General features: G+C 34.1%; 4 protein-coding genes and 1 non-coding gene across 5 annotated transcripts; all 5 read left to right on the forward strand.

Moving 5' to 3' along the window:
* The first annotated feature begins 1,590 nt into the window (after positions 1–1,590).
* LOC132633356 (auxin-induced protein AUX22-like) lies at positions 1,591–4,861 on the forward strand. The gene is made up of 3 exons (XM_060349712.1): positions 1,591–2,168; positions 2,815–2,908; positions 4,469–4,861. The coding sequence occupies exons 1-3, from the start codon at positions 1,811–1,813 to the stop codon at positions 4,575–4,577; spliced, it is 561 nt and encodes a 186-aa protein (XP_060205695.1). The 5' UTR covers positions 1,591–1,810; the 3' UTR covers positions 4,578–4,861.
* Positions 4,862–14,972: 10,111 nt separating this feature from the next.
* Positions 14,973–15,044, forward strand: TRNAT-UGU (transfer RNA threonine (anticodon UGU)). The gene has a single exon. It is a non-coding gene; the product is annotated as a tRNA-Thr (tRNA).
* Positions 15,045–18,306: 3,262 nt separating this feature from the next.
* Positions 18,307–24,552, forward strand: LOC132633354 (uncharacterized). The gene is made up of 6 exons (XM_060349710.1): positions 18,307–19,374; positions 20,228–20,363; positions 20,767–20,890; positions 20,986–21,267; positions 23,805–23,924; positions 24,003–24,552. Exons 3-6 carry the CDS (start codon positions 20,873–20,875, stop codon positions 24,462–24,464), a joined length of 882 nt encoding a protein of 293 aa, XP_060205693.1. The 5' UTR covers positions 18,307–19,374; positions 20,228–20,363; positions 20,767–20,872; the 3' UTR covers positions 24,465–24,552.
* Positions 24,553–30,994: 6,442 nt separating this feature from the next.
* Positions 30,995–32,693, forward strand: LOC132633355 (auxin-responsive protein IAA1-like). The gene is made up of 5 exons (XM_060349711.1): positions 30,995–31,314; positions 31,690–31,874; positions 31,961–32,072; positions 32,174–32,235; positions 32,339–32,693. The coding sequence occupies exons 1-5, from the start codon at positions 31,082–31,084 to the stop codon at positions 32,374–32,376; spliced, it is 630 nt and encodes a 209-aa protein (XP_060205694.1). The 5' UTR covers positions 30,995–31,081; the 3' UTR covers positions 32,377–32,693.
* A 10,424-nt stretch (positions 32,694–43,117) lies between these two features.
* LOC132633357 (protein CDI-like) lies at positions 43,118–44,777 on the forward strand. The gene is made up of 2 exons (XM_060349713.1): positions 43,118–43,275; positions 43,667–44,777. The coding sequence occupies exon 2, from the start codon at positions 43,674–43,676 to the stop codon at positions 44,481–44,483; it is 810 nt and encodes a 269-aa protein (XP_060205696.1). The 5' UTR covers positions 43,118–43,275; positions 43,667–43,673; the 3' UTR covers positions 44,484–44,777.
* Positions 44,778–55,194: the final 10,417 nt, after the last annotated feature.

The following is a 55,194-nucleotide window of genomic DNA, read 5'->3' on the forward strand; positions in this document are numbered from 1 at the left end:
ATAGAACTTAAAATAAACAAAAAAGAAACAAACTAAAAAGTAGCCCTGTAATTACAGGGTGTAATTACACCCAATTCTCAACCCTCCCTTGAGAATTGGAGAGTGTAATTATACCCTCTCAATTATACTCAATTCCCACCTAACTGTGTAATTACTTGGTCAAACAAATAGGTCAAACTGTGTAATTACACCCAATTACACTCAATTCCAATTACCTGGGTGGCTTTCCAAACAGGCCCTTAACAACTTGGAATAAGAGGAGGATCAATATGCCACTTAGTTGCAACCGACATCATCACTGAAGTTCAACTAATCTGCTTTACTTCTTAACTACCCAAATTAAGGATTGCATTTCTTAAAATTAAAGACAGCGATGTGCAGTAAAAGTTGTGAATTAATTGGTTGAGTTACAAGATATTGGAGAGTTGAATGACCAGTCATATCATTTATAAGATACGTGCACATGCAAGAGAATGTCTACTTAATATGCTGAATTTTTTGTTTGATAGAAGACCAACTATAATTGGAAAATAATTGACTAGACATGAGTAGCTACATTTATGTATTTCCAAGGGATTCAACTTAAGATTCTATGTCCCAATATGTCAAAATATTCTTAGAGTAAAGCATATTATCTTCTTGTTCTTGATATAAACTTGATTGCCTATAATTGGAGAAATTATATTCTTTTATTAACATGGTATTATATATATTACGGAGTACATCGTGTTTGAGGTATATTATCCCATACAAATTTGCCTTCTCTACAAAGAAGCAAATATCCATTTACCCTATTATAATTGGATATGTTCCTTCTCAAATTATTTATATCGATCCATGGAACAGAAAATCATAATGGAGACCTTTTCACTTTCTTTTTTTTTTCCTTTTTTTAAATAATAATATTCCTTTTCGTAAATTTTCATTTCCTTCACTTCTTGTTCAAGAGAAATATGACGATTCGTGGTCTCAGAATTGACAAACTTAATTCAAATAGATGGCTAACAATATATTTTAATTTCGACCGCAGTGAATTTTACTGTATAATTTTTGGGAAAAAAGGACCAATTATGCCGTTAGCTATTGAAAAAAGGCCAACTATACCCTCTCACTTGATATTGGTCCCAAAAAAGCCCTCTCGACTTAAGTACCCCACTTATTACACCCCTCAAGACTAACGGACATCCATGTATAATTAAAAAAAGGGGCAAAGAACCTACGTTAATAGCTGGTATTGTTTTTGCCACTTATGCGAAATGAAACAATTTTTCCTTGCGTTAATAGTTAGAAGTTACTTTTCTCATCGCCGTTAAAGTGGCTCACTATTGTCATTACTAACGGATCAAGTTTGGAGACACTTATATCTCTAATTAGTCTAAGTAGTCAATAAAAAAAAACATGTGTCTAGTCCATACCCGAAACAATTACACTGCGTATGTATATATATACACCACATATTTATTTGCACGCGTATATCTATGTGCCTTCATATACTACAAACATATTGGGAACCCTTCAATCAGGGACATCACATGGCATGTCTTCTATTAACAATATCAAACGGTCACAAATAAATCTCCAAAAATTATTAGTGTTTTAGGTACATAGCATATACTATATAGTTCCCCACCCTTGTATCTCATGTGACCGACCATCAAGCTTTATTTTCCTGGCATTGCTCCTTCTTGTCTTCTCAATCTTTAACTTCTATATACTCACACATATATATACACTAATAAACCACTCAATTTTTCATCAAACAACTATATTTTCCACTCAGAAAGAAAAAAAACAAAGTGTTGCACACGAAATGGCAACAGAAATGGAAATTACTGAGCTAAGATTGGGGCTTCCAGGGGGAAATAGTCATATGAAGGAGAAGAAAAGGGTGTATTCGGAAATTACTAATAGTGACCAGAACAGCAGCAACGTTAACGTTAATGGTGATGTTTACTATATGTGTCAGAATAAGAATGAAGTTGTGGGGTGGCCACCGGTGTGTGCATACCGGAAAAAGAACAACTTTAACGGACGTGAAGGATCGAAAATGTACGTGAAAGTTAGCATGGATGGAGTTCCATTTTTGAGGAAAGTTGATTTGAGCACTCACAAGGGATATTCTGAACTTGTTATGGCTCTTGAAAAGCTCTTTGATTGCTATGGAATTGGTTAGTATTGTTTCTCAATTAATTAATCCTGCATACTTTCTTCATCATTCTAGCATTTCTTAAATAGTGAAAAGGTTAATTAGCTACATATAGCCATGCAAAACTGTACACTCCGCGGTCATTTAGAGTGGAGATTTATTTTGAAGATAAATGTACGTGCGCATTTAGTTGCTCAAATAGTGAAAAAAAGTTTAATTTATGTCTTTGTGATATGTGATTAAGCATATTTAAGTTTCAAATAATAGAAATGTGGACTTCTGATCCACCTGTACGTTAGTAAATCTACACAAATTAAACCAATTATTAACTATTAAATCATTTAATTGCTCATGTACTATATTAAAGTTGTATTATTACTACATATTTGAAGGTAATATAGTTCTAAAACAAACTAAGTTAACATATTTTCTGGTATATAAAAAGGGACCAGAAACTAACCTTTTATCCAGTAATAGAAGATTAAATATTCTTAGTGGTCAAATATCACAACGAATCAACGATCAATATTTGAGGGGTGAAAAAGTGCAAATTATCGAGTAAATTAAATATTCTGAAGTTGGTATTATATATCAATGAGAACAAGCAGAAACAATTAAAATAAGGAAGACAAAAGAGGACTAAAGAGATGTGCCGAATTGTTCGACAGGGGAAGCATTGGAGGATGCAGACAAGTCAGAGTACGTTCCAATCTATGAGGACAAAGATGGAGATTGGATGCTTGTCGGCGATGTACCATGGGAGTAAGTTCACCTTCAATTAATTATTATAGTAATTAATAATATCTATTACACTTAATTTGTTGGATTTAAGAAAACCATTAGTTTACATTCTCTGTTGGTAACTTTTTTAGAAACCTTTCCCTTCCTAGTTTATCCCGCCAAGACATTACAGATGTCTAGCTAGTTACATGCTCCAGTGTTTTGTATAGCATGACACAAGTCCCGAGAAGTTTCAGTGAATCAATCTTATTTTACAGAGAGTTGGTAAAAAATCTCAGTAAAAGCTTTTGGTTTCGTATATATGCTGACGTGTGTATGTCGGGTAGAAGGTATACCCTTCTGCTAAGTTAAAATACGACTGAGCTAATAATGCATCTGAAAAAGTCCAATTATAATGAATTAAAAGAAAGAAATCAAGATTAGTTAACTTATAGTAGTAGATAAAGTAAACAAGAGTACTCGTACATACCCCTTGATTTCCTGATTAGCAAAACTATTTGTTAGAGCGGTCAAATTTAGCCTTTGAATATATAACTTGTCCAATTTGTTTAAATTTGACTGGATTAAGATGAACATATATGTCTACTGGTGGGGTGATCTGGGGATAAATTTAAGTTAGTTGATCTAAAAGTTTGGTTCAACTAGTTGATCTAAAAGTTTGGTTCAATTTAAAAAATATAGGCTGACCAAATAATTGGCTGAACTTAGCAAAACATAAAAAAAGTAGAAATTTTTGGGGGTTTTATGGTAGATATTGTCAATGATTAAAAAAAAAAAAAAAGGAAGAAGAAGAAGATAAAATTAACTATTGTTAGTTTAGTTTGCTAATCAAGCAACAAATAAGAGAAATTTGATTTTGAGTTGGTTCGAATTGAGTTATGATCTATTATTTAATTGAAATTTGATAGGTTCATCTCGATCTAAATAATTTTGGACGGATTATGACACACCGGCCCAACCCGTTTTATCCTATATAGTTCTATCAACCCATTGTATAACTCATATTTCTTATTTCCTAAAGAAATCCCTAGACTTTAATTAGGGGCCAAATTTGTGTGATTGAGTTATGACGACAACATCATCAATCTTGTTGATAAACCAAAAACATAAATATTCGAAGGATGTGGTACGTGTTTCCATTAATAATATTTTCTTTGAAATTTGAAGGTCTCAAACATATATGAATTTACGGGTCACCTATAAACGATGAAAAGCAAGTGATGGCTGAAAATATATCACACAAAAAAAAAAATTCTCATCTCACACGGCTTCTTCCTTGATTTACGAATTGCCGACAAAAGCGTCATTTTCCAAAAAAATAAAAAGTTACATTGCAGAAAAATGTCTTCAGGACACGTACCAGGTGAAGCTGAAAATTATCACATTAATTCAAAGCTTTTGGACCACGTTTTCTTAGTCAAGATTCCATTTAAAGCAATCATAGACCAGTAGTGATAGACATTTTTGCTACGTTTTCTTTTCGTTTTGTACATTCAATTTTGTTCTTAAATATCTGCTATTTTGGCAAGTATTAGAAGCCAAAAATCTAAAGAAGTCATAAATTGAACTTTGATTTTGCAGAATGTTCAGTGAGTCATGCAAAAGGCTACGGATCATGAAGAGATCAGATGCAAAAGTGATAGGCCTTGGAGCAAGGGACTTTCTCAAGGGGATGTCTGAAAACAAATAATTATAAGGGCATTTCAAATTTGATCTGCTTTAGTCAGAAATAGAGTGGGTGATTCAAGCTATATTTACGTAATATAATTGTAATCTTATGTGTGATGTGACACCTTAGAATTATTGTAGCCACTATATTTTCTCTTAAAGTGACTACCTTATTAATTTTCGTATGTAATAAGGCTATATGTGTAAGTTGTAACCCACATATTGTGCTGAAATTGTGGCTGGCAGCTAACTTCCCCTTGTTGAATTTCATTATTTTGGTAGCTTTTAATTTATTCGTTTTATCCAGTGTTTTTGTAAATTGAAGAATTATGTTTACAAAAATATGTTGGGTTCATTTTACTTTTCATATTTGTCTTTTGTACGCCTCTTAGGGAAATTTATTATATATATATATATATATATAAATTATTTTTAACCACATTAACTTCACATTTCTTAAAGTAAGAATAAAGATGAAAAAAATAATTACTTCTATCTTACTTTCTAAAATAAGTATTTTGACCGAATTATTTTTAGTATCCATCACATGTAAAAAGGACAGGAGAAAAGTACATCATATTTTCCGGCGGTGCTTTAGGGGTTAAGTTAATTCTTTTTTTTTTAACTAATTGCCTAGCCGCCTCAAATTCAGCAAAAATTTGGAAACGTTTCCCCAAGTTTTACTTTTACCTTTTCCTCAATAATAAAAAGAGACAATGATAAAAAATACACATAAAGTATTACTTTTTTGCGAGTTTCTTATCGGAACTATCAACTGTTTGTGTTTTCTATCTGAACTATTCCCAACTATTTTTCAAAACACACCTTGAAGCTGATTAGACCGAGTGTTTGAATACAATCGCCAAAAGGCGCGTGTCAACTTACTTTGCCCACAAAATTTCGTCCACATGACAGTTGACTCATTAATTTTGAGGTATGTTTCGATAAATAATTGGCGATAATTCAAGTAGAAAACGCAAACACCTGATAGTTAAAGTAGAAAATTTGAACAAAAAAGATTGTTCAAGTTAGTATATATCCAACGATTATCGGATGTCGTGGGATGGATAGATATCTACACCGTTAAATATCAAAGGTTTCGAGTTTGTATTTTATGAATGGATACATTTTATCTCTTTAAGAGGGAGCAATTTCTCCCTTAAATAGGTTCCACACGACACGAATTTGAATTAATCCAGTCAATGAGTTCTGAACACCCGATATTTAAAAAAATAAAAGATTAAATGAACTTGCTCATGTACTCTGCTAACATACAATTATGATAGACTACTTTAATGAGATAACAGCGTAATTAGCTGTATTTCTCCTCCTTATCTATTTTTTCCATTTTCTAATCTTCTCCTTATCTATTCACCATGTTGAACTTGGATCTATCAAACATCTATAACTCGAAAAAAGTGTGTACAATAATGTTACGAAAGTTAGGGCTTAGGCGCCTAGGAGAGTTAACCTAAGAAATTAAATTACTACTAATATATATCAGGTAGATAAGCATATTGTAGCTGTACATATTCATGCATAGTTTGCAAAAATGGAAAGATTCCTGTATTCATCCAACGCACTAAGTCCAGTGCATTATCTTTTTCTTGGATCATGAAATACTGATGAACCTTCAAATTAAAGTCATTTTTGTATAATGAGCAGTTGACGTACCAAGATGAATATACTTTAGTTTTACTATATCACAACTAGGTAGTAGGCAGTGACGGAGCCAGAATTTTCAGCTAGGGGGGTTCAAAAATATGAAGAAGTAAATACACGAAGAAGCCAAGGATGTTTAACATCTACTATATGTACATAAAAAATAATTTTAACCTTGTATTTACACTGTAATTTTAACCCCCTGGAGCCTACCTAGCTCCGCACCTGGTAGTAGGCATACAGTATTTAACTAATCGATGTAAGTGTGTAAGTTGTAAATTTTATCCGGTGGTTACATGCACATGTACAGACTTCTAACTTCCACCGAAATCTCCCAAAATTTTATTAGTCTAATCTTCACAATTCAGGAATCACTACACTACTTAATTATATATTCCAAAGAGTCTTTAGAATAAACCATGGAGACTTGTGAACCATGTTCTTAGAATCTTAGGTCATGCTCTCAATTCTCATGCATATATAATCAAATAAGGGACCGTATACCATGTGACAAAGCTAGGAATTTCCTAAAAGTATTAAAAAATTAATATGTATGTATAAATAGTTATATCTGAATTATATACGTCGAATAATTTTTTGATGAGGGTATATCTGCTAATTACCCTTCACCGTATGTAGCTAGGCCTCTGTGTACCTATATCAACAGTGATTGTGATAAAGTAGTACGCACTTAATTATTAATTCATGCTTAATCATAGAAGATCTCAAGAATTCAAGCTCTCAGAATGTGATGGTCTTTGCGGTTTACCTTCTAAAGTAAAAACTTTCAGCACGAATATAGATTGGTCAGGAAACCAAAAACAAAGAATAAGGGACGGAATGTATATTCATATTTAGTTACTTTAATAGTAGTGCACACGAGAGAATCTAGAATACTATTCCGACGTTAGTATAATAGTCTTATTTGTTTAGCAGATGCAGAATCTTCAACCGATACATAATTTAGTAGTAAAATATTCTAATGGGCATAATTTTTATACATCAACTAACTAAACTGAAATAGCCCATTATCAGTATGTAGAGCTCCGTCCGACAGAAGGTATTCTTTTCGTTATGTTTGGGAATAAGATCTTTTAAATAATGTTATTTTAAGCTGGTTAATTAGTTTATCCAATATCACATGATTAAGATTATTCATCAATTGCTAGTATAGTTAACCAAAATAGGTACATATATAGCACCCACCATTTGATCTCTTTCTTCATTAAATGAGAACCGTGGAATATGTTGGGGTTTCAGACTACATCTACCTTCTCAGATGGAGTATTATTAATTAATTGCCAAATGACCACCAGACAGTTCAGTTGTTGCAGAATTTAAATCTACGCAAAGATATCTAGGGACCCGTTTGGCCGTGAACTTTTTTTTTTACTTTTTTTCGAAAAATTATTTCACTTTATTTGAAAATCAACATTTGGCCATGAAAATTTCAAATACAATTTGAAAAACAACTAAAACTTTGTTTTCACTTTCAATACACTCAAACAACCAAATATTCTTTGCAAAAACTTTAACCAAACAGAACTCCAAAATTCCAAATAAAGTGAAAAATATTTGATTTTCATGGTCAAACGTCTACCTAGATTGTTTCACTTTCACTTTTTTCAGCATAATACCAATAGCTTAATTTTAATTTTTTTTTCCTTTTTCAATTATATTTTTTCTTCAGCAAGAAAAACTCTTTGTTCTGCAAAAAATTGTAGTACCAGTACAAAAGAAGACCTAAAGCCGGACTCATCATGGATCGTGATTCTTGCTAGATTGATCAATATAGTAGAATTTACTTAAATCAACCTAAATTTAGGAGCTTAATCATTATTGTTTACCAAAATGTTATCCTGCTTCAGTAAGTCCGCTCAAATCACAACTAAATATCTTTTTACAAAAGAAATAGAAACCTGTGACCATTAATCTAGCTATGCTCTACATGCATTTCAAGTCATGACCACGCAGAAGGAGAATTCTGCTAGATCCAACATGGGTCGGCTAGAAATATTAACAATTGGGGATTTAAAAAGTCAAACTTGCGACCTAAAGTAATTTTTAAACTACCTTTGTCTCTACTAGGGATTCGAGAGAATATATATATATATATATATTTGCGCAGTATGATTTTTAGCGAAGGAGAGTCAATTGAAATCCTCCAACCTGGTTGTGTAGTAGTGAGTGTAGTTCACACACTGCTAGTTTAAAATGCAGCTCGATCAATTCAATGGAGTTCAACCATCCACGTCCTATGTTTATCTACATACCCTAAATGAACTTCACTACAAGAGAACCCGAGGTGAATGCTTCTTCACGTACATTGAAAAAGTTGATCTAATCCTAATCCATTCCTATGAATGGTCAATTAATTTTGTACTAGTGAATTTAACCGCGCTTCGCGAAGTACAATAATAAATTTAGAATTATCTATTATAAATTAAGTGGAGATGGAAAGATAATTTTTACTTTGCTTAATGCAGAGACTTCTTTTTACTAACAATACAATTAGTAAAAGGAGTTTCTCCCAATAAGTTGTCACCCTAGAAATGGTCAAAAGAAAAGATAATTATTTTTCTGGATTGAGGAACCAATGAAACTCAAGTATAGGTATTGACATTAATTTATACACAAATGTCACTCATTCATGAAAGAAACTCATCACTATTTTTCAAAAATTAACTGGAGAACTGAGTATAGAAGTATTCATAAATTTTAATTAAATTTCATACACATAAAAAAAATTATGGATAATCCAACTCCGACACCTTTATCAAAATTCCATATTCAACAAATAATTAAACTCATGGAGGAAGATTTTAATATTCCGAGAGCGTTCATAATAATTTAAATAACTTTACTTCTACAGTTCTACTAATCTGAAATGGCTACAATTAGCATTAGAGAAAATAATATGCTAGAGGATAATCCAAGAAGACAAATATACATTCCTTTTTCAATGAACGAAACATTTAACGGAACATCAATTAGATTTTATATCAAATAATATAATCAACAATTAAACCTATTTACTTGCATAAATACTTCAATTAAAAATTCAATGTCTTGCTATTACGCACTAAACTTCAAAGTAACATAAAAATATATATAGTTTTGATTGGGGCTGCTTATCGGGTGGATTGGATGAATTATTACACTTAACGGTTCGGCTTAATGGTTATCAGCTTTTAAAAGTACTAATCCGCTAGTCAACCTATAAGATATCAGTTGGTTCGGTTTTGAATTAGAAATTATCAGGTGGTTATGGGCGGTGTATCGGCTAAATATAAGAGAAAATGAAAGTTAAAATCATATGTAATCAAGGAAAAATATCTGCTTTTAAAGTGACTCAAAATGTAATAATTTCATCTTATTTTACACTGTCCAGGTTATGAAAGAAGATTTGACACTAAAAATAACTAAGTAACTCTATGAAGACATATAACTTATAAGTTAGCCTTTCATGGTATCTTGTTGTAGGGGCACACTAAAAATAACTCTTCAGTTTATTCAAACATAAAGAGGTAGAAAGCTTCAACTATTTGCCTCTTCAAACTTTTGTTTTCATCAGTATGAGACAACTGCTTTTGCATAATATAATCTCAGATTCACAGTAGAGCATTACATTCTTGGAAGAACTAACACGAACCAAAATTTAGTCAAACAACATAAAAATATAAAGTTACTAACAGAAAACAGTACTTGCGTCTTGCAGTACGCAGTTGCCGACTTGCTGTGCTTTAGCCTTTGGGTAAATTAGGGTTATTTTCTAAGAGCTAATTAAGTGAATAAGTTACTGTCTTACTGACTTACTAAATGGGCTTGGCCTGGTGGGCTTAGCTTTAGGTTTACAAATTACAATTACCATTTACTATATTTTATAAGTTTAGGGGTAAAAATATAAAATATGATAAATTCTTAACGGGTCAATGGCTTACCCGATAAAAAAATTGAGTAATTTGTCCCCCCGCAATGATAAGCCGTTAATTATAAAATGTTAATCCATTCCCAACCACTAATCCGATAACCCAATACCAATAAGCCAATTTTGCGGTTGGGTTATAAGTAGCAGCAGGTTTTGAACAGCCCTAGTTTTGTGTATGCTACGAGAAGAACATAATTTTTCCTACGAGAAGAAGATGGGGAGTTTTTAAAAAAATAATCTATAAATATTCTCCTGCATGAAAAAAATTATCATCCACACGCACGTGATTTTTTTCAGTACACGCATAGTATTGTTAAAGGAGTAGACGTTATTGTTCCAAATTTCTGAACTCATAATAAAGAGCTCAGCAATGTTATCGGGAAGAAAAACCGAGGAGAAAGAAGCAGTAAAGTTATTCTTCTAATAAAGTAATTATTGATGCAATTATGACCAGCCTGCAAAAAAAAAAAAAAAAAAAAAAAAATTAGACACCTTAAAGTCAATAAACTTAAAAAATTATAAACAAAAGAAGATAGAGAGAAGCACCACAAACAAATATCCAAAGCACAATTATCACCCACCTGCACAATGTTAAGACATCTAAAGTCAATAAAACGTGAAAAATTAGAAACAAAAAACAAAAAGTAGAAAGAAACACCACAACTAACACAAATCCTCAAACAAATATCCAAAGCACAATTGATATGTAATTATAAGCATTTATAATTGGAAGAGAGGAGAAGCAAGTTGACTTCTCAGACACCAAAAATGGTTTTAAAAAGATATCTTCCGTGGAATGAATATGTGTCCGTTACATGGAGCTCCAAAGGTTATAAGCTATGAGTCATAACAAAATAAAGTTAAGTAACGTTTCAGTTTTTTAATGAAAATAAATGGTAAAAATGAGAGAAAACCCAAAAATATGAGAAAGAAGAAAAATACACTCCTGGACTACAAGGTTGCCTAAAGAGTTAATATTCTTAAATGTCTTTCCCTTATAATTGAGCAATGAATGTGGACAACTATAAACTTATTGATAAGTAGATCTAATTTTAGCAAATAATTTAAGAGAAATCAATCAATATATAATATAAAGCTAGGCATAGATAATCCTATGTGACACCTCTCTATGGCCTAGCTCCATTGGCATTTATTTTTTTTCTCCTTTTTTTGACCTTTTCTCTAATTTTTCTCAATTATTTCATTTTAGAAAGTCATCTCCAAAACTCATACCTATTCATTTTACATAAATTATATTCTTAATTAATATTAATGGTATCCATAACCCCCAAACTTTTTCATGTTCATAACCCCCAATCATTCAATATACAAGTTTATGACACCTCTATACAAATAAATTTGTCTTGAGCAATGTTGGTTATCCTCTATTTTTTAAGTGCAACAGCCACTACCGATTGTGTGCATTTGTTTGGCTTATTGATGATATGAATAGAGGAACTCTTTAAAAAGTAATTTTAGTTTATCTCATTGCTTTTTTTTTTCTAAGAAAATTTGATTATGTTATGTTGACAACATATATAGTCCTTCTTTCCTTTTTGATTATGTTATGTTGAAAATATAGTCCTTCTTATGTTTTTTTTGGAGAATTTGATTATGTTATATTGTGTCTCTAAGGCATGGGGTTTTCATAATTGAAGCAGAAAAAAGAAGTCCAACATATACGTGCATGCGAGATGCTGCTTAAAAAAGTATGTATATATCCTTCCGTAGTCATGTAGATCAACTTTTAATAAGCCTAATGATAGAACATGAGAATGTAAAAATTGTTTTTAATTTTTAGAATAAAGTTTAATTCATAGGAAAGTTGTTTATTGATATGTAAAGGGTCGGTCTTTAAGTTTTCATTTTTTTGTTGTAATAGTTAAAACTTAAAAGTCCTCAAGTTTTTCAGACTTTCATAAATTATTACTGCTGTCAATTGGGTCTAAACTCTTTGAGCGTACTACTTGAAATATGCAGAAATATTGGGCTAGGATAAAATAATTTATTAAAGTTGTTTGTTTCTCTCTATTGGAATTGTTATTTTTCTCTTAACCTTGATTCATCATTTATTTATTTCATCATATTTATATAGGAGCGAACTTTTTGTGCTAGTATTGAATATCTTTTTCTTTGTTCAGAACATGACAAGGGATATATTTTCTCTTGGTTTAAAACATGGCAAGGAATATTACTAAATGAGCAATGGTAAGAGGAATTATTCAACATAAAAAGTAATTTTTAGGATGTTTCATAAAATTAGTAAAGGATAATAGGAGAATTGATTTCATCACTTATGGAAGGATAACAGTTTATGAAGGGTAAAAAACAAAAGGAAAGAAGCAAAAGAAAAACAGGCAACACGATTTATAACTTCTAATACAATATTTAAATTATATCTTACATAAAAATTATATATGTCATCTTGAAGAAAATGGTTACATTGTGGATCCTCTAAAATGAAAAGAGTATAATATTTGGATGAAAAGAGCAATGGTAAAAGTTCTTATCAATAATTTTCGAGAAATATTAGAGTATGTTTGTTGTTTCACTTTATCGGCATGTGATATTTATATACTTCAAAACGTGGGAGATAGAAGAGGAAGATAACCAATCATAACTAAAATTATTTACTTTTTGGATGTTTATGCAACATATAATTATGAAAAATATATTTTTAAAAAATAATTAAGAGTAAAATTGATTTTTGGCATTTTCCATAAAATTAATATGAAAGATAAAGGCCAATTAATTAGATTATTTTAAGGACAAATAACAACAAATACTAATTTTTGAAGGGACTGAATAAACAAAAGGCCAATTAACTAGATTATTTTAAGGAGAGATAACAACAATTACTAATTTTTTGATGGTATTGAATAAGCAAAGGTAAAGAAATGAATGGAAAAGAGAGTAGGTAAAGGGGAGCTTAGAAATAATGTTAGGATGAATATAAAGAATGATAGAATTCATAAATCAAATTATTAATGGAAAGCAGTAGGGAAAAATGATAAGAATAGAAGAGTAAATAATCTTGAAAAATAACAAAAACGAAGAAGAGAGATTTCAAAAACTTCAAGGTAATAAGAATATGATCAAATCGAAGGACGGTTATTTATTCGATATTGAATTTGTTGAGATAAGTTTTTTTTCATTTGATATCAACCTTGAAAAATATGATTAGAACAATAGTAATGCTACAATTGAAGAATAGAGAAAAAATAAAATTGATTGATGATTGTAATTAAAAAATCTAATAATAATTATTTAGCTATATTTTAATTTTATTTTGATGATCGCGCGACCAAATTCACTAGTAGTATAAGAATAAAAGGTAAAAATTGACAACAGAACGTGGGTCACAACTTGACCCTTGAACTTCCATCGGTTCTTCACAAATGACTTACAATTAAGAGTACTCTACAATTAATATATAACATTAATATGGACTTCAATTAGGAAAGAGGAAAAGAACCATGATTATTAGAGTTTTTTTTATAGCAAAATTAGAAGAGAAAAATAGCAAAAAAAGGAGAAAAAAAATAAATAGCAATGGTGGTCATAGAGAGGTGCCACATCACCTTGTCTATGCCTAGCTTTATATTATATATAGATTTCTTTCAAGAAAAGGATGGTACTATATCTAATTCAAAGCATGCTACGTTCAATTACTCAGAGGCGGATCTAGGATTTAATCTCTAGGGGTTCAACCTTTTAAATTTTTTAGCATTGAATCATTACATTTCTAATATTATGAGTTCATCTCTACTATTTATTGTAATTTTAATAAATTTTTACACATAAATTTATACCCTGTATCGAAAGTTTGGGGTTCAATTGAACCCCAAGTTATAATGCTTCATCCGCCTCTGCAATTACTTGTAGTAAAATAACCTTAAACGTCGAAACACGACAATCACTTATCCATGCACAATGTCCTTACCTAACACGACGTCTACATATAAATTTTTTAAAATCTGATGATACACTTAATTGTGAAGACACTAAAATTATTTGATGACTGCATAACTTATCATGTTTAACAAAATTAAGCTAATGATTATGGCGACATGCTTTAACGAGATATGCATTTCATGTGGACGCATGTGCTATTACATGCTTGTGGACAATACCATACAAGTCCCCAGCCTTGACATGCATGTATATTCAAAGCAAAATTTTCTAGTATTGGTGAAAAAGTTGTCCAATGGATTTACTTTTGAAATCACTTTTTATAAGGAAAAGTCCATTTCAAAGTTTATTATGGCTTCATAGTGGTTGCTCTGTTTTATGTGGAAAAGATGCATTGTGTTAGGACTCTTCAATAGTGAATTGAGTTTAATACTTAAATTTTTAGTAATAAATAGTTCAGTTGCTGAATTTTAAGCTTGTAAGAGCTTAAGTTATATACATTATTAGCATAAAGTATTTTTTACAAGCAGAGGCGGATTCAGGATTTAAATTTTATGAGTTCAATCTTCTTAAGATTTTTAGCATTGAACTCATTCTATTTTCAAAGTTAGGGGTTCATATACACTAATTATTGCAATTTTAATAAATTTTTACACATAAATTTAGGCTCCGCGTCGAAAATTTGGAATTCAGTTGAACCCCTACCTTGTAGGCTAGATACGCCTCTGTTTACAAGTATTAAATTGCATGCATCGCCTAGATAATTGTTACTATGTAGCTCGTTCAACAAATACTTAATTTAGTGATAACAGTAGAAAACTTCCACCAATCACACGTTGGTTCAATTCTTAGGGTCCTTTCCCCCTCTCCTTCTCCATTTGTCTATATATTTCAAAACCATAGCACACACGTGAAGCCCCTATAGCTCAGTGGTAGAGCGCCAGTCTTGTAAACTGGAGGTCTGTAGTTCGATCCTGCATGGGGGCAATTTCTCAAATTAAGCCTTTCTTTTTTTAATATTGTGTTATTATTTTATTAATTTAATTTTTTTTTTTTTTTTTGGGCGTGTTTCCTCTCTAGCCGAGGGTCTATCAGAAACAGCCTCCCTACCCCACAAAGGTAGGGGTAAGGTCTGCGTAGATCCTACCATCCCCAAACCCCATTTGTGAAAATACAATGATACCTTGTTGTTGGTGGTGGTGGTGTGCCGATGATATGGATGGAGCTTTAACATAATAGTGAGTATTCATATTGGCGAATCCTACTTGTTTGAATAATATTTTGGCTACTATAATGAAACTTGTCATACAAAACATATAATAATATAACATAACATAAAAAATTAGTTTCAGATAAACTTAATTATTTTAGTGAAATATTATTACAAAGGAAGAATGTTATAGAAATATCTCACTATATAATATTTGACCACTTACTGAAATCAATTTTAAAAGCTGCATTTAGGTTAATTTTAGTATTCATTTATTCGCTACACAAATAGTATTACTCCTACCGGTTTATAATAAGTGTTCGTTTGGCCTTTTATTTTTGTTCAAAATAAGTTTTTTTTTCTTTTCACATAATCAAGAATGTATTCATTATTTTCTCTCAAATTTACCTCTATTTAGATAAGTGAGTTTTCATATAGTAATTTTAAAAAAAAAAAAAAAAAACACTATATTAGATATACACCATTTAGTTAAGGATAAGTTAAGAATACCTATTTTTTTTCTAAGAGTTAATATTTCTTAAGGATGCGCCAAGGCAAAAAAAAAAAAAACACTTATTATGGACTGAAAAGGGTATTACTACTACTCCTTCCATCTCATACTACTTGTCCTCTTTATTCTTTACACGCCCCTTAAGAAATAATAAATAAAAGGTATACTTTTACAATCTTATCCTTATAGCTCTCCAATAAATATCACTTTAATCAATATTGATTATTTTTTAGAGCTATTAATATTAAAGGAAAATGATTTTTTTTTTAAATTAGTTCTATCTTGAGTTTGTAAATTGATAAGTAGTAATTGAGAGATATATTTTTTGTTAATGTGGACAAATAATATTGAAGAAGGGAGTTCTAATTACTCCCTCGATCGTATATTACTTGTCCATTTTTTCTTTAGACATATTTTAAAAAAATCATTAATTAAAATATACTTTTATAACTTTACCTTTATCTCTCTCCAATAAATTATACTCTAATCAATAATGGTTACTATAAAAAAAAATGTTAAGGTGAAAATAAAAAAAGTACTCCCTCCATTCACTTTTACTTGTCTACTTTTGACTTTGCATGTTATTTAAGAATTAATAAATGAAGTATGTATTTTACTATAATACCCATATTAATTGGTGTATAATTGTATAGGAGTTGGAAAAATGATTTGGAATGGGTAATTAATGCTAAGGGTAAAACAGGAAAAGCAAATTATTTTTTTCTTGACATGCTAAAGTGGACAAGTAAAACTGAAAATTTATTTTTGAAATAGTAGACAAGTAAAAGTGAATAGAGCGAGTAATGGACAAGTATTAATGTGGATAATTAATATGGGACGAGAGAGTACGATATTAACGGGCAATTTACAGGATTGTCCTTCGCTGGGTGTGGTCTTTAATTTTTGTCTCTCAAATTGATGGTCTTTAACTTTTGCCCTTCGCTAAAAATTTCTTGATTTCAGATCCGAACCCCCGCTCAATCAAAAAATTTTAAAAAATTCGCAAGCCATAGTTTTGCAAAAATTTGGACCTTAAGGCAGAATTTGTAAAATTCTGTCCATGCAAATTTGCCTTAAGGTCCAAATTGAATGGCCAGAATTCTGCCTTACAATTTTTTTTTTTTTTTGACTGAGCTGGACTTCAAAATTTTGCCTTGTGATTTTTTTTACTGAACTAAAATTCAAACCTACAACCTCAAAATATGGTGGTAAAAATTAAAGATCACCCAGATGAAGGGCAATCCGCGCAAAAAAAAAAAAAAATTAATCGACGACAATGAAAGAAGTGTATTGGGGATTATACAGTGAGGGGTGAAGGTTACGTCTAAAGGGGCAGGTGCGGGATACGGGTAAAAGAGGCCACGTGTCGGTAATAAATCCGGTGGTCCTGATGAAGTGGCTGATAAGCCGACAAAGCAACAGAGTCACATGCGGGGTTTCACGGACAAACCCAATCAACATTTGAGTTTCTCTGCACATGCCTTCTTGAAGGTTGACCTGTCCCTCTAATAACCCACCATCTGGACCCCATCTCTCTTCCTCTACCGACGAGTGTCCAGTTTGGGTGGTTAAATAATTTTCTCTTAACTTAAAACTTTTTTTTTTTACTGACTAACCGTCACACAAAGGTTATGAATTATTTTCAATTATAAATTTTATTTTATTTTTTGAAATTTTGTGCTCAATCAAATTATATCACATAAATTGAGACGAAAAAAGTAATACGATTATGAACTTTAAAAAATTCATTCGTTTTGAACCATTGTATACGGGTAAAACCGAGGATACAGGCACGCTCGGTTTCCCAATGTCATGGTTATGCTCGGTCACGATACGAACATCTCACCGGGAACGAGGCTTCGAGTTCGGGTCGGGATGAGGCGATAAAGAAGGGCGGTTTGACTGCCATAAGAAGAAGACCGAAATATCCGCCCTCAACCGGATAATTCGGCGTCGATCTCGGTAAAACAGCTGTCACCAGATTTATTTTCTTTATTTAGAATTGTATTAGGGTTGAAACTCGTCTACTATATAAAGAGGAGGTTCTCATCCATTAAAGAGGTTGTCAACGGAAAGAAAGAAAGAGTTCATATAAAAAGAAAAAGAATTACTTGCATTCACCTCCATTTTGTTCTTGAATTCATTTCTATTATCCATCATATACGTACTCAGCATAGGGTATCGACCTCTGTTTTCATACCCGAGGCCGGATTTAATTAACATCTAGTTAGATCTGCTTCCATATTGACTTATTGGTTTATCTTGTAATCTAATATCAAATTGAATTTAGCTACATATCTTTGACATCACGCATAAATTTAATTGTTCTCTCATTTTAAAGTTAAACAACCATAAAAAAATATCATAAATTCATTTATATTGAAATGGAGGGAGCATACAAATACATGATATGTATTTTGCAACCAAAATTTCACTTTATCATCAACCTTAATCTTAATTTTGGTCACATATTTTTACCTTACGAATGAGTAGATCTATTTAGTTAGTTAGTATAAAGCAGTAGTAATTTAGATGTCTCGTTGTCTGTCAATGATAAGTCAGAGGAAGATAAGTATTACGTCAAGTCATCAAATGCCTTGACCGATACAGCTGCTACAAACTCGAATCACTATCCCACGAGTGTCAAATAGCTCAAATATCGGCCTTTAGTTTGTATTTTGCATGAAGGTGGAATCCCTGGTAATTACCAATCAGCCATATAAAGATGAATTTGTTCCCGAACTTTATACACGCCACCCGTCACACTACGGGAGTTGGTTATAAAATATTTTTTCATTTGATCATTGGTTAGTTTTTTTTTTTTTTTTAACTGTTGGATTGGTGAATTACCTAAATAACTTTTAATATATTTAGTCTCCGTAGCTTCTGTTCAGTATTCACAAAAAAGCTTACAACGCAACTCCTTGCTTTATTTTTTATTGACTAAACAAATCAATAAATTCAGATTCCCAGTATTATGAATCGTGACATAACATACTAGCTCGGAATTGGATTAGAATTCACTACTAAAAAAAGGGGATTTTTTGACCAAATAATTTCGACCTCACTTTTTGGTGGAAAAAAAATCCACCACATGAGGTCGAAATTTCCAAATTGATCTTTTTTATTTATTTTCTTTAGGATTTTGACCACATGGGGTCGTTTTTTTATTGGAAAATATGATTTCGACCTCATGAGGTCGATTTTTTTTTGGTACAAATAATAAATGAAAAAAAAAATCATTTTGCACAAAAGTAAATTATATAAATATAAAATAATTAATTAAAAAATTAAAAAAAATCAAATTTCGACCGCATGAGGTCGAAAAAATTAATTCAAATCTGGTCAAATCTGACTGAATTTTTTCGACCACATGCGGTCAAAAAAGTTGAATAAATAATACACCCACAGGCCGATGAAAATATTTCATCTCCCCCCAAAACTTTCTCTTCTCTTTCAAAAAAATTTACCCTCTCTAAACTCATCTTCCCCAAATTCCCACCACCCCACCAACACGGCGTTCTCCAAGTAGGCGACGCCGTCCATTTAAACCACCGAAGTAGCTACCAACCGCCGCCGACTGAACAGTGAGTTGGGTTAGTCCTTTTTTTTTTTTTTTTTTTTGTTTTTCAATCTCATTTTATCATTATTAGTTGCATTACTTTGTATAGTTGTAGTTTAATTAGAAGATTTGTTAACTTTATTGATTGTTCAATGTTTGTTTTAGGTATTAGATGATTTAGATAATATTTCTTTGTTTGCTTTTTGGTAAAAGATTCAATCTGGTATATGAAATTGACCCATTTACTTGTTTGGAAATGAAATGGGTTCAAATAGAGATACACAGTTAGATGATTCAAATCACCTCTCACAGGTAGATGTAGTTGATTGATGATTATATAATATTTGTTTGCCTTTTGTTTTCAGTTGAATATATTGTGAAAAAAAAATACGGCTGAAGGAAGGGACAGATTATCCAGGCAAGAAGATCCAATAGAAGTTTACACTCGCAGACGATTAATATTATTTTTATCTTATGTTCTAACTAAAAACTAAGTAGGAGTTATCATGCTTGTAGTAGTTATGAGTACGTACAAAGACAAAGTACCATATCCTTATCAGAAGTCTTGGAAGCCTTAGAAGTTTGCTATTTTAACTTTTAACAGCTTAATTGCCCATTGACAAAGGCTCTGTTAAGTGTTATGCACTAAATTAAGGTTTCACATGCTGGGAGTCAAAAGAGAGGAGCTAAAGTTTCACTAACAATAAAGCAAAATGATGACATGTTGATTATCTTTCAACTCTTAGGTACACGACTAAGAATATTGAACTTGTAAATCATGTTTTTGGGAAAGTATATTGGTGGTTTCGTTATGGCTTCTTGCAGTGCTGTTATATTTAAATGAATAATTTTCTAGTCCCTAAGTACTTGAACTCTACTGCTTGCAGATTCTGGACCCATCTGGTTATGGCTTACATCTTTACTTTCTGGACTTGCTATGTGCTGAAAAGAGAGTATGAGATAGTTGCATCGATGAGGTTGCATTTTCTTGCATCTGAACGTCGACGACCAGATCAATTTACAGTAAGAACCATAACCCTTGTTGATCTATTACAATGACAATTTTAATCTGTAAACTAAGCCTTAGGCAAAGGTTGGTTATAACTTATAAATTTACTTTATAGCAAGTGAGATTATGAACTTTAATATTACAACAACATACCCAGTGTATCCCACAAGTGAGGTCTGGGGAAGGTAGGATGTATTCAGACCTTACCCCTACCTTTGTGGGTAGAGAGGCTTTTTCGGATAGACCCCGGGCTCAAAATTATAAAGTTTAATATTCTTAAGATAATTATGTCTTGTTAGGGAAAATTTAATATTGATCTTTGGAAAACTTAACATTGATCTTGGGATAACTTATTTTAATTTGAGGGCTGCTTTAATGTGGACTATTATTTAAATTAATTCTTTGGTTTGGATGCAGCTTCTATCCATGCAAAGCAACTAAAAGGGTTTCACAGTCAGTCAAATCACTCTATAGAGGCGCCATTTCGTCTTGGGGCAAGGTGCCGGTGGATCTGAAGAAGCAGATGTTTCTAGAATTCAGGGTATTTATTATTTGTAGTAAAATAATATAACTATTTGTTGATTGTTTATGGAATGTTCCATATATATTAATGAAAATATTTTAATTTCATTGCAGACAAAGTGTTTTTGGAACCCGGAACATGAGACACTAGTAGCGCAAAATTTCGAGAAAAAGGCGGGGAATATACTTAAGCATGCGTTACGTAGAGCCCGTCAAAAAGTCCTGCAGCCTAAGTGGACCCGTGATGATAACAGGAAGAAACTGCTGCACTTCTGGGCAACTGATCCGACGTTTTTAAAGCAAAGCGAAAATGGGAAGAAGGCCAGGGCCTCAGATAAGGGTGGATTTCCACACACTAGTGGGGCCACCAGCCATGAGGACGTTAGGATGAAGCTGGTATGTAAGCCTATTTAGCTTTCATTGTCTATTGTTCAATTTTATCTTTTCATTGCTTTCATTGTCTATTGCTATTTTTTTGCTGGTTTCAAACAGTTTGCAACTGTTTTTTTGCTGGTTTACCAGCTTCAATAACCTGGTTGTTCTATTGCTTTACTGATTTTTTTTAGTTGTTTTTCTCTGCTGCTTTGCTGTTTTTCTGCTATTTTTTGCTGCTGTTTTTGGCTTTTTGGACTGCTGTTTTTTGCTGTTTTTCTGCTATTTTTTCGCTGTTTTGGACTGCTGTTTTTGCTGTTTTTCTGCTGTTTTGGACTGCTGTTTTTCTGCTGTTTTTTGCTGTTTTTCTGCTGTTTTGGATTGCTGTTTTTTTGCTGTTTTGGACTGCTGTTTTGCTGCTGTTTTTTGTTGTTTTTCTGCTGTTTCGGACTGCTGTTTTTCGCTGTTTTGGACTGCTGTTTTTTGCTTTTTTTCTGTTGTTTTGGACTGCTGTTTTTCTGCTGAGTTTCGAACAGTGTGTCAGTTAGGCCTCGGGGATTTCTTGGCTATCATTCTAAAAAATTAGTGCATGAGAATTAAAGAAGCATGTGTAGCCGAGAAGTTGATAGGAGCTATTGTGATGTGCAGCTGTGTTTTTATCATTTTGTTACTGTTAGTGAAGTTGACATATAATAAGAAATCAAAGCTTTCCAGCAAGGCAACCTATGATAATGTTTATGTGGTTTTGGGGCAGATCCAGTTCGATTTTGAGATGAATAAATAGTTGTAAACATATCTTGACAACCAGAATTGGACAGAACTGAAACTCATAGTTCAGAGAAAAGGAAATGATTTATATAACTAGAAAATCAATTTAGCTTTAAAGAGGCTCAGATTTTTAAAGTCACAACTTGTAAACAACGTTCATCTATTCAACATCCTCTCAGACAAGAGGAAGTTAAAGGATTCAAATACCAACAAGATAACAAACTAAGCTAAACAGTTAACCATTCTGAGGAGATACTAATTGTAAAAGCAACTAATTAGGTAAACACATAAGAGCAAATATTTAAACACATAAGTTCATATTTTGGTAACTAAAGTGCTCGTAGGAAGGAGTAAAGTGGGCTGGAACATTAGGAGAGGCTTAGTTCTCTACTCCTAAGCTTGAACACAAGTTAATCTGAAAACATAATTTATCGACAAACATATAAGGATCTCATCATCGATTATAAGTGATATTTAACCAAAACAAACATTTTCCAATGAGTTGAGCATACTAGATCACGTAAGCAACAAAGAAAAAATTATACTTGGCATACATGTTCTTAGTTTAAAAGGAAACTAAAACATTTTATCTTACAAGAAACTAATCATGTTGATTTAATAGCAGATTAACAACACATAACTGGAATTAAACAACATGTTAAAGTGAAAACGGGGCTAGAATAAAACTAACTTAAACTAAATTAAAACCAAATTAATCTACATTAAAGTAGGAACACACAGAACTGAGAATGCAAGACAACAATATTAAGAAGAGAAGAAAATCTACTAAACTAATGTCCTAATCTACCTAATAATACAGCAACTAAACCAAATAAACACAAAATCATACTATGTACAGAAACAAATTAGGAGAAAAACAAAAATGCAAAAATGACGAGAAGATTACGTAATAAACTTTACGCCATTTATAAAAATTTTGTTTCAAGATTGACACACGAACTTGCCCAAGAACTTATACTTTCGCATAAAAGATAACGACTAGATTCAAAGGAATAACACTGACCATTCTTGGGTGCAGTGAACTAGAGATTTTAGGTCCCGGATCCACACTCAAAACACGACGAACCCGAACCCGCTTAGATTAACCAAAAGTTTCAAACAGAAAAGGTGAAATATAGAGCTTTAGAATGATATGTGGTTGTTTTTTGTTGTTGTTGTTGTTTTTTTTTTTTTTTTTTAGAGTGAGACACAGTGACTGCTCCACAGATGTTCCCCCAAGAAAACGTTCTCTCCTTAATCAAACGAAAATTTTGCATCAGCAATAACAATAGATGAACCTATAAGACTTGTGAGGGCTTAGCATCTACTTGATTTATCAGTGGTCACATCTTTGCACCTCTGGAAATGAGAATGTCTGCATATGGCACTTCCTGTTCAACTTTTACAAAGTCTCTAGTGGCCAGAACTGTAAACATAGAATGGAGCAAACTTTAGTTTCTTTAATGAGTAAAGCTGAAAACTATGAAGTTTCTCGGTGCTGCAATGCAGAGTAAATTAATGTTCATATTTTTCATAAAAACACAAAGTCCTTCAATAAATAACGTAGAAGTCTAAGAAGACAAGAAACTTAAAAAAACCATACTAGGAATATAGAAAATGACAATATGATGTGCTTTAGTTAAAACACAAACTAGTTAAAATTTAAGATTGAAAACACAAGACGTGTTTAATACAAGATGTTCAAAGCAAACATAGTAATATCTCCCATATTTCATTTTTACTTGTGGCTTGTTTGGATATGAAATTAGTTGTTAATCTTGATTTATTTGTAGACGCTCGAGAGGGGTCAGGAAGTACCTCAAGATGAAGTCTTCAAGATTACTCACACGAGGAAGGCGAAGAACGCCGATGGTACGGACCAATGGATTGAGCCTAGGGCTCAGCAAACCTATGTAAGTCACTAACTAATAATAATAACTACGTTTGTTTGAACTAAATTTGCCTACTAACATTGCATCCTTCAATTTCAGACTGAGTTTCAACGACACAAGTTAGAATATTGTGCAAGTCAGCCAACCGGGACGTCGATGACCAACGAGATAATTGCTCAGCAGTGGATGGAGAAGATAGCTCCCCCGATAAGGTATGGGACAGTTTATGGGATGCCTAATCGAGCATGTCGTCAATTTCTGTCATTCCTTCAAGGCGTAGGTACTACTTCTGAAGGGGCAGTGGATCCTAAGGAGTATCAAGAAATGAAGCTGAAAGTTAATCAACTAACAAGTACACTTAGTTCCACGGAGGCAAGGATGTTGCATATGCAGGCCCAAATTGACAGCTTACTCAACTCGGGGCCCTCTCATATTCCCCCGTATCCCGGGGATGCTCGTAGGTCACAACCCAGTAGACGACGTAGGTCACAAGACAATGTAGTTCATGCTCTTGTTGATGAGGATAGTGGGGAGGAATCGGATCATGTCTCTAACACCTAATGTTGACTCTTTTGATTTGTATACTTTTGGATTGTAATATTGCTATGTTTTCTTGGATATGTATATTTTTTTATGATAGTTTTAATTCGAATTAGATGTACTTTTGAATGTGAATTAGATTGTAGGAAGTAGTTTATGGATGTTTAACTTTACGATGTTTAAGTGTTTGAATGTAGAAAGTAGTTTATGGTTGTTTAACTTTACAATGTTTAAGTGTTTGAATGTAGTTTTAAGGATATTTAGAAGTACGTACTTTAAATTGAAACTTGAGGTTGAATTTGATTTTAGAATGTGAAGTTTATGATTGTAGAAGTACTTTGATGAATTGGACGTGTTGATGAATTGTATTGTTGATCAGGTGGGTTACTGTAAAACCAGTTGAATTCTGGATTTTTTTTTCCAGATTTTTGACCTCATGAGGTCGAATAATCACCCAGATATTGATAATTTTCGACCTCATGAGGTCGAAATTGTAATCATAAATCATAATTTCGACCGCACGAGGTCGAAAATCTGGGCACAATTTTTAATTTCGACCTCGTGAGGTCGAAATCTGGAAACAATATTTCTAAATTTCGACCTCATGCGGTCGAAATTATGATTTTTTTTATTATTATTTTTATTTTCTATCGTATTTCGACCACAGGAGGTCGAAAAATTTAAATAATATTTGCGTAAAATAATATTTTCGACCGCGTGCGGTCGAAATATTTTATTAATATTTAAATAAAAATAACTTTTTCGACCTCATGCGGTCGAATTTTTTTTTTTTTAAATTTAGGTAGAAATTTTTTTTCGACCGCGTGTGGTCGAAAATTTTCGACCACGTGAGGTCGAAAAAAATTTCACCCTACCTGTTAGCGACCATGCCTTGCGGTCAAAATTTTGGTCGAAATTTGGCCTTTTTCGACCGCGTGTGGTCGAAAATTTTGGTCGAATTTCACTGTTTTTTTAGTAGTGATTTAGAATTAATGTAAAAACATTAAAGTAGATATTGTTATTCTAGAATTTTGCAGATAACGCCTATCTAATCTATATTAATGTAAACGGAGATGAATTCAAAGTATGTATATAACTCAAACTCATCTTTAAATATACGTATACTGTTAAAATTTTTAGAAACGATAACTTTGATTGAACCTAGAGAACTCGCACTACGTTTGTCTATTGATAGATATGCCTAACATTGAACAAACACTGGAAGGAGTTGAGGAGGAAGCCACTGGTTTTAACAAGAAATTACTTGGTACTTGTGCTGAACAATTGCCAGCAGTTGATCCTGCCATTATGAATGCGCGACCCATCCTGAACAGACAACAACAACTCCATTTGATTGCCCCAGTCACAAGAGAGGAAATTCTATTGGCTCTGAAAGATATTGATGATCTTAAGGCTCGTGGGTGTGATGGATTCAATGCTTGTTTTTTCTAGAAAACTTGATCCCTTGTTGGGGAAGAGATTTCAGAGGCTGTGCTTCAGTTTTTTCAATCTTCATGGACGTATAGTGCCATTAATTGCACCACTGATACATTGGTGCCAAAAGTACAAAATCCTTCTTCGATTAAGGAATTCAGGCCAATATCCTGTTTCTCAATGCTATACAAATTAATATCTAAGGTCAAGGCTCCAAGTTGTGGTTGACTATGGCCAGGCTGCATTTGTACCTGGTAGAGTCATAACTGACAACATATTATTAAGCCATGAACTGGTAAAAGGGCTATAGCGGGAAGGGGGTATCTCCTAGATGCATGCTCAAGATAGACATGCAGAAAGCTTACGACTCGGTGGAATGGCCATTCTTAGAACAAATCCTGACTAGCCTCAATTTTCCTGCTATATTTGTGAGATGAATTATGACATGTGTGAGGACAGTTTCTTATTCCATCATTATCAATGACAAGCCCTGACCACCCTTTGCAGCTAAGAAAGGCTTGAGACAAGGTGACCCCCTTTCTCTATTTCTATTTGTTTTGTCCTTGGAGTATTTGAGTAGACTCATGCAGAAATTGGGGGAAAATCCAGATTTCTAACTTTCATCCAATATGTGAAAAGTTTAAACTTATCCGGTTTGGATTTGCAGATAGCCAGCTCTTATTCTGTTGAGGAAATGTTGGATTTGTTCAATATTTGTTTGCCCAATTCCAATGCTTTTCTAAAGCTTCTGGACTCATTGCAAATCAAGCCAAGAGCTCTGTGTAATGTGGAGGGGTCTCAACTGAAGTTCAACAAGAGCTATTGGATGTCCTGGGATTTGCAAAAAGTGAATTGCCCATAAGATACTTGGGTGTTCCATTAAGCACAAAAAGGGTGTCCACTGTCCAATGCCAACCTATTATTGAGAAGATCCTAGGGAGGATAAAGTTCTGGACTTCAAAATTTCTCTCATATGCAAGCAGGGCACAATTGATTAAATCTGTCTTGTTCTCCATTCAGGTTTTTTGGGCACAAATTTTTGTGCTACCAAAGAAAGTGGTGAAGTTAATGGACTGGTGGGACAGAGCTATCTAAGAGAGCACTTTTGGCATGGGATAAAATTTGTCAACCTGAGGCTGCTGGAGGACTGAATATATTGGATATCACTGCTTGGAACAAAGCAACTATTATCAAGTTACTTTGGAATATATGCCAGAAGAATGACAAGCTTTGGGTGAAGCGGATCCATTGTTACTATGGCACAAAGAGGAATTTGTTGGTTGATATTCCCAAACAAGCATCTTAGATTGTACAAAGGATTCTAAAAGCATCAAAGTATTTGGCGGAAGCTGGAAGCAATATGACAGAGCTATGTAACCTGAATTAGTTCTCAATTAAGAAGTTCTATATTAAGATTAGAGGTGAGTTCCAGAAGGTGGCATGGCGACGATTGGTGTGCAATAATTTAGGGTCCCCTCGATGGATTTTCATGCTCAGATTGGCTGCGCATTGACATTTGTAAACCAAGGATAGGCTTTTCAAATGGGGAATTGTAACATCCCGTAAATCCGAGTTAGGTGTCATTGTGAAATAATTGGGGTTTAGATGTCATTTTAACGTTTTGGATCCCTTTGGGATGGATAATGGTGTTAAATAATCTTTTCGGTGTCAAATGAGATAAGGAAGTTCCTTAGAAATCTTTAAATTCGTCAAGTTTGAGACAGTTTCCAGTTATGTCCAGTTTTCCGGTATTTTCGTTTGACATTTGGAAAAACTCAAAACGTATAAGTTGTAGGGAATTAAAATTCCTTTTCAAAAATATATTATGCAGCCCAAACAAACGTGTGAGTAAAACGTTATTACCGATTTACTGAAGCTGTGTAAAATGGAAATCCCAATTCTTGTAGGATTAAGTTTTAAAGCCCAAGCCTTTATAATGACCTATAAATACAACCTAAAAACGTCCAAGGAGAGGGTTTTTCCACCAGAGCTATATATCATCTCTCTAAGGTGAGTTTTTACTCAAATCCCTAAGTTAATTACCTTAGCTAATCACTAGGTTTACACCGAATCATTATATGAAATCGATAGATTGTGGAAACTTCATTCAAGGTCAAATATGGGATGAAGGTTTGGGATTTCTTCAAAGAGGTAGCACCCTCACACTTTTATGGATATATGGAATTATTATTATGTTTTAGACATGGAATAGTTGGTAGAATCATGAAATAGGATTGGTTTAAATGCACTTTATTAAAAACAAAACCCTAATATTTTTGCTGTAGAATTTCCTCCGACCAGCCATATTAAATTGACGTTTCCCACTTATCTAACCGTTGGATCGAGCCCAAATTTTAACTGAGTGGTCCCAACATATAGTCTTAAATGTGAACGGTGAAGATCTGATTTCAAGGTCTGTAGCTGGGCGTTTCCAACTATGAACAATAGCTGCGAATTTGGTGAATATCTATAGTTTATTGGTCATACAAACCTCAATTAGATGCAGAATGATTCTTTGAAGCATGAAGCTTACGTTTGGGATATTTTAACGGGATTTAAGGTATGTCTCTTTAAAAATAAAATCCTTTTTGAATATAAAGGTAATTTATATGTCTCTTTTGCAAACTCTCTTGAAAGATTGATTCTTTATAAAAACATGTTTTGAATGATATGATGAATTGATTTTACACTCTTGAAATTTATTACATGTTTTGATTAATGGTTAATGTGCAAGAGGGGACAAGCCCACATTAAACCTTGATTGTATTATCCTCTGTATACGTATATGAAATCATAATCATTTTCTTCTATAAGAGATGATCAGTGATGATGGTTAATTGTTGGTATTGATGATTTTACAAAGGAACTATGACAAAGGAATCTTGTTTAAAGAAGTGGAAACGTTTTCAAGATTATCTATGAAATTATGGATTTTCGTAATGGCATAATGAACTTTAATGCTATTTGATGGTGTGACTACTTTGAGACAAATTGTGAATCGGCTTCTATGCTATGAACTTTGTTGTTATGTTTGGCCTAGCTACTCGGGAGGAAGGGTAGCCACTATGGATCCTAGTGTGGTAATTGCCTAGCCATTCGGGAGGAAGAGTGGCCACTAACGGGTTCGCTACCCGGGATGTGATTCATGCCTAGTTATTCGGGAGGAAGGATAGTCACCGCTGGGTTCGCTACCCGGGGTGTGATTTATGCCTAGCTATTCGGGAGGAAGGATAGCCACCGCGTACTACATAGTCCGGTGTGATTTATGCTTAGCTATTCGGGAGTAAGGATAGCCACCGAGAATTATATGTTCCGGTGTGGTGCGCTATGCGCGATATGATTGATTCTTTGGGCCTGTATTGGCATGTGTGATATTCTTATTATCTCATGGAACTGTTGTTGACAATCATGATCAATTTGAAAGGCATAATTGAAAGTTATAAATTGACAAAAAGGCTTTGTAATCGGTTTTGATAATTCTTATTGAGATATACATGCTGAATACCTGTTTTTATATTGATTAATGGCTTTGTAAACTGTTTAACAAATGATATTAATAATCATAAAGTGGAATGACTGTTTTTATACTATCCTTTCAGAACTGATTCCTTTATGTATTATTATATCTTATTTTTATAATACTTGTTGTCCCCGAGGCACTCACTGAGTACGAAAGTACTCAGGCATACCATTATTGTTTTTGATGGTATGTTAGGTAACGGAGAAGTGCAGGTTCGTGATACTCTCGACGCTTAGGAGAACTTGTTGCTGCTGTTGATTTGGTGAGCCCACATCCTTGTTCGTGGGACACTTTCTGTTTCATTTATTATTCTAGATTTCCGGACTGCGTCCCGAAGTTAGATGATTGTTGTGTCTCTTAGAAGCTCAATAGATAGTTGTCAGAATTGTGGGTAGATTGTCAAAGTCTCGTACGACTTAATGGGTGTTTGCCACGTTTATGACTATTTACTTATAAAGACTTCCGCTGATTTAATTCATATATTCATGATTTGTTACATTTAATTTATAAACTGTTGGAGGCGAATGTTGAACCTGACAGGTTCAAGTATTATTATTGTGTTGTTTAGGTTCTTCCGATGTTGTTCATGACGTCGAATGCCGGTCACGTCTAGGGTGAATTTTGGGGCGTGACAAGGGGTAGATACTGTATATCCTTTGTGTGGTGTTGCTGATGAGAGTCATTCTCATTTGTTCTTTGCTTGCACTGTCTCTGCTCAAGAGTGGCTCAAGGTATTGCAATGGCAAGGTGTGCAAGGATCACCTCGAAACTGGGGAAACTGAGTTAGCATGGGCCTGTACACATGCGAAAGGGAGGAGTGGTCAAGATGAAGTATACAGAGTTTCCTTAGCAGCGACAATTTATCATGTTTGGAGAGAAAGAAATACCAGGGTATTTCAACTAAAGCAACAACCTGTTGGGAGGATTGTTAAGTCGATCATACAAGAGGTACATATGAAGGGAAATGCTCATGCCGGGATGGCTAGATGGACGGAAAGTCACATTTTCTACCCCACCTAGGCAGCAACCTTAGAGCTTAGGACTGGATGAAGATGGTGCTACAGTTTGCTTTGTGATTTGTAAGGGTTGGTTAAGTAGTTGTGTAGTAGTACCCTGATGTGCTGGGGCAACTGTCCAGCGCTCAGATTTTTTTTAAAGAATTTTATACTTCAACGTTCACGTTGGTAATAAAATAAAATTGTTTATTTACCAACAAAAAAAATATTGAAACTTCATGTTTCATACGTATCGAATTATCTATATTGAGGGGTTTATGTACAGTTTCTACTATTGCTAAACTTCATGTTTAATACGTATCTAATTATCTATAGTGAGGGTCTAATGTACAATTTCTATATTGCTATTACTAGAGTTATAAGGTGTCAATTTTCTGCTGTGTAACAATTGAGAGCCGACCACAAGGCCCCATAGAAATAAACAATACGAGTCATCCACGCCTTTCCAATTTCCATCACTCACTCCCTATAACGTGGACAAATCAAAACCGCTCATTTATTGACACGCGTGGCTAAGAGAATGGCCAACATGAAAGCCTCCGTCCACGTACCCGTGCTTTATATAGTAGCCAAACCTCATTTTTTTCAATATCCAACAGATATCAATTTCACCAAACAATCCAAAAGAATTTGTGGCCTACCAAAGTGGAAAGCAAAAGAAAAAAAAAATGTCATCGGAAAGAGCTAAATCAACGAACCACTTGCGGGAGACAGATAACTCCGGCCTCAATTATGAAACTGAACTCACTCTCGGTTTACCCGGCGAATCAAGAAAGCAAATCTCCGGCACAAAACGTAGAACCTCCGACGTTACAGAATTAAGCCTAGGAAGTTCTAATAACTGCAAAGATGATCACTCAAAAAATGAAATCTCTACTGGAAGAGCCAAACCTCTTGCAAAGTAAGTCTTCAAACTCACTTCTTAGTTTCACCTTACCTGAATTTTTGCACCAGATTAAGGCCGTGCACTAGGAGCCTATTTGGATGGGCTTATGCTTATAAGCTGCAAACAGTTTATAAGCTAAAAAAAAATAAGTTGGATAGGTTTTTGACTTATAAGCTGAAGCTTATAAGTTGTTTTAGATAAGCTAAGTCAAATGGATCTAATTATTTTTTTGAGCTTATTTTAAGCACAAAATGATTTTAAGCTGACTAGCCAAACACTAAAAAAAAAAAAAAAAAAAAAAAAAAAAAATAGCTTATAAGCAACTTATAAGCCAATCCAAACGGGCTCTAGATTTTAATGAAAATTTAATTGTTAATTATGATAATTCAGGACACAAGTAGTGGGATGGCCGCCTGTAAGATCATCCAGGAAGAACGTTATAGAAAAGTGCAAGTACGTGAAGGTGGCAGTTGATGGAGCTCCTTACTTGAGAAAAGTAGATCTGGAGATGTACGACAGTTACCTGAAACTGTTAAATGCTCTGCAAAAATTGTTTACTAATTGCTTAACTATCTGTAAGTATACAAACACGATGATCACAATTCATGTCTCAAAGTTTTCGGTCCTTTATTTTTATATGAGTATGCTTTTTGTCAATCAGGTAATTTTCAAAGTGAGAGCAAGCTTATGGACCTTACAAATGGTGTAGAATATGTACCAACTTATGAAGATAAAGATGGGGACTGGATGCTTGTTGGAGATGTTCCTTGGAAGTATGTTTTAATTAAATTTTAATTTGTCTGTAGTTTCTCATGGAAATAGATTTTTAATTTTGCTAATCCTTTTTCTCTTTTTTCTTTTCTTTTCTATCCAGAATGTTTGTTGATACGTGTAAGAGAATCAGGTTGATGAAGAGCTCGGAGGCTGTTGGATTAGGTAATCTAATTATTAAGTGCCTTCCACTTTCATTAATTAATTTGTTACTATGATTAGCTGTAGACCTGTAGTACTAACTTTTTTTGTTATTTTTTTTGTGTAGCTCCAAGGACACCCGTGAAATCCTCGAGTACAAGTTAAATAAAGAAGCCTACGTCTCATCCTAATTACCCAAATTATATAACTGCATGTACAGATACTAATGGGGATTAAGGCTATTCCCCTATGCCTTACTTTAATTCTAGGAAAATAGGATAAGGAATATAATGAATAGATATTAGGCAATTATTTACGTATAAGTGTAATTTTGTACTATGAACCTTCCTGTGTGAGTGAAGAGGACCATTTTTGTTATTATTGTATTTGCGCGTATGTTTTTGTTGTCACAATTGTAGAAGAAGTAACCTATTTGTAATCTGGTACGATTTGTGTTAAAATGATAAAGTTGAATTGACAGATCTCCGACCTAAGAGAGCGACAGAGAAATGATATTTTCTTTTGATTAATTTTTTGTGTATATGTTAAAATCCAATTGATGATTATGATATTACTTCATGGAAACGGAGGTCATATTTGCTAAGATCTTTCTGAATAACATTCCCTGCAACTGCAAGTGTGTTGACAAAGAAGAACAAAACATTTGAACTTGGAACACACGTGTAAATGGTGACACTGACAATTTAGATAATAAATGAATGGGGCAAATGACCATATGTTGAGAGATCATCTAGTACGGTTCTAATGAGGATGCATGATCTTTGTTCGACATTATTTAGAAAGCTTGGATCTTTTCTTTTAAACATCCAATTTTCTCAAGGCAAAATACATTACAACCGCTTAAACTTGTGACGGCATCTCATTTAGACATTCAAAACTAATGTCTTTTTCAATTGAAAATCTAAACATATGATAAAATGTTTCTATCAGTTACTTTCTATTCAAATTTTTTGGAAAATTTATGTGCATGTTTTCAAGCACTCATTACGTGGATAAATTAACCAAATAAATTATGTCACCTTTTTTATTATACGCATTGACCTTAATAAGTCGTAAGTTCTTAGACCTGTTTCAATTAACCACATAAAATATGTCACCCCTTTTATTATACGCATTGACCTTAATAAGCCGTAAGTTTTTAAGACCTGTTTTAATTGAGGTTGATGTGTATAATTAAAGTTCTTAGGCTTGTTCAACAAAAACATGTCAGTAGTTTAAGTGTCTAAATGGAATGTATTTGACAAATTTAAAGGGTCATCAATGTGTTCTGCCTTTTCTTGACTAAATTATGCTAACGAAAGTAAAGCTAAATTTGAAAAAGAAAAGAAAGTGGTGTTGACAAATTTTCCGGGAACCCGCCAAAAGGTCTTAGTTTCTTCCTGCTGCGATTAATAGAACTCCTTTCCTATTGATTTGTCCATTGCTCTACATAGTTTTTTATATACAGAAATGAATCACACCCCCTCAAATATTAGCATGCATGGTCCGAGCTTTATGTCCAATGTTCAATAATGAAGAAGGAGGTTTAGTTTTGTGGTGCATTACCAATATTGTTTAAGAGCCCGTTTGGATTGACTTATAAGTTGCTTATAAGCTGTTTTCAGTTTTTTTGAGTGTTTGGCTGGCCAGCTTAAAATCATTTTGTGCTTAAAATAAGCTCAAAAAAATAATTGGGCCCATTTGATTTAGCTTATCTAAAGCAGCTGAAAACAGCTTATAAGCCAAAAAAAAAAAGTTAGACTACCCCAACTTATTTTTTTTAGCTTATAAGCTGTTTGCAGCTTATAGGCATAAGCCCATCCAAACAGGCTCTAAGTTATATGATCATTTCCCACATCAATAAAATATAAAACACTAAGGGGTGTTTGGATTGACTTTTTATAAGTAGTTTATACCTAACTTATGGCTTTTGACTTATTCTTATACCTTTTTTTTTTTTTGCCTAAAATGAAAGTAAGTGCTTAAAGCACTTTTTATCTTTGTCAAACACCACAAAAAAATAAAAAAAAGCTTAAAAGTCAGTAAGCCCTTAAAATAAGCCAATCCAAACACCCTTTAAATCTATAAAATAATACTGGTAGTTAATAGGGTCATTATGTTCAATTCAAATTATACGTAGGTGTAGGATATCTTTGTCGTAAGGTTTCAGGAAAAATAAGTACATGAACATGATAGCAATAGTATACACTGGCCACTTTTTCGTCATGTGTTCGAAACTAAATATTGCCTTGGAAATTCCAGGACTCCATGTTAGAGTTTCATTTATAGAACTTGAAACTCCATAGCAATGTGTATTTCTTTAATTACAAAAATTGAAAAACAACTATTTGTAATTTTACCTTTGAACACGTGTTACGTTGTTGGGTTGCATTTAGATGGAGTTTTGCTACTATATGGGTTTGGGCCTTGAAGTTTAGCTGTTAGAGAATCCCATTGAGGCTACTAGTTAGAACAGTGAACGGAGCTGGTGGGCCAAAAATAGCTATTTTTTGCTCGGATTGTCCTTCATTTGGGGTGGTCTTTAATTTTTGTCCTTCAAATTGCTGGTCTTTAAATTTTACCCTTCGCCTAATACTCCGAAGTTGTGGATTCAAACCCAGCTCAGTAAAAAAAAAAAAAAAAAATCGCAAGGCAGAATTTGCATGGGCACAAGTAGAATTTTTGCCCATGTAAATTCTGCCTGAAGGGCAAAATTTAAAGACCACCATTTTGAGGGCTAAAAAAAAGACCACCCCCAGCGAAGGCCAATCCTGCAAATTGCCCCAAAAATAGCCCATCCAAACTCTCCGGATCTTTAGAGTATGTGCTTATATGAGCTGAAACTTAAACATAAAAAGTTGAAAAAGAAGAAGAAGAAGAAGAATTATCACGTGTACTCTTCCCCAAGGTATACATTTTGAACTTTTAGTTTGATAAGACTTATTAAGAATCTAACGATTGAATTCATCAAGTATAAATTCTAAATTTGTAATGCTAAGGAACCTGCTATCCAGCAAAGTGAATACTTGAGATGATAGTCTTTTAAAAGTGAAAGATAGGCTAAAAACGAGAGCGTCATAATACGATACCATTCAAAGATTTTAGTAAAAGAGAGATTTTTTGTTTGCAGTTACTTCAGAGTAACTAGAACAACTTTTTCCGCGGCTTGCACTTCATATGAACTGGTCTTTAATTTTTGCTCCTTAAATCGTTGGGTCTTTAATTTTTGTCCCTACTTCTCATTTAATGAAAATTTGTGCTTCAAAGTACTCTTATTTGCTGGTCTACGAAACAAGAGATTTTGGGTTCTAACCCAGTAGAGTGAAAAGAAAAAACGCAAAGTAAGATTTTCATAGAAATTATGCCTATTCGGGCAAAGTTACATAGAAACTATGCCTTTTCCGGCATAATTTCTGTAGAATAACTTAGTTTCTACAAAACTATGCCAGAAGGCGTAGTTTCTATGTAATTTTGCTCGAATAGGCATAGTTTCTATGTAACTTTGCCCGAATAGTCATAGTTTCTATAAAAATCTTGCCTTGCGAAATTGTCTTCTTTTTTTTTTTTTTTTACTCTGCTTGGATTTGAACCCAGGATGTCAGGATATTTCCGGCTACTTTTTTTATTACTTAAAGTGTCGAAGGGCAAAAATTAAAGATCGGCGATTTGAGGGACAAAAACTAAAGACCACCCCAAGATAGGGACTATCGTGCAAATTGCCCTAACTAGAAAGAAAAGAAAAGTTATTTTACTTGAAATATTGTTTAAACTAATTTTCCAACATGTTATCATTATTTGAGGAATTTTAGTAGTGTAGTTGGTTAGGTACCTGAATTTTCACTTTAGTGGTGTGATTGATTTCCCATCTTTTAATTTCTATTTCATGACCCCTTTACAAAAAAACCTATTCCCCCAAAAAAAGTGGGGGAAGTCTATTATTTGAAAATTGTTGTAAAATATATATATATATATATATATATATATATGAATGTCCATATAGCCTAGGTTTTTCACATGTCCTAAATAGAATAGGTACATGTACATTTGGTGGCAAGTTACATGTACATTTGGTGGCATGTATGAAATGAAGAAAATGAAGCAACACAAGTTTGATTTTAATTCTTGGTGTTGTCATTGATGACTTCATCAAGAGATTTACCATCTTTATAAATAGATGGTTAAGTTCTCAATTTGAGATATCAACAAGAAGTGAAATATAATCTCTCCCTTATTTCTACAAAGTTATTAGTTTGCTTCTCTTGTTTATTTCCAATTATATAGTTTTATAACACGTTATCAGCACGAGACTCTACCGTCTCAAGGAATTTTTGAAGGTTAAGGTACTATTTTTATTCTCTCTATTTTATGGCTAACCTTACAAAACTCGAGTTCGTTGCCCTTGATATTTCAGGCAAGAACTACCTATCATGGGTGCTAGATGCTGAAATCCATCTTGATGCTATGGGTCTTGGAGACACCATTAAAGAAAATAATAAAGCATCCAACCAAGAAAATGCCAAGGCTATGATATTCTTGCGTCATCATCTTGATGAGGACCTGAAAATTGAATATCTTACTATTAAGGATCCACTCGTTTTATGGAAAAACTTGAAAGAAAGGTATGACCACCTGAAGATGGTCTTCCTCCCAAAAGCACGATACGAATGGATCAATCTAAGGCTACAAGATTTCAAATCAGTTATGAAGTATAACTCTGAGATGTTCAGAATTACTTCTATATTGACACTATGTGGAGAAAAGATTAGTGAATCTGATAAACTAGAAAAGACGTTTTTCCACTTTTCATGCCTCGAATGTGCTCCTGCAGCAGCAATATCGAGAGAAAGGTTTCACAAAGTATTGTGATTTGATTGCCCATCTTCTTGTGGCTGAACAAAATAATGATTTGCTGATGAAAAATCATGAGAATCGACCTACTGGCGCAGCACCACTCCCTGAAGTGAATGAGGTGTATGCCCACTACTCCAGGCGTGGAAAAGGTCGTGGCCCCGGTCGTGGTCATGATAATAGTCGTGGTCGTGGTCGTGGTAATGGTCAAAGAAGAAATTATTTTCCTGGTGTTAATCACTCTTCAAAGAAAAATCACCACCAAAAAGGGAAAAAGAATGATGATAGGCATGAAGTGCCAGAAGCACGTGGCTCAGAAAACAAATGCTATCGATGTGGTGGAATTGGACACTGGGCACGTACCTGTCGTACGGTAAAGCACTTGGTTGAGCTTTATCAGGCATCGATTAAAAGAAAAGAGAAAAATCCCGAAGCTAATTTTATCTCTGAAAATCAAATTGACATCACACACTTGGATGTAGCAGATTTCTTTGAGCATCCTGAACGAAAGATAGATCACTTGATTGGTGATGGTTCTGTGGTTAGAGATGATTGAGTTGTTTATTTTAATTTTTACTAGTCGTAATAGTTGATGAATAAAAGACCATGTGACAGTAGTTGTTTACATGAGTACTATTTTTAATTAGTCTAGATTTAATCAGTTTGTTATAGTTAGTTATTAATATATATAAAAAAAACTGGTTTGTCTTGATTAAATAATATTTTAATATTGGTATTAGTATCCTCTGATTACTAATTATAAAGGCTCAGTGAGTATTTTGGGAGATTTATAAACTTATGATACCAATTCAATGGAGTTTGAATTATCTATATCTTGTTACTTCTTCTATTCCTCTGGCCGACAAGATTTTTCATTTTATCTACACTTTAATCACTACACTTTATACTTGAAGTATAATAGAATTAATATACTACTAAAGAGCAAACTGGAAAGATGGAAATTGGTTTATCAAATCTAGTGGTATAAATTGCAGTGTTATGCTATTTCATTTTTACAGTTACATATTTAATTCATGTCTCTTGGTACTTTTATTCTATAGCTTGTTAGCATAGTTTGAGATGTGTATAACGTGGCTATACCTTATTAAGTTTCTAATTGGAGGGATGTGGTAACAAGTCACATGGATGATAGCTTGTCAACTTGTTTTTCGCACGAGTCATGGTAATGGATATGTCAGTACTTCATTCACCGGATAAAATACGTGAAACTATTTGTCATTATCTAACCTCCTTGACTTTATACGTGTATAAGTGTTAATATTTAATGGGTATTCATTTAATTTTGTGTAATTTCACTTGAAGATATGGATTATTCTCAAAGCAAGTTTGGATTAAAATCCAATTATGAAGACATTTGTTTGATTGATTCTGCTACTACACACACTATATTCAAAGACAAGAAATATTTTACTCATTTACTTATGGGTAAGGCAAATGTTAATACCATATCTGGTAGTACTAGTTTGATTGAAGGCTCCGGAAGAGCCGCCATAATTTTGCCTAAGGGAACAAAACTCATTATACGCAATGCCATGTTCTCTCCTAAGTCCAGAAGGAACTTATTAAGTTTTAAAGATATCCGTCAAAATGGATACCATAGTAAAACAATGGATGAGATGAATCTTGAATATATTGGTATCACCAAGGATGTCTCTGGCCAGAAAGTTGTTATAGAAAAGTTTCCTGCTTTGTCTTCTAGCTTATATTGGACAAAAATTGGTGTAATTGAGGCACACTCTGTCGTAAACCAGAAGTTTACTGACTCCAATACGTTTGTTCTTTGGCATGATCGATTGGGACACCCTGGATCTATAATGATGAGACGAATTATAGAAAATTCAAATGGGCACCCATTAAAGAACCTGAAGATTCTTTTAAACAATGAATTTTCTTGCCCTTCTTGTTATCAAGGCAAGTTAATTATTAGGCCATCACCTACAAAGGTTGAGTTTGAATCCCCTGAATTTTTGAAACGTATACATTGGGATATTTGTGGACCAATTCACCCCCCTAGTGGGTCATTTAGATATTTTATGGTCCTAATAGATGCTTCTTCTAGATGGTCTCATGTGTGTCTACTGTCATCCCGCAACCTGGCGTTTGCAAAATTATTGGCACAAATAATTCGATTACGGGCACAATTTCCTGATAATCCGATAAAGTCTATTCGCCTTGATAATGCTGCAGAGTTTTCATCCCAAACATTTAATGATTATTGTTTATCAATTGGGATAAGAGTTGAACATCCTGTAGCTCATGTTCACACTCAAAATGGCCTTGCAGAGTCATTAATTAAACGTCTGCAGTTGATTGCAAGACCATTACTCATGAAAACGAGGTTGCCCACGGCTGCTTGGGGTCACGCTATTTTGCATGCAGCAACACTTGTTCGTCTCAGACCGACAAACTATCATAAATTTTCTCCGTTGCAATTGGTTTTGGGTCAAGAACCTAATATATCCCATCTAAGAATTTTTGGATGTGCCGTATATGTTCCTGTAGCACCACCACATCGCACCAAGATGGGTCCCCAAAGAAGATTAGGAATATATGTTGGGTTTGAATCGCCCTCCATTATTCGCTACCTTGAACCATTAACCGGAGATTTGTTCACTGCTCGATTTGCAGATTGTCAATTTGATGAGACAATTTTCCCAAAATTAGGGGGAGAGAATAATGAAATAAAAAGGAAAATTTTGTGGAATAATTCATCATTGTCTCATCTTGATCCACGTACTTCTATTTGTGAGCAAGAGGTTCAAAAGATTATTCACTTGCAGAAAACAGCAAATCAAATGCCAAACGCATTTACAGATTTGAAAAGGATTACCAAATCACATATCCCAGCAGAGAATGTCCCGATTCGTATTGATGTCCCTGTAGGACCATCTACTAGTGTCATAGCAAATGAGTCCAAAGCACGCCAGAAGCGTGGTAGACCATTGGGTTCTAAGGATCAAAATCCTAGAAAAAGAAAAAGAAATGGTCAAGATGACACTACGAAAGAACCTCATAAAGAAATTCGAGATTTGAGCAATAGTGACATTCTTGAAGAAATCAATGAGCCTGGGACTCAAGAAAATGAGGAAATATCAATTAATCCAATTAATGTTGGGACTAATTTGAATCGATTGGAAATAAATGTGGATTATGTCTTTGCCTATAATGTTGCAATAAGAATTATGCAAGATAGTGAGGATCTTGAACCCCAATCTGTTAAAGAATGCCAAGAAAGACGTGATTGGCCAAAGTGGCAAGAGGCAATTCAATCAGAGTTAAACTCACTTACCAAACGGGAAGTTTTTGGACCTATAGTCCAAACACCTAATGGCATTAAACCTGTTGGTTATAAATGGGTTTTTGTGCGAAAAAGAAATGAGAAAAATGAGATACAAAGATATAAGGCACGCCTTGTTGCACAAGGATTTTCACAAAGGCCTGGTGTTGATTATGAAGAGACATACTCCCCTGTTATGGATGCAATAACATTATGTTATCTCATTAGTTTCGTTGTCCATGAGAGACTTGAGATGCATTTGATGGATGTGGTTACAGCCTATCTATATGGATCACTTGAAAATGAAATATACATGAAAATCCCTGAAGGATTTAAGATGCCTGAAGCATGTAGTTCAAAGTCTCGAGAAATGTATTCAATCAGATTACAAAGATCATTGTATGGTTTGAAGCAATCCGGGCGCATGTGGTATAACCGCCTTAGTGAATATTTGTTAAAGGAAGGCTATACAAATGATGCAATTTGCCCATGTGTTTTTATAAAGAAAGTAATATCGGAGTTTGTTGTACTTGCTGTATATGTTGACGACATAAACCTTATTGAAACTCCTGCAGAGCTCAAAAAGGCAATTAATTATTTAAAGAAGGAATTTGAGATGAAAGATCTTGGAAAGACAAAATTATGCTTTGGTTTGCAAATTGAACATTTGACAAATGACATTTTTGTCCATCAATCTGCCTATACAAAGAAAGTGTTGAAACGATTTTATATGGATGAAGCACATCCATTAAGTACTCTGATGGTTGTTCGATCACTTGATGCGAATAAAGATCCGTTCCGACCTCATGAAAAGAATGAGGAAATTCTTGGTCCAGAAATACCATATCTTAGTGCAATTGGTGCACTAATGTATCTTGCCAATACCACAAGGCATGACATAGCATTTTCAGTTAATGTGTTAGCAAGACATAGTTGTGCTCCTACAAGGAGACACTGGAACGGAATTAAACACATATTGAGGTATCTAAAGGGGACTATCGATTTGGGCTTATTTTATTCTAGCAATTGCAGTCCCGATCTTGTTGGTTATGCCGATGCAGGATATTTATCTGACCCACATAAAGCTAGATCTCAAATAGGCTATGTATTTATTTGTGGGGGCGCTGCCATATCTTGGCGATCTACAAAGCAGTTTATTGTGGCTACCTCATCAAATCATGCTGAGATAATAGCTATTCATGAAGCGAGCCGTGAAGTTGTGTGGCTGAGGTCAATGATACATCTCATTCGAGAAAAGTGTGGTTTGAAATGTGATAAAATACCCACAATCTTATATGAAGATAATGCAGCATGCATTGCCCAATTGAAAGGAGGATTCATAAAATGAGATAGGACAAAGCACATTTCACCAAAGTTGTTCTTCACACACGAGCTCCAAAAGAATGGTGATATCAACGTGCAACAGATTCGTTCAAGTGATAATATGGCTGATTTGTTCACCAAGTCTCTACCAACCGCAACTTTCGAGAAAATGGTGCACAAGATTGGAATGCGAAGACTCAAATATTTGGACTGAAGTTCTCATCAGGGGGAGTCAATACATGTTGTACTCTTTTTTCCATACAAGGGTTTGTCCCACTGGGTTTTTCTTGTAAGGTTTTTAATGAGGCAACCAAAATGTATATTATTAGAAATATGTACTCTTTTTCCTTCACTAGAATTTTTCCCACTGAGTTTTTTCTAGTAAGGTTTTAACGAGGCATATTATCTATCAATGGACATCCAAGGGGGAGTGTTGTAATATATATATATATATATATATATATATATATATATATATATATATATATATGAATGTCCATATAGCCTAGGTTTTTCACATGTCCTAAATAAGAATAGGTACATGTACATTTGGTGGCAAGTTACATGTACATTTGGTGGCATGTATGAAATGAAGAAAATGAAGCAACACAAGTTTGATTTTAATTCTTGGTGTTGTCATTGATGACTTCATCAAGAGATTTACCATCTCTATAAATAGATGATTAAGTTCTCAATTTGAGATATCAACAAGAAGTGAAATATAATCTCTCCCTTATTTCTACAAAGTTATTAGTTTGCTTCTCTTGTTTATTTCCAATTATATAGTTTTATAACAAAAATAATGATGTCCAAACGAATTTGGCTAATAAAATAATGAAATGGTAACTTTTATGTCTCAGCTATGCCATGTGAATTAAGTCTTATAATATACTCCTATTAACTTTTTCAGATCCAGAGGAAGTATAGAAACAGGAGAAGGAGAATGAAGAAAATGAAGTACAATGTGTAAAGCTCTGTTTTGCAAGAGACGGCAAAAACATTGTCAGCACGTGCCGACACTCTCCATCTGCAATGCAAACGCTGAAAACCTGTGTCTTCCACACACTACATTTTAGCTGAATGGCCAAAGAATTTTTTCCTCTTTTCTTTTTTTCTTTATTTGCAACTTTAATCTTAATAGTTATTTTTTAAAGTTAAAAAAACCATTGAAAACAAACATAGAAACATTAGAACGTTTATAAATATTCTTTCCTTTCATAACAATTATAACAGCACAACAAAAAGAAAAAAGAGAGAAGAAAACAAAAGCCTTTTGTATTATTCTATCCACTCCTAATTTTCAATTGGTTATAGCATATTATCAAAGACCATAGTCATACAAAGAGTTTAGTGAGAGATAAAACGTAAAAAGTACCACAGTTTAAGCTAAAAAAATCCCTCTATTTATAGAATTTTTTTTGTCGGTAGTAAATACAACTGTAATAGCCGCTATCTATAAATACTCTCCCCTCCTTCTCGGGATCCCTCACAATTATTACTTCTCAAAAACAAATCTTTGACTCTTTTTTCTTCCGCAAAAAAGAAAAAAAAAATCCATTTTGAGTCCAAACCAGATCTAACATCGTTCTCACAAGGTATGTTTCAAGCTTGTTTTGAGTCATAATTATGCTCCAAGATTCTTTTTTTTTTTTAATTACCCAAATGCAACATTTTTCAAGATTACAATTTGCAGCCCAAAATGCAACATTTTTCAAGATTCAAATAAGTTGTTTTCTGGGGAGTTAAAATTTTCTTGATTTTACAATTTTTCAAGATTCAAATAAGCTGTTTTCTGGGGAGTTAAAATTTTCTTGCTTTAACAATTTGCAGCCCAAAATGCAACATTTTTCAAGATTCAAATAAGTTGTTTTGTGGGGAGTTAAAATTTTCTTGCTTTAACAATTTGCAGCCCAAATGCAACATTTTTCAAGATTCAAACAAGTTGTTTTCGTGGAGTTAAAATTTTATTGATTTTCCAATTTGCAGGACTGTAATGTCGTCTGTGGTTAAAGATTTGCATTCAAATGGTGTGGATGTAAAGAAATCTGAGACCCCTTTAAGCAATGGAAATGTTCATTTAACAAATGGCACAAATTTGAAGCCATTCAAGATTTTCATAGGTTATGATCCAAAAGAAGATATTGCTTATGAGGTTTGTCGTTATTCCCTTTTGAAAAGATCATCAATCCCACTTGAGATCACACCAATTAAGCAATCTGAGTTAAGGCAAACAGGCCTTTACTGGCGTGAAAGAGGGAAATTGGAAAGTACTGAGTTTTCATTTTCTCGTTTTTTGACACCCCATTTGGCAAATTATGAGGGTTGGGCTATGTTTGTTGATTGTGATTTCTTGTACTTAGGGGATATTAAAGAATTAATGGATATGGTTGATGATAAATATGCTTTAATGTGTGTACAACATGATTATACACCGAAAGAAACAACGAAAATGGATGGTGCTGTGCAAACTGTTTATCCTAGGAAGAATTGGTCATCTATGGTTCTTTATAACTGTGGGCATCCGAAAAACAAGGCACTAACACCTGAAGTGGTGAATTCTGAGTCCGGGGCGTTTCTTCATCGATTTATGTGGTTGGAAGATGAGGAGATCGGGGAGGTTCCATTCGTGTGGAACTTCCTTGTGGGGCATAATAAGGTTGTTGAGGGTGATCACGCTACATTTCCTAAGGCGATTCATTATACGCTTGGTGGACCCTGGTTTGAGGCTTGGAAAGATTGTGAATTTGGTGATTTGTGGTTAAAGGAATTGGAGGAGTGCAAGAAGGCAAAGGAGAAGGTGTAAATCACAGGGTGTATTTTAAGGTAACCGGCTGGTGGTAATTGTTGTAAGTGTTATGTTCAGAGATTAGAAGGTTATGCCATTAATGTAATCTTCCACATTATTCGTTTTATATTGTTCTCACTTCGAGATTCTTCCTAATTCAAGCCAATAATTTTATTCTGTATTGCCACATTTGTTAAGCAGACATTTAAGTCATCTAGAGTTGTATTGTAATTGTAATAGATGTCTATTAGTATAGAAGGTAGTAGATTGTGTGATGATCTACGAATTTATTATTGATATCCATTCCTGATTCGTCATTTGGTTTTATATTTGAGAAACCTTTATCCCCTCTCTACATGGGGGAGGTTTTGTTGCTTTTAATTGCTTCTGTAATTTGTTTTAGGAAATGCCCCTTCTTCCCTCTCTTACTGCAAGATGTTTTTGTTCTTTCATTGATTCTATATTGAGCATTCGAGTGATTTTAAGGTGCTTTTTGAGCTTATCATAAGGTGTTGCGCAAAAAGTAATTCTTCTTAGTTTGAGTTATCTATCATTTTGACAGAGTTATTGTCATTTTTTCCCTGTTTGGATTTTCTTTAGAGAGGATGTTACAATATCTTTTTCTTTTATGTTGCTCAAGAAAAAGCTTTGAAGAAGTGGGATGTTCGTATAATTGCTCATTTATGCTTGTGCTGCATCAATTTACAATTGTGAGACTGTTCATGTTTGTGCTTTAGCGTAGTGGCTAAATGAGAAGCAGTTGCCTTCATGTCCATTTGCCAATGGGGTTATTCTTTTCGGACAAATTACCTGTCCTACAAATTCTTTTTCCTTGCAAAAATGATAATCTTGTATTCTTCTAAACAAGGTGGGTGTATGTGGGCGGGGGTAAGGGGTCTTATTTGTCACCTTATCACCCTCTCTGTAACTGATTTGAGATTTATTTGCCAACACTCAACTTTCCGTCTGTCCACAGTTAAACTGATTAGTTATGGCACTCCATGCCTTGGTTCTCTTTTTTGATCAATAACTTCGCTAAATTGGGATAGGTAGGTAATGAATCCAAACTAATATTCTTATTCGAAGAGAAATACGATAGGAGCTTCTACTCTTATGACTTCTTAATGTGAGTGCATACACAGCTTGAATAAACATCTTACTGGAGATATGCTTGTATTAGACATATCGCTTATATTCGGGTGTGCTGAGTGAATGACCTTCGTTTAAAACTTGTGTTTCTGCTGGCAGCGGTTTTTCTATGTGAAATTGGTTAACACTGCAGATTACAGAGGCATCACATGCTGTATAGGATCGTTGGCTGTCTTCTCATCAGAATTCTACCTGCTTCATGTGGTAAGCCTACATTTCCCTAGGTTTCTGACTTCTTAATTCCAACCTATCTATCATAATCCTGCAGTTCACTTGCTTACTTTCATAGTTGAGGACTTGAATAAGAAGACCAGAGTCTACCTTTGCATTAGGAGTTTCCTCATTCTCTTAGCAATCCTACACTTTATATTGTTTGATTACACACGACATTGAATGTGAAGAATGTTACGTTTGTGCAGAAACACTAACTTCTGAGTATTATCAGTTTTGTAAGCATGAATCAGTAGGTATGTGTGTATAGATAAATTTCTTGTTAATTTGGAGCATAAATAAGCTGCCCTTGATAAAACCTATATCTGCCTTTGAACTTGCTCCTTAAGTAACACATACCACAAATTCTTTTTACTGAACATGTATGCTGGTGCCATAAAGGGCATGAAGCTTCTTTGTCCACTTGTGGTACTCATCAACAGTCTCTTATTATTATTGGATTGGGATTGATAATGTTTGTACAACCTGATTTGTGAATTCCCTGAGTGGACACAAAAAGTGATCTTGTTTCTTTGAGATATCCTTCACCTCATAGAGCATATTCCAGTGACCCCAGTAGATAGGAGGACCCTTTCCAGCTTTTGCTAGACACCATATGATCCGTGAATTGAACATCAGTGATTAAACAACTTTTTTCCTATTATAAAGACAGGTTCCGGTGTATTAGCTGATAGCCCTGCAATTTTCCAACTAATTATTCGTCCTTTATGGTGGTTTTTGTCCAAGAAAATTGGGATAAACAACAGGAAGGAAGCATTAACCCAGGCATATAACGGGGGCCTGTATGTCTCCTCAAAGTTTTGCCTGCCTAATACTGTAATCCCAATGATCCATATTTCCTAATTCAAGAGTCAATTTATTCACAATTCTTGAGTTCATTTGCTGAGTATGATCGCTCATATTATTACTATTGTATTTATAACACAAATCAATGAGTTGAAGTGTTTGTTGGTGTTACCTGTTGTACTAACTTGTACCTGTTTCAAAACCCTCATAAGCAATAACATGTCAGGATTCCAAAAAAAGTGCATATATACAAAGCCTGTAACAATAATTTTTACCTGTTTCAAACTCTTCATCATCAATAAATGTCAACAATCCAAAAATGATACAGGCATACCTCTCTATAACATCCATCCTCTACAACAACATTTCACTATAGCGGCCAAGTTTTCTTTTGGAACTGATTTTTCATGTTATGTTATAGTACATCTTCTCTGTAACAACATTTCGCTATAGCAACCAAAGAGTATTTCAGACAAGTGACACTGTTATAAAGAGGTCTGACTTTATCGTTTAATGTGTGTGTATGTGTGTGTGTATATATATATATATATATAGAGCGATTGTGGTGCTTATTAAAGAAGCGTTGGTGCTGTAACTTTATTAGCCTGATTGGATAGTATTTGTTGAACCTGAAGTTAGGGTAAGTTTTCATGTTTTTGCAGGTAACTGCAACAGAGAACAAGGGAATCATTGATTGCTCAAATAATTGAGGTGTGAACGTGAATAATGAGTTGTGAAAATCAAGTAATGTCCATTAATGTAAGGTAGCTTGTGATGGAGCCTGCAACTATAACAATGAAGTATTCTAGCTGATTCTTCTGGTAGGGTCCCAACTTTAAATGCCAATTTGTTCTATATGTGTATGATTGAACTTGGCAGTAACCTCATTGAAGTTTTCTAGCTACACTACTTTTTTTGTTGCTGAAATTTTCTGCCATTTGGATGAGAGATTTCCTAATGAATTTCACATTGTACTTATAGTGACATCAGATATGATATTCCAAAACTACTATGAGGTTACAATTTAATAAATTTCATATTGTACCTATGAGGTTACATCATGACTCATGAGTACTTCGCTTCATTGACACAACTAGAAGGGAAGCCCGTGCTATGCACGGGCCCGACATGATTAATTTGGGTTATTACGTTATAATAACTATCTTTGATTGAATCATGACAATATATGAGGAAACTACGTCGTTGCAACATTTATATCAAAGGGCTTTATATACCCTTAATCTAGTTTCAGTTACAAACTACAGATTATAGAAACTAAATACATCTACAGAAGTAAATGTTAGTCCGTTTTCATCTTCTATACGAAGACTCATGTACATGTGACGGAGACCTTTGAGGATGAAAGGATTGATCGAAGCATAGAGAAAAAAATCTGAGCATATCTCAGCCGCGTAAGAAGATAATATTGAGATTCAGTTTTTGGAAGAAAAAAAAAGAACTAATTTCTTAAACTGGTGTTGGTCTTTCTTTTTCTTCATAAAGTTGAAAAATTGGAAGAAACTTAAGATTGCTATGAACCCCAAATTCCTGAAAATCAGCATAATAGCCATTACAAAATTCTACAATAAACTACATACAAAAATGACTCCCAGATTGAAACATGTTAACACATGTAACTGTGAATAACTTGTATCTGGCAAGGGGATAACTTTAACTGATGAACTAAAACCAAAACCTCTACTAAAATTAGACATTTCCTTTCCAATAATAAAGACCATGTCTGATTACTCCCAATTGTTAAAAAGATTTTTGAGAACCCAATTTCCACAATGCAATTCAATTTCCTCATATAAGCAATTCAACTTCTAACTTGTTGGAATTAATTCCATCTCCGATGTATCGGAGAAGACAAGAAAAGGAAGTTTGTGTTTTGCAGAGAAAAGGAAAGGGAATAAAGTACATAGTTAGTAGTATTCAATTCTAGTGCTGTGTAGTGCTGTGTAGTGTTGTGCTCTCAATTAAATAAAGAATTAGTAGTACTGTGTAGTGCTGTGCACATTAGTAAAAGATCACATAGTTAGTGCCACAAATAAAGTAAAATAATCACATGCTGTGCACGTTAGTAGTGCTGTCCACATTAGTTGTGTAGTTAGTGCTTTCAATTATTCATTTTCATTGCTATATAAACATGTACTGTGCAGATGAAAAAGACACACAGAAAATTCATTTCAATCTGTTTCTTTGTCATTTTTTTTATTTCTATCATGGTATCAGAGCTTTCAATCTAAATCTGCTCTCATTTCATTCCTTTTGCGTTTTTTTGTTTTTATTACTGGTTTTTTTTTTTACTTTTACAAATCTGTTACAATGGCAAATGATAGTAGTGTTGCTTCTGGGACCCAAGTTCCCACTACAGTGACCAATACTAATCAAAATGAATTTAACAATACTTCTCATCCTTACTTCATCTCACCATCAGACTCTCCTGACACACTGCTAACCAATGCAGTGTTTGATAAGAGAAGTTTTGGTGGATGGAAGAGAGGAATATGGATAGCCTTGACATCAAAAAATAAATCTGGCTTTGTTGATGGTTCATCCCCAGAACCAAGTGCAGGAACTGATAAGCACAGAGCTTGGTCTAGGGCCAACAACATGGTTATTTCTTGGCTTTTAAATTCTCTATCTAGAGAAATTTCAGAAAGTGTTCTATATTACTCTACTGCTAAAGATATCTGGACAGAGTTGGAAGCCAGATTTGGCCAAAGCTCAGGTGCTAGGCTCTTTCAACTCCAAAAGGAGCTTAGTGACTTAACCCAAGGTGCTTCTGATATTGCTTCCTATTTCACCAAGATGAAACGACTCTGGGATGAGTTGGATACCTTGGACTCTTTTTCACCATGCCTTTGTGTTTGTTCCTGTGGAGCAAAAGAAAAAAATATCAAGTTCAAACAAAATGAAAGATTACTTAAGTTTTTGATGGGTTTGAATGATACTTATTGTGGTGCAAGAGGAAATATTCTCATGATTTCACCTCTGCCCACTGTATCAAATGCCTATGCACTACTAATTCAAGAGGAAAAACAAAGAGAGGTCCAAAACACACCTAGATTCCCAGGGGAATCATCCTCTTTTGTTGCTACAAATGCAAATAATGGAAACAGGACCTTTACTACTGATTTTAGGACACAAAGGCAAACTTATGAGAATAAGAAATCTGGGATGGTTTGTAAATATTGCAAGAAAACAGGACATCTGATTGATAAGTGTTATAAACTACATGGTTTTCCCCCTAATTTCAAGTTTACTAAGCAAAGGAATTTTCAGAATAATGTACAAGGAAATGTTGTCTCATCAAATGATTATTCTGGGGAAATTTTTGCTAACAACACAGATGAAGGAGTTCAGGGAAAACTCTTATCTACTGAACAACTTGCTCAGGTTATGCAGATACTGCAACACATGAAAAAAGGTGATCAGGGTTCTACCTCTGAAGTCACTGCATCTGCCAACTGCACTGGTATAAAATTCACTCCTAGTCCATTTTCCTTAAATTCCAAAATGTATTCCAAGGTCAATCATAGATTATTCACAAAACATAGTTGGATCATAGACTCGGGTGCAACAGAACACATGAGCTATAACAAAGAATTTTTCTTTAATCTTATGCCTCTGCCTAAGTCCATTACTGTTAGTTTACCCAATTCTCAAAAGGTTAAGGTTTTTTCCTCAGGATCCATCAAGCTTTTCTCTAATTTTATCATACACAATGTTCTATTTGTCCCTAGTTTTCATTTTAATCTTCTATCTGTCCATAAGCTGTGCAAACAGTTTTCCAAGTTTTTATTATTCACCACTTCTCATTGTTTTATGCAGGGCCCTTCAATGAAGAGCCCAATAATGCAGCTTGGTGAAGAACAAAATGACCTCTATGTCCTCAAAGATAGAATTCCAGCTGTTCCAGCTTTTAGCAGTCTTATTTCTAGTCTTTCTAGTTCTAAATTTTATTCAAAGAAGGATGTATCATCCACTCTATCTTGTAGTTCAATTTCTGATGTTCAAAGCCAATTATGGCACGTAAGGTTGGGCCATATGCCTCTTTTAAATATGAAAAATATCAGTAATGTTCCTTTTAATGTGTGTTCAAAATTTTCTGTTCCATGTCCTGTTTGTCCATTAGCAAAACAACACAAGCTTCCTTTTCCTAACAGTACCATTTCCACTAAACAACCTTTTGATCTAATACATATTGATACATGAGGACCTTATCAAACTCCTACCTATGATGGTTATAAATATTTTCTTACTATAGTTGATGATTTTACTAGGGGAACCTGGACTACCTTATTGGCCACTAAAAGCAATGCTTTCCCAATTCTCAAAAGTTTCTTAGCCATGACACAAAGACAATTCAACAAAAATGTTAAGGTTATCAGATCTGATAATGCTTGGGAGTTAGGGTCAAGTTCAGAAAATTCCAGTTTCTTATCTTCTCAAGGCATTTTACACCAAACATCTTGTGTGGCAACACCACAACAAAATGGTGTTGTTGAAAGAAAGCATAAACACATTTTGGAAACTTGTAGGGCCCTACTTTTTCAATCTAACCTTCCACATAAGTTTTGGGGCGATGCACTCATGACTGCAACCTACATCATTAATAGATCTCCTACAAAATTGTTATCTTTTAAAACACCCTATGAAAAGTTATATGGGATCAGTCCCTCATATTCTCATTTAAGGAGTTTTGGATGTTTTGCTTTCACCTCTACACTGTCACAAGGTAGATCAAAATTGGACCCTAGAGCTGAGCCATGTGTTTTTCTTGGGTACCCATTTAACAAAAAAGGATATAAGTTGTTTAGTCTCAAAACCAACCAGTTTCTTGTTTCTAGAAATGTTATCTTTTATGAAAATGTTTTTCCATTTGCTTCCGCTACTCCTACTGTGCCTCTGTTTCCTTTGGTTCCTCATATTCCTCCTATAGATTATGCAAATGATACTCCTATCACTATTCCTGCTCAATAAAATGTCAATGTCCTACCTTCTGCTAGTCATCCTTCTACAACTATTTCTCCCTCAGTTTCTCCTAGTTGTTCATCTTCTCCTATCTCTACTCTCCCCACTGATGTTTTAGAACCTGATAACCATGCTATTCCTACCATTCCCACTGCTCTCAGAAGATCCATCAGGTCAGTTCACACTCCTGCATACTTGGAAGATTATGTTTGCAACAGTATCCAACTCTCTAATGTATCAGATTTCTATTTTATTCCACCTGAAAAATCTCCTATTGCTTTTGCTGCCCTATCTAATCCTAACCAATGTTACATAAATTCTTTATCACACATTCAAGAACCCACAACCTTTTCCCAAGCAATCTTATATCCAGGATGGAAGGATGCTATGACTAAAAAGTTAGAAGCTTTAATCACTAATGACACTTGGGAAGTGATCACTTTGCCTCCTGGCAAGAAAGCATTGCCTACAAAATGGGTCTACAAGGTGAAATTAAACTCCAATGGCAATGTGGAGAGACTCAAGGCTCGTTTAGTTGTTAGGGGAGATATACAGATAGAGGGTATTGATTTTACAGAGACTTTTAGCCCTTTTGTTAAAATAACCACTATCAGATGTGTCTTAGCATTGGCAATAAAGAAAGGTTGGGGTTTATATCAGTTAGATGTAAACAATGCGTTTTTACATGGAGAGTTAGAAGAAGAAGTTTATATGCAGTTTCCTGCTGGTTTACAAGTTACTGATCCAACTCAGGTGTGTCGACTTAAGAAATCATTATACGGTTTAAAGCAAGCATCGCGACAGTGGTATTTGAGATTAACGGCTGCTTTAAAGTTCAAAGGGTTTACTCATTCGTTGAATGATTATTCATTATTTTACAAGACTCATAATTCTTCTATTTCCATTTTAGCCGTTTATGTCGACGACATACTTCTTACAGGGAACAACAAAGAGGAATTAGATGCCTTAAAGTCATTTTTAGACTCAGAATTCAAAATCAAGGACCTGGGGGACTTACATTATTTTTTGGGAATTGAGATTATCCGTGAGCCTCAGGGATTGATTCTAAATCAACGCAAGTTTCTTCTTGAGCTGTTTTCTGAGTATGATTCACTTGGTTTGAAACCAGCTTCTTCACCTCTAGACCCTTATCACAAACTCCAGGCTGACATGGGTGATCCTCTCTCCGATGCTACTGCTTACCGGAGGCTCATCGGTCAACTCAATTTTCTTACCCACACACGCCCCGACATCTCTTTCTCCGTTCAACACTTAAGCCAATATATGCAATCACCCCACAAAGCACATCTTGCAGCAGCACATCATGTACTCCGTTACCTTCTCAATGATCCTGGTCTTGGCATTTTCCTTAATTCCTATCCTTCTCTTTCTTTACTTGTTTTTTGTGACTCCGACTGGGCCACTTGCCCGGATTCCCGACGATCCATCAGTGGGTTCTATATAACCCTTGGCGGCAGTCCTATTTCTTGGAAATCTAAAAAACAAGCCTCTCTCTCCCTTTCCTCTGCCGAGGCCGAATACCGCTCCATGAGACGTGTTGTCGCAGAGCTTACTTGGCTCGTTCGCCTCTTTTCCGATCTAGATCTACCCATTTCCCTTCCTATTCCACTGTTTTCCGACAGTCAGGCGGCGATTCACATTGCTAAAAATCCTGATTTTCATGAACAGACGAAGCATGTTGACTTGGATTGTCACTTCGTCCGTCAACAATACTTAGATGGCCTTATTTCCCTCTCTTTTCTTCCTTCCTCGTCACAACCAGCCGATCTCTTTACTAAACCTCTTCCAGCATCTTCTCATCGTTTTTTGTTGAGCAAATTGGGTGTCTGTTCCTCCCCCTCCAATTTGAGGGGGGGGGGGGGGTGTTGGAATTAATTCCATCTCCGATGTATCGGAGAAGACAAGAAAAGGAAGCTTGTGTTTTGCAGAGAAAAGGAAAGGGAATAAAGTACATAGTTAGTAGTATTCAATTCTAGTGTTGTGTAGTGCTGTGCTCTCAATTAAATAAAGAATTAGTAGTACTGTGTAGTGCTGTGCACATTAGTAAAAGATCACATAGTTAGTGCCACAAATAAAGTAAAATAATCACATGTTGTGCACGTTAGTAGTGTTGTCCACATTAGTTGTATAGTTAGTGCTTTCAATTATTCATTTTCATTGCTATATAAACATGTACTGTGCAGATGAAAAAGACACACAGAAAATTCATTTCAATCTGTTTCTTTGTCATTTTTTTATTTCTATCATAACTCTTGTTCACAATCATCCTCTGCTGGATCATGTTTAACACAAGTACATAATTCACAAGTTTTGGGTCATTCTCCTTACTATCTTTTCTTCCTATTTCATCTTAGTTACCTGCTTTTCACACCACTACTCTCTAAATACCAGTTTATCACATCTCATAATCAGAGAAATGAAATTAACAAATTTAATTGTGTTATTAGGATTAAAGCATACTGACCATGACCTACATCTTTTTATTTTATTTTATTTTACTTAGAAAAAAGAGAACCAACAACAACCTAAGTGGTTCATCAAGATATTGCCTTGGACATTACTTGACTAATGACGAAGTTATCTGCCTCCAATTTGTTGAGCTATAATGGGCAATACAACAGCACTTGAATTCTTGAATTTTAAATTATACTTCTCGTCTCAGATGCTAACAGGAAGATATGAAAATAAAATAAAAAATAACACAAATAGAAATGAACTTATCATATTTTCAGTTTTTAAACAGTTGGAAGAACATAACATAGAGACTTAAAAAACACGTACAGCACACATAAAGTTGTCGATCTTATTCACGAACTCCTATATATCTAGGCAAAAGCATTTCATGAATTCTCGAGCTAATGTCCAATGTTTTTTTTTGTGTGTGTGTTTCCTTTCTCTTTCCTTGCCGGTTATATCAATTTTATGAGAACATAACCTTGTATTAGGCATCCATCACATAAAAAATTAATTAGAAAGACTAACTTGACTTAATAAGACACATAATGGGTGGTGAGTGCAGCAAAGGCAGGGCGTCAAGATCCATGCCATGTAGAAGTCGAAAGTTCATGAAGATGTAGTAAATGATATAAATTATATATAACTTCCTACAAGGAACTTTCAAGAGATCAAAGAGCACTAAGAATAGAATTGAAATTACCTTAGAAACTTTAAACATCCGCTGCACATATGGATATTCGTCGTCCAAGGCCAAGAGGAAATTCATCAGCTGCCAAGACCAGATTTGCGGTAAGATTACATTAGATTTGCCTCCTTTTCTATGCTCAGTCCAAAACCAAATTGTCATCCTCGAGTGACACTAGCATATCTAGTTTTTATATGACCATTACAAAAATTGTCTGTACATATTTTCTACTGACCAAGATATTAAATGAAAAAAAAATTAATAAATTAATTATTTATACATTAGTGTTAAAAAGATGCCAATGATAGAAATAGAATGGAAGCTTTTCATTAATAATGAATCCTGAACAAAATGACATCAGTAGTTATAGCATGATGAAACTATAAATCACTATCAAAATATTGTCCTTGTTCATTCTCT

The sequence above is a fragment of the Lycium barbarum genome, chromosome 3, assembly GCF_019175385.1.
Source record: "Lycium barbarum isolate Lr01 chromosome 3, ASM1917538v2, whole genome shotgun sequence".
Lineage (NCBI taxonomy): Eukaryota > Viridiplantae > Streptophyta > Magnoliopsida > Solanales > Solanaceae > Lycium > Lycium barbarum.

Coding starts and splice junctions, on each gene's coding strand:
- LOC132633356 (XM_060349712.1), top strand. CDS start 1,811: ATGGCAACAGAAATGGAAATTACTGAGCTAAGATTGGGGCTTCCAGGG. Junction 2,169..2,814: donor CTTTGATTGCTATGGAATTG/GTTAGTATTGTT, acceptor ATTGTTCGACAG/GGGAAGCATTGGAGGATGCA. Junction 2,909..4,468: donor GTCGGCGATGTACCATGGGA/GTAAGTTCACCT, acceptor TTGATTTTGCAG/AATGTTCAGTGAGTCATGCA.
- LOC132633355 (XM_060349711.1), top strand. CDS start 31,082: ATGTCATCGGAAAGAGCTAAATCAACGAACCACTTGCGGGAGACAGAT. Junction 32,073..32,173: donor GTTGGAGATGTTCCTTGGAA/GTATGTTTTAAT, acceptor TTTTCTATCCAG/AATGTTTGTTGATACGTGTA. Junction 32,236..32,338: donor CTCGGAGGCTGTTGGATTAG/GTAATCTAATTA, acceptor TTTTTTGTGTAG/CTCCAAGGACACCCGTGAAA.
- LOC132633354 (XM_060349710.1), top strand. Junction 21,268..23,804: donor AGGACGTTAGGATGAAGCTG/GTATGTAAGCCT, acceptor ATTTATTTGTAG/ACGCTCGAGAGGGGTCAGGA. Junction 23,925..24,002: donor CTAGGGCTCAGCAAACCTAT/GTAAGTCACTAA, acceptor CTTCAATTTCAG/ACTGAGTTTCAACGACACAA.
- LOC132633357 (XM_060349713.1), top strand. CDS start 43,674: ATGTCGTCTGTGGTTAAAGATTTGCATTCAAATGGTGTGGATGTAAAG.